The sequence below is a fragment of the Hibiscus syriacus genome, unplaced genomic scaffold (assembly GCF_006381635.1).
Source record: "Hibiscus syriacus cultivar Baekdansim isolate YM2019G1 unplaced genomic scaffold, ASM638163v2 tig00015101_pilon, whole genome shotgun sequence".
NCBI classification, from domain to species: domain Eukaryota; kingdom Viridiplantae; phylum Streptophyta; class Magnoliopsida; order Malvales; family Malvaceae; genus Hibiscus; species Hibiscus syriacus.
The window spans coordinates 46092-118180 of record NW_024062347.1 but is presented as its reverse complement, the minus strand read 5'-3'; the positions used below and the strand labels follow the sequence as shown (position 1 = coordinate 118180).

General features: G+C 34.4%; 6 protein-coding genes and 1 pseudogene across 9 annotated transcripts in view; 5 read left to right on the top strand and 2 right to left on the bottom strand.

Moving 5' to 3' along the window:
* Positions 1 to 6667, bottom strand: part of LOC120207641 (kinesin-like protein KIN-12D) — a 12616-nt gene extending 5949 nt beyond the window's left edge. The window contains 23 exon segments of the mRNA XM_039207077.1: positions 1 to 878; positions 1164 to 1883; positions 2047 to 2128; positions 2231 to 2310; positions 2402 to 2446; positions 2560 to 2625; positions 2718 to 2787; positions 2865 to 3100; positions 3181 to 3285; positions 3387 to 3569; positions 3655 to 3720; positions 3811 to 3874; positions 3982 to 4040; positions 4127 to 4214; positions 4328 to 4402; positions 4494 to 4654; positions 4770 to 4862; positions 4940 to 5053; positions 5143 to 5262; positions 5355 to 5438; positions 5529 to 5684; positions 5797 to 6436; positions 6533 to 6667. The exon segment at positions 1 to 878 is cut by the window's left edge and continues 70 nt beyond it. Coding sequence (XP_039063008.1) covers positions 1 to 878; positions 1164 to 1883; positions 2047 to 2128; positions 2231 to 2310; positions 2402 to 2446; positions 2560 to 2625; positions 2718 to 2787; positions 2865 to 3100; positions 3181 to 3285; positions 3387 to 3569; positions 3655 to 3720; positions 3811 to 3874; positions 3982 to 4040; positions 4127 to 4214; positions 4328 to 4402; positions 4494 to 4654; positions 4770 to 4862; positions 4940 to 5053; positions 5143 to 5262; positions 5355 to 5438; positions 5529 to 5684; positions 5797 to 6435 — 4184 coding nt within the window. The 5' untranslated portion in view covers position 6436; positions 6533 to 6667.
* Positions 6668 to 15079: 8412 nt separating this feature from the next.
* On the top strand, positions 15080 to 16112 carry LOC120207640 (probable carboxylesterase 12). Its single transcript, XM_039207076.1, has one exon. It carries the CDS (start codon positions 15122 to 15124, stop codon positions 16046 to 16048), a length of 927 nt encoding a protein of 308 aa, XP_039063007.1. The 5' UTR covers positions 15080 to 15121; the 3' UTR covers positions 16049 to 16112.
* A 3499-nt stretch (positions 16113 to 19611) lies between these two features.
* On the top strand, positions 19612 to 20749 carry LOC120207638 (probable carboxylesterase 12). Its single transcript, XM_039207075.1, has one exon. The coding sequence runs from the start codon at positions 19670 to 19672 to the stop codon at positions 20618 to 20620; it is 951 nt and encodes a 316-aa protein (XP_039063006.1). The 5' UTR covers positions 19612 to 19669; the 3' UTR covers positions 20621 to 20749.
* Positions 20750 to 24265: 3516 nt separating this feature from the next.
* LOC120207637 (cyclin-dependent kinase inhibitor 7-like) lies at positions 24266 to 26008 on the top strand. 2 transcript variants are annotated; one of them, XM_039207074.1, is made up of 5 exons: positions 24266 to 24637; positions 24856 to 24908; positions 25034 to 25210; positions 25346 to 25448; positions 25911 to 26008. In XM_039207074.1, the coding sequence occupies exons 1-4, from the start codon at positions 24305 to 24307 to the stop codon at positions 25413 to 25415; spliced, it is 633 nt and encodes a 210-aa protein (XP_039063005.1). In that variant the 5' UTR covers positions 24266 to 24304; the 3' UTR covers positions 25416 to 25448; positions 25911 to 26008. The 2 variants fall into 2 exon arrangements, with proteins under 2 accessions (XP_039063005.1, XP_039063004.1); XM_039207073.1 differs by lacking the exon at positions 25911 to 26008 and having other exon boundaries at positions 25346 to 25764.
* A 5021-nt stretch (positions 26009 to 31029) lies between these two features.
* LOC120207636 lies at positions 31030 to 40472 on the top strand (annotated as a pseudogene).
* Positions 35034 to 46669, top strand: LOC120207635 (autophagy-related protein 2-like). Of its 3 annotated transcripts, none has more exons than XM_039207070.1 (15): positions 35034 to 35566; positions 36210 to 37303; positions 37786 to 37934; positions 38308 to 38471; positions 38587 to 41778; positions 41875 to 41987; positions 42619 to 42817; positions 43211 to 43324; positions 44122 to 44229; positions 44322 to 44454; positions 44539 to 44744; positions 44835 to 45031; positions 45586 to 45674; positions 45806 to 45896; positions 46426 to 46669. In XM_039207070.1, exons 1-13 carry the CDS (start codon positions 35357 to 35359, stop codon positions 45656 to 45658), a joined length of 5952 nt encoding a protein of 1983 aa, XP_039063001.1. In that variant the 5' UTR covers positions 35034 to 35356; the 3' UTR covers positions 45659 to 45674; positions 45806 to 45896; positions 46426 to 46669. The 3 variants fall into 3 exon arrangements, with proteins under 3 accessions (XP_039063001.1, XP_039063003.1, XP_039063002.1); XM_039207072.1 differs by having other exon boundaries at positions 45586 to 45684; positions 45806 to 45900; XM_039207071.1 differs by having other exon boundaries at positions 45586 to 45695; positions 45806 to 45900.
* Positions 46670 to 65773: 19104 nt separating this feature from the next.
* The window catches only part of LOC120207634 (ethylene-responsive transcription factor ERF109-like), an 8693-nt gene continuing 2377 nt past the window's right edge, over positions 65774 to 72089 (bottom strand). The window contains exons 2-3 of the mRNA XM_039207069.1: positions 70465 to 70476; positions 65774 to 66557 (exon numbers count right to left, since the gene is read on the bottom strand). Coding sequence (XP_039063000.1) covers positions 65797 to 66540 — 744 coding nt within the window. The 5' untranslated portion in view covers positions 66541 to 66557; positions 70465 to 70476 and the 3' untranslated portion in view covers positions 65774 to 65796. The remainder of the gene's footprint in view (positions 66558 to 70464; positions 70477 to 72089) is intronic.

Sequence of the window (72089 nt, the reverse complement as noted above, 5' to 3'; positions counted from 1 at the left end):
GCAGCTCCAATCTTGACTTCCAACAGCTTTTCAAAGTCATTCATTGTTTCTTCCAGAGAAAGTGCATGTGCTGATTCTGCAAGCTGAATGTCCTTACCCTTCATCACATCGAGATGATTACGGTTTGCCTCTGATAGTCTATTCACAACTACAAAAGCAACAGTTGCACAAGCAGATGCATTTCTTAAGTCACCTTCAACAATCTTCATTCTATCCTCGAGCTTTGTAATGATTGATGATTTTTCATTCAGTTCATTCTCCAGTAGAACAAATTCTTTCACCTTTTCTTCTGCAAGCTGAATGTCCTTAACTTTCGAGGCATCGAGATGATTACGGTTTGCCTCTGATAGTCTATTCCCAACTACAAAAGCCACAGTTGCACAAGCAGATGCATTTCTTAAGTCACCTTCAGCAATCTTCATTCTATGCTCAAGCTTTGTAATGATTGCTGTTTTTTCATTCAATTCTTTCTTCAGTAGAACAATTTCTTTCTCCTTTTCATTGTATTCTTGCTGCTGTGCTTCATTGATAACCAGTGCAGCACCTCTCAAAGACTTCAGCATGGACTCCAGCTCACTTCTTTTATCTGTTGCATCCTCCAGGCATCTTCCAAGCTCTTCAATCAGCAATTCCTTTTCTAACAATACTCTTACCACCCTACCAACTTTATCAGAAATCCAAATCCTTCTCTGAGGAAAAGAACTGGAAAGGAGTTCCAATTGATTACCAGCATCAACAAGTTCCTCATGACCATCAGCAAGTATATTTTCAATCTCAGAACTTAGCAGCTCCCACTCCTCCATTAACGTTCTTAGTTCGACATCTTTTGTTTCAAGCCTTCCAAGTAACTGGTTATTATCCTCGGTCAACAAACATACCTTTTCTTGCAATTCCTTCAACTCTTCAATCAGCAATTCCTTTTCTGACAGTACTCTGACCATCCTACCAACTTTCTTAGAAATCCAAATCCTTCTCTGAGGAAAAGAACCGGAAAGGAGTTCCAGTTGATTCCCAGCATCAACAAGCTCCTCATGACCACCAGCAAGAATATTTTCAATCTCAGAACTTAGCAGTTCCCAGTCCTCCGTTAATGTTCTTAGTTCGGCATCTTTCTTTTCAAGCCTTCCTAGTAACTGGCTATTATCCTCAGTCAACATACATACCTTTTCTTGCAATTCCTTCAACTCAGTCTCTAAAAAGACAGAACCATTTTGAGCCTCCACCTCCTTCAACTGACAATCTTGGACTTGCTGCTGAAGAAGAGCAAGTTCTTCCTGCAAACAGACAATAACCTCAGCAGTTTCAGCTTCAGCCTGCCGACATATTTCATCCACTTCTTCTTCATTAGAAACCTTGAAAGCACGATCAGTTTGGTACCAGATAGTCATCTTTTTGGCATTCTCGAGAGACTCGTGCATCCTTTTCAATTTCAGCTCTAGGGTGGATTCTTCACCCTCTATCTTTTTAGGTGGTGTAGCATCTTTAAAAGCTCTACTGGAAAGTTTCTTTTTCATGGCAACAATTTCATCTTTTTGTTCACTCAAAAGCTTTACAAGATCATATTTGCTTTTCCTCAAGTCCTCCATCTCATTGATTGAAAAAATTTGTTGGGACTCAAGTGCTGCAATTACAGACTTTGCCTCCTCTAGTTCACCATTTGCATCTTCAATTTGTTTTTTCAGCATCAAAAGTTTTTCATTTGCCCTCTCAAGATCTCTAGTCAAACTGATTTCTCTTTCTTCGTTTGCAGCATGAGATGTTTTCTCTTCTTGAAGAATAATCTTTAGTATATCCAATTCCAACTGTAGATCCATAATTTGTTCCAGACTTGTCATTGTCTGAACTGAATTCATCTCCATTGTATAAGCATTCCAATCTGAACCCTGGAATTGATTTTACCTCTTGTTAGCAGGTGGGTTTCAAAAAAATAATAAAAGCAACAAATGGCTGGTCAAGTAAAAAAACTCTGCACCTAAATGTGTTTTCTTCTATTCTAGTTTGAGATACTATTAGATTAAACAACGGTAATAGCAAAACAAATATTACCTTCATGGTTCTGGAATTGCCATCTTGATGATAAGCTGAAGACTTGAGGCTATCTAACATAGTATGTAGATCGTTAATTTCTCTGCAGAAGATGCAAGAAAATTTTACATCAGAACACCTGAAAATGGCAGCTTTCAACATTAACACAACGAAAGACATAGTTTAGCTTAAAAGAAGATCAGACCTACTAAGTTTTGCATTCTCCTCTAAGCAGGAACCAAGGTTGTGCCTGCTTTCTTCTAACTTAGTGAGAGTGTTCTTCAACTGAAACAATGAACAAGAGAATGGCATTCAAGTCCCAAAGACCAAAGACTGACTTAAACGTATATTTCTGCCAAACAATAAATAAACTGACCTCAGACTGCAGGGAGTTATTTTCTTTGCTGATGCGGACAGCTTCCTGCATTAGAAGAAAAATAAAATCATTAAAGAAAAACGAACTAATCCTTCCCATCATAGTTTCTGAAAACAAACAAGTTTGAGCGACAAAATGTAATAGGTCGTAAAGTTAACCTGCAAACGATCATTTGAGCTTGCATAGCTATGCTGATTAGACTTCCCATCAAGAAATTGAAGAAGCTGCATGTCGAAGACCAGAACTATACATTACCCAGAAAAGAGAAATCAAATGGGAGAATATAAATGATTATGAGGCCAGAATTAAGAAATACCTGATCCCGCAGTTTGGATATTTCCTCCAAAAGTATCTCTTTTTCTCCTTCCTCGTAGAATTCTTGAAATCTATAAGTGCCACAGTGAAAATAAATAGAAAAACAATTTGTAGAAAATCGGTACTATCATCTGTTTTTGGAAGTTACCTTCTAAGTTGGTCTAAAAGTCTTATATTCTCCAAAGCAAAACGAGTTACTTCAGGATTTTTATCAACTTTAGCCTGCAGTAACTGAATCTCTTCAGAGAGTGCTTTATTCTCTTCGAGCAAAAAAGAATCTGCTGGTAATGAGCCACGAACAAGTGATTCCATTCTTTGAATCTTGTCTTCACGAAACCTAAGCATCATTTTACTGCTTCTGGTGTCTTCTTCTCTATGACGAACCTATAAAGTACTTGGCGTTGAAACGTTAAGAAAGCAGTTTAAGATATAACAGAATTGGAAGTCAGGCACACAAAAAATACCAAACGATTCAATTGCTCAATCTCAGCTTCAAGCTTTTTGATACAAGTTTCTCCCATTTTCTCCCTTCTCAAGGCACCAGCAAGTGTTGCCTCCAAAGAGTTTAACTGAAAATTTTAAGGGAGTTCCAAAAGGCATAATGTTAATTAGTAAAACAATCCTTTCTATTAAAGAAAAAATAACCATCGTTGCAGCATCCAAGAGCTACCTGCTTAGCGGACATTCTCACAGTGCCTTTGGATTCATACCCAAGTAAATCATCAACTTGTTCCTGACACATTTCAGATGTGTTATCATCAGGACTTTCTTCCAATTGCAATGCAGCAGTGATTGCTGAACCAAAAGACAAGGACCGGGATACATTCTGACGTTTAAGAGCCGAAAGCTCTTCCTGTTCAAATCAAATCAGTTACAATTTATTTAATTCACGAATTTGAAAAAGGAAAAATAAAGAAACTATGATAAATGTGCCACACCTTTAGAAGTCGTATCTGATTTTGTAGTTCGACGACATCTCCAGTGGAATCTTCATTCACCACAGCCTACGCCATCAACAGGTGAAAGTTTTAATTATGAAAAAACTGAAGTATTTTTATACGATATATAACAACATGCAATAAGAGTAAACTCACATTGTTTTGAATTAATTTTGCTCGCTGAGCAAACTTTAGTGTGTTAAGTGTTTCGATTGCACAGCTGAAAAAAAATGAATATATATATATACAAGGTATTGGAAGTTAGTCAGGATCATGCGTATTTATTTTCAAGTTAAAAAGCTTGAAGTGTCACAAATAGAAAACAACCAGATAGAAGGGCTGACATTAGCAATTATCATTGTTTTAGAATTTCCACCAAGTGAATCCTGAATCACATTTAAGATGAAATGTTCTGTCACAACCAATAACTGCAATGCAGAAAAGACAGAACAAAACAGAAATAGAAACTTACCTGAAGAAGAAAGGTGAGCTTTGAGTCTCTATATGGAACGTGCCGTGGCTTTCCATTAGCCACATCCACAAGAATCATAATTACATGACTGCATTTGATAATATGTAATCATAATTTTGACTAGCAAGGAATAAAAATTACGCAAAGGAAATATAAAATCATCAAAATCTGTTGAAGGAAAAGGGAAATAGTTTTAAGTACCCTAGTGTTGATAGAGATTTATTTATGCTTGCTGCTTCCTTTAAACGATCACCCTCAGCCCCAGAAGTTTTCTGCCTATAGAAGTATAAAATAACAGTAATTTCATCACACAAATATAAGCTAAAACACAAACATATATGGTTCAACAAACTGGTTTACACCGCACCTTTCTGAACCAGCAAGATCAACCAGGTTTAATCTTGCAAACCGCAAATTAGTTGCCGAGTCTTTTTCCCACCTGCTCTCAATAACGCAGGTAAATACACTATGCGAACGACTGCTCTCCCTGTTCATATTTGTTGCAGCAACTTTCCTATTTAAAGAACCCTATGCAAAAAATAAACAGTGATTTAAAACAAGAACATATGAAATTTAAATAAAATGTATTGAGAGGAGTGAGCAGCAGTTTCCTGCTAACCAAAGTACTGATAAAGATTGTCACCTGAGATAAAAGCTTCAAAATATCGCTCACGGTCTGAACTTCAAACTCAGTGAGATTTTCCACGTACACTCCTTTCTTAACATCTTCCCTCAGCTAAAAATTAAAATTTGATTAATGAAAATAGCTGGAGCAAAAAACGAATGGAAAACATAAGAAAGTAGTAAACTTACAAGTAAGTTGGTAGCAGAGGGATCAAGAAGATCGGTTATTTGCTCATTATAAATCTCAAGGAAAGAGCACTTGCAATTGTATTTTAACTTCTCATCCCTTCGGATTTCCTCTTCCTGTAATGAAAGAGAAAGAGTGAATCAATAAACAAAAATGGTTTCCAAGAATAAACCAGGAAACGCTAGCATGAACTTCAGACAATTACAGCTAGAATTCTTGCAAACAAAAATTCAAATATCCTCGGTGTCATGCCCCTGTGGGGACTTGGCTTGACTTCCAAATCTTCAATCTCTCCAAGCATTGTATAAGTCTTTCCACTTCCTGTCTGCATGTCCAAATGCAGTAATGTCAAGATAACCAATGTAGTAAAGAAGTGAATAAAAATGTTTGTTGCATCCTACGCTTTGAAGAAAGTACCTGACCATAGGCAAACATACAGCTGTTATAGCCGGATAAACAATTTTCTACCATCGGCAGACCGACCATCCTAAAAAGCACTTCCTGAAAAAAGAGTATATGTGAGAAAGAAAATTGATTACAAAAAAGAAAAATCTTTTCTGCACACAAATGTTAATTTGTCTTTGAGCAAACCTGGTCTACAGTTTCACATGCCACATGATCAAAAGTGAATCTAGTTTCTGGTTGCCCAATCCAAGCAATTCTCTGGGAACTCTCTTGCTTTAAGCATCTGTTGTAGCCATTTGTGTTCTTCTCTATGTCATTGAGAGGACGGACACGAATAAGAACCTAAGTTTCCAGAATCATCATCAAAATTAGCAAATTAGTTCAAAATTTTCATCAATTATCACAATGAAATACAAATTTGTGCAATTAAGACAGCAGTCTTAGAGGGATTTACCTGTACATTGTGATCCATCCAAAAAGCGGGATCTTCCTTAAGGTCAAAGTGAGGAACTTCAACAGTATTCACAACAGTAACCGGACCACAAGAAGAAGAGCTCGGCATTCCTCTGTACAATGCAGAATAATTCCCTCCACGCATCCCTCCATTTCCATCAAGTTTGTTCCTATAACCCGAAACCGGAGGCTTACTAACAACACTCTTTGTCGGCGTACTCTGTGTCGAATTACTCTCAGAATAACAACTCGAAGTTGCTCTCCCTATTCCCCTACTCACCCTTGGAGTCATATTTGTTGACCCGCCATTACGCAAATCCGATTCAGCCGCTTCATTCTTCGTCCAACCATACCTGATTTTAGACGAAAACCCGTGTTTATCTGGGGTTTTGAGAGGCAATGTCGAATCTGGCAGTTTAGATTTGGGCTTAGTTGGAGTCCTATCGATTCGGCTTCGAATGCTCCCTTCCGGCTCTGGTTTAGGCTTTGCCGTTGGATCTTGAATCGTGTTGAGAGGAGGCCTACTCAATCCATCACTGCTCGATTGATAAGCTAGTGAGTCTTTAGGGTTCACTGGAACATTCTCAACTTCCTCATTTTTGCTTGTGCTTCGCCTCAAGAATTTGAAATCTCTCAACATCCTAGTAAATCAATGTAAGTATAAAAAAAATGAAATGAGAAGCCAAAACAAAAAACAAGACTTCAAACAAAATGGAATTGAAGCTTTAAATGAGTACCTGAAAGTGGAATTGAAAAACAGAATACGAAATCGATTTCCTGCAATTCTGTTCTTGAGTTAAGAAAAAGTAAATAAATTATGATTTCATGACAGATCTTTTGGAAGATCTTGGTAATGAGCTTGCTGCTGCTTTGCTCTGCTTGCTTTCTGGGATTTTAGATAAAAGGGTAATCCGTTTGGATGGGGGAGATGGGATTTGAAATTAAAGCCGGTGATGGACGGTGGATATTGGGTTTTAGATTTTGAAAAATGAGACTTGGCGGCGGGTCTTGTATTTGAATTCCAAGGGGCCTTCGGCCTAAAAGGAAAAGTATGAGGGTCTCATGTGCAATTATGACAGAGATTTAAATTTGTCAAACGGCTAAAAATTCGAAACGATAGAATTTCTTTTTGGCTGTAGGTTAGGCTTAGAGCCCCAAGGCATAGGAGAATTTTATAATGATTGGATACCTTACAACTTACAATGAGTTAAAATAATAAGGAAAAATAACTCAAAATTAATTCTATAAGAGTTTTATTTTTTAAATAAAATAATAAAAAAATAAAAATTTATACTATCCAGAAAGAATTAAAATAACTCAAAATTAATTCTATAATAATTTTATCTTTTAAAATTTCAAAATTTAAGTCTCAAGTTTAGTTCTCAAATAAAAATTAAAACAGTAGATTAAATCTCGAGTTCTCTTATTTTCATTCATCATTTTCTTCAATTTTGATAATTGAATTTTGATATAACCTAATTTGATTAAATTTTGGGATAATTGAAATTTCGAAGAAAGAAAACAAAACCGACTTTTGGGTGTTTCAAAAGTTATGTTTATCTTGTTTAACCCATAATTTTCATCAATGTTTCCTATCACCCAATAGTGCTACATGTCTATTATATTATATAAATATATTTACTTTTAAAATTTTATAAGTTCATACTCTAACATAAAAGTTTATGTTCGTCCATATTTATATATATAATATTATATAAAAATACATAAATAATTTATCAACAATTAGTTTTTTTATTAATCTAGGATAAATACAAGATAATATTTATTTAAAGATAAGGATCAACCATTCGACATTAAACGATCATACCTCTAGCATTTCTAGTGCTTAAACTGTGACCTCAAAAATAACAACAATTTATTTATTACTAAAATATTATATTTATTACCTAGGTAAAGAGTTTGAATATAGATGTTATGAATAAAATAAATTTGACTGAAATGATTATTCCATAATAAATTTTTACATTATTTAAACTAATTGATTAATAAATTAAATAAAATATTGATGGTTAATAAAAATATATATATTTAAAAAAAACAGATGTCGATATTAAAATTTTGCTTACACCTAATTGAAGTATATAAATAGAGGGGTATTAAAGAGCTGAAAAAAAAAGTCCGTAAAGAAAAGGGAAAGTGTATCAAAGAGCTTTGCAAAAATGGTGCTTCAAAAATTGGAGATATGCGTGGAGTTGACGAAATCAGCAGTAGAATTTGTCATGAGCGTGACTGAAGCAGTTGGTATAGTTATTCATCAAAGCGACTCGTCGACTGTGATGATGGATCACCGATCCTTTACTTCTTCGATTCCCTTAACTGGGTTTCTTCCTTGAAACTGATCAGTTTTCTGGGTTTTCCTCCTTTTTCTTCTTCTTCTTTTTCATTGGAGAAGCAGTGATCGATTTAGATCTTTTGCGATTTTGTTATTTCTGGGTAATTGTATTGGGTTTCGGGGATTTGAATGTGTAAATTTAAGGATACAATGTTTTCGTAAGAAGTATATTTTATGGATTAAACTACTTGTTTGGTATTTTTAGTTGAAAAATAATGGTAATATTTATGTAGTGTTTTTTTAAAAATATACACTAATAATATTTTTAAAGATAAATTATATAAAATATCATTAAACATTGTTCGTTAACTCGTTTATATTATTAAACTTTTAATTTTGTTAATTATAATATTAAACTTTAGTTTTATAATAATTATGTCACTTCATCATAAAATAAGTAACGAGACGATAGGCAATTTTCTCGATATATCATCGGTGACCGGTAATATTATCGATTTAATACCGGTCAGACTATATTTCTCGATCTAACACCCTTAGCGGTAAAGCGCGCCCCCTGCACCGCGCTATACGATGATTTGGCGTCACGTGGGGTATAGCGCACCCCCTGCACCGTGTTATACGGTGAGCTGGCGCCACGTGGGTATAGCGCGGCCCCTGCAGCGTGCTATACGCCATGTAGGGGTATAGCGCGGATCATGTACCGCGCTATACCTTTACTCCTAATAATTTTATATAGCGAGGGGCAGGTACCGCGACATACCTTTACTCCATAATTTTATATAGCGCGTGGCAGGTATCGCGTTTTGTATAACTTTCCTCGCTATAAATACCATTATCCGCCGGTTAATTTCTCACATCTCTCCTCTCAACTTATAAATTAATACAACAATTCCGTCAACGAGTCAATAATTCTGGCAATCTTCTCATATTTTATTTAGAAGTTCGTGCGATTTTTCGTTATAAGGTAATTTTGTTATAATTTTTTTATTTATTGTTTATTATGATTATTTGAAAAAAATATTATACTAATTATTTTCAATTAATTTTTGTGATTGTAAAATTGGAAATCGGGAGCATACGTTGAAATAGTTATGCGGTGCAGGTAATAATATTAAATTATATTATTTAATTTATTTATTAAATTTATTTACGTTGATGTGTAAAAATTTTATTGTGTTATATGTTCGTTCATATATAATTTATTAAATCAGATTTGTTTCATTTTTTTCCAGATATAATAATGCCGCTCTTTTAAACTTAAATAATGGCGCGACTTTCAGCTATTGTTTATTATGATGGTAAAATTCGAGAAGATGAAACCAGCGTTGTTTTCGTATCAAATGAGCGTGTTAAAATATCATTCAAGAGAAACATAACTCTTGAGGAGCTTATAACGAAGATTTCGAGGAAGATTCATGTTGGAAGTAGCAGAAGAGTGTCGTCGTTGCAGTATAGATTTCCAACATCATTGCTGCCATTAACTTATACAACGTTCAAACTTTCGAACAATGATGATGTTGAAATGATGGTTGAAGCTCAAAGTAATTATTCAGACGTCGCTATTGAGATGTATGCACATTTTGTTCAAGTGCGTGTTGTTCGGGGTCAATCATTAAGCTCCCACTATGGACTGACTGAACAAGTTGATCAAGTTGACAGCCCGACGACAGTAATATGTAATGATTTTAATGCCATAATGGGGAGACATTCATCCGCAACTCCTTACGATATGTACCGAGGTAGGTCGACGAACAATCCGTATGGCAACATCGCGTCCAGTTCAAGGGGAAGGCATTAATCTGCAAATCCCTTTGACCTTAATATGGAGATGCCATTGACGCAACCATCTGTGCAGTTCCCATTTGACGCGATGGCTTCAAGCTCTAGGGGGAGGCATTCGACTGCGAGCTTTTTCGATCTCAATGTCGATATGCATTTCAGTTCAAGGGGAAGGCGTGCAAGTAGTAGGTTCTTCGACCTAAATGTGGAGAGCATGGAGAAACCATCATCTCCACCAGAAGAACCGCTTCGTGAGCCTGGTGCGGATGGTGCTGAGACTGGACTGTTCATTGACCCAGAATCACCGCAATTCAACTCCGATGATGATGAAGTTCCAGGAAATGTGGCACAAACTGACCCTCCTGCACACATGTATGAAGCTGATTATGATGCAATGTACGGGCCAGAATTTGCGGATATGCCTCATCTCGGTGATTATGGGTATTACTCATCAATAAATAATGGTGAGTTATCTTTAGGCATGGAGTTTTCAAGCAAAGAAGAAGCGATGATGGCTATCAAAAATTACAATATTCGTAATTTTGTTCAGCCCATAGTAGACCGCTCCACGGCCGAAAAATATGTATTCTACTATGCCCAGTGCGAAAACGGATACAATTGGATGGTTCGCGTATCGAAAAGGAAGAGGAAAAACAACAGATGGGAACTAACAGTATACAACGGTCCTCACACATGTTGTGCTGGAGGGGTCAACCAAGATCATCCCAACTTGGACTCTGAAGTGATATGCCAAGCCATCATGCCCATGGTCAAAGCAAGCTCTCATATAGTTGTTGCAGTGTTGATTTCATCTATACAATCGCAGTATGGGTACACTGTCTCCTATAAAAAAGCTTGGTTGGCAAAACAAAATGCCATTGTCAAACTTCATGGCTAATGGGATGCATCTTACAATGAACTTCCAGGTTGGTTTAGGCTGGTGCGGACGTTGAATCCTGGGACAATTGTGGACTTCGAAACCTCCTATGCATACTATAATGATCGAGTTCTTCGCGATCGATGACAATTCTACCGGGTTTTTTGGAGTTACCCACAGTGCGTTAATGCTGTCAAATACTGCAAGCCTGTGGTCCAGATCGACGAAACTTTCTTGTATGGAAAATACAAGCAAGTTTTATTATTGGCAGTTGTCCAAGATGGCAATCGCAACATTCTTCCAGTTGCTTTTGCTCTTGTCGAAGGAGAAGATACAGCTTCTTGGGCTTTTTTCCTCCGAAATTTACGGGCACATGTTATCAAGAGGGAAAATATCTGTGTCATTTCAGATCGCGTAGTTGGGATTAAAGCAGCAATGGAGTCTTTGGGTCCAATGTGACAACCACCCTTTGTCTAACATAGGTATTGTCTTCGACATATTGCCGCGAACTACCATGGAAGGTACAAGAAGAATGATGAGCGTCAATTAATTGTGCACATGGGTAAGTGAAACTTAGCAAGTTTATTATCTTCCTCAGCATACATCAAGAAGTCAGTAAAAATGGGCTCTCTACGTGGAAGGCGCCGATGTCGATCCTCCCACAACACGACCCACTCATGATGCCTCACCAGCCAATCTGTATCTGTCTTGCAGCGTCTATCTAAGCTATGCAACTCATTCATATTGCGAGGTGCTTCCGGAATTGGTTGAAAACAACCAAACTATCGGAGCACGCGATCAGTGGAGTGCCACTCGACGGTCGCATAACAGATCAGAAGGACCATCGCCATCCAAACATCTAATGGACCCCTCAACTCAGGTGGGATCACCGCCTTCGTATCATCAGTAGAATATGGCACCCATTCAAACTAAAACAAATAATATATAATTTTTATCAAAATAATAATCTAATTATATAACTATAATCTAAAATCGATTTTTAAACATTAAAATTCATACCTGTGTGCCAGTCTTCTGATTGATTAGCACCCTAATCTTTTCTAAATCATCAGGTAGCTCCTGATGATTTTTCCTATCAGTAGACCACCTATTCAAGGAAAAAAAATTGTTATACGTTGTATAAAATTATTAATATACAAAATCAGTTTTATAATAACCTCAGAAGTAGTGGAAATACGAATAGGTTATTCACAACGGGACATAAAAGGGCAATCGATACCATGCCCCAGACTGTAGCAGCAGGAGACATCCGCCGATAGCATTACGCCTGTAGTCAGTGGCTCCACACATCTCCCTGTACAGCAAAGCCAAAACTGCCGAGCCCCAACTGAATGATCTGACGAGACGAAAGTCGCTAAGATGTCGTAACCACATGCAGTGAACTAGGTTGCGCGATTTGTCCAGCATCAGCAACCTTCCTATTAGCTGCAGTATGCATGCCCGTGCATACATCTTAACCTCATCCTCAGAGGCGTCTGCGCTCAACTCCCGAAAATTGGCATCTAACCAATTTAACGATATCCTACCTCCGATAAAATTTTCCGGGACACGTCCTAGACTATCCCGACACAAAGCAGTCCAAGAATCGGAAACTATCCCCGATATCACATCTCCATCCACCGGAAGCCCCAGGTGCATAGAAACATCCTCAAGCGTGATCGTGCACTCTCCGCACGGAAGATGGATGTGTGGGTCTCCGGCCTCCACCGCTCTACTAAGGCAGAAATCAGGTCTGGCTCTATCTTACAGTGACCCTGATATCTTCCTATGTAACCGAATCCAGCCTCTACTAAATAAGGCAAGACACGGATAGGTATCACTAACTTAAGATTCCTAATAAAAGGATCTAATACACGGTCCTTCTCCTAAAAATAAATAATTACAAAAATTAATTCTTAATCTAATAATTATGCATTAAATGAATCAACTAATTATTAATAATAATTTAAATTAAATTAAAACGTTAAAATGTTACCGTATCAACAAAGTGTCGAGATATTTAATTATTAATATAATAATCATGTATTAAATAAATAACTAAATATTACTAATAATTTAAATTAAATTAAAACGTTAAAATATTACCGTATCAGCAAAGTGTAGAGATATATGATTTCCATCAGAGCGAAGTAGACTGCCTTCCATTATATATCTGCAAAAGAATTATATTAGTAAAATATTAAATAAAGTAAAAATATAATAGTAAAAATATTATAAAATATACCTTAAAAAGAGAGTATTTGAGAGAAATTTAGATAATTTGAGAGAATTTAGTGTGATAAAATTGATTGAGAATATGATATTTATAAGGAGGAGGGGTCGGTAGTTAGGGGTATAGTGCGCCCCCTGCATTGCGCTATACCCCACGTGTCAGATATACAGGTATAGCGCGCTGCAGGGGCCGCGTTATACCCACGTGGCGCCAACTCACCGTATAGCGCGGTGCAGGGGGTGCGCTATACCCTACGTGGCACCAAATCATCGTATAGCGCGGTGTAGTGGGCGCGCTTTACTGCTAATGGTGTTAGATCGAGAAATATAATCTGACCGGTGTTAGATCGGTAATATTACCGGTCACCGGTGATATATCGGAAAAATCGTCGAGACGATAATGTAATTAATGATTGTTGACGTGATTTGTCACACCAAAACTATTGTCAGTAACTAATCACCGATCGTCTTTCGTGACAATATCAGTATTAAAACGTTCAATTTTCACTTGTCTTTATTCTCTTAGTATCGATTTTTCAAGAAACTCACTCAAAATCGACGAAAATTTATTTAAATATTTGACGTATTAATACTCTAATCTCTTTTAATGACCGTCCAATAAGGCTGGTTTTGAGATATATTGTTATTCTTCTCAAAATAATACTTCTCATCATTCAAAGTTTTGAACACTCAAATCCTGTAACTTTTGAACATATTAGTTTTATCCTCAAACTATGATCTTCATTTTAAATTGGTTCCTAAACTTTTTAAACATATCAATTTCATCCCAAATTATATGTATATACCAATCAATTCCATTTTTAATCAATTTGATAGGCCAAGTTATATTATTGTATGTTTGAAAAAAAATAAAATTTAGGTTAAACTATGGTTGAAACTAATTACATATTTAAAAGAATTTAGGGATGAAATTGAAAGATTAAAAGGTTTGAGGATCAATTTAGAATGAAAGTTATAGTTTAGTAATAAAATTAGAATATTCAAAAAATTAAATACTAATTTAAAACGAGAATCCTAATTTAAGAATTAAATTAAAATGTCTAAAATTAAGAATTAATTCAAAATAAGGATCGTAATTTAGAAACATACGGATGCAATTAACTCCAAGTAACAATTCGCTGTCAAATTAGATATTGGATGCCAACCTAAATGTAACATAAAAGATCAATTTGCATGTAAAACGCCGGTAAAAAGAATTTCCAGATTTCTCGAATAGACGTGGCAATTAATTTGCCACGTTATGTACATACAGTGTCATTAATGCATATATCCAATGGGGGTACCACATCTTTATTACAGCATCGAAAGTCTCCTAACCCGACAACTAATCAATACTTCACTCATTTAATTTATAAATATATTTGAAGCTTTTTATTTTTTTAATTATTATGAATGATGATAGGGGTTATATCTTATTGAAATTTTTTAATTAATTGACAATTAAAATATACATATCTACAAACACAAATGTTTGAATTTAAAATTTCTAAAGAAGACAATAATCATTCTATCGCCGAGATCGTTTAATATATTTATAAATTAACTAAATTTAAAATATAACATATTATATTTAAATTAGAATTTTTAAAAATTTGAGATGATTCCAAAATGAGCTTCATGTTAATAGTATATTTATATATAATGTATCTATTTTAGGGTAAGAATACAATAGTTCGATTACATATAATTGGAAATAAAATGGATCATTATAAACTAATAGAAAGTAATCAATAATCTTTAGAATAAATAATAATAAGATTTCTCAATTGATATTTTTTTATATTGTGAGTTCGATATTCATTAACAATAAAAATTATATTTTCTTGTTTCTCTTTCGTGAATAATAGTTGTTTAAAATTTTAATAAAAAATAAATATTAGAATGACCTTTGTCTTAAAGTATGATCATTAAATTATATTAAAATAATATTTTTAATTTTTAAAATTTTTAACAAAATCATCAAAAAATTTAAGTGTAATTTACTTTTTATTATTATTATTATTTATTACAAGAGTCTATTCTACCACCGCTCCGAGTCTTACATCAATGAATGTGATATATGAACCTCTTTCCTGAGATTTAGAATCCATCTTCTTCTCCAAAATGGCTTCAAACTGTTCCCCAGAAATAGCCAAGGTGTTCGTCCCTTCATTTCCCATGTTCCAAGTTTATAAAGACGGTCGAGTCGAGAGACTCCGGGAAACTGAAACGGTGCCACCATGCGACGACCCTCAACTCGCCGTTCGATCCAAGGACACACCGGTGTCTACCCTCACCTCGGCTCGTATTTTTCTCCCCCAAACCGCAGACCCCACCGCCAAAATCCCGCTTCTCATCTACATCCACGGCGGCGCGTTTTGCCTAGAGTCTCCTTTCTCTCCTACTTATCATAAATACCTCACTTCCGTGGTCAATAAAGCCAAAGTAATAGCAGTTTCGGTAGAGTACAGAAAAGCCCCGGAGTACAAGCTCCCCATTGCATACGACGACGTATGGACCGCGATCAAGTGGGTGGCTTTGCACGCTAAAAGGGACGGTCCCGAGCCATGGCTCAACGAAAGAGCCGACTTCGATCGAGTCTTCTTGGCCGGAGACAGTGCTGGTGCCAACATTGCACATAACATGATAATGAAAGCTTCTGGTGCATCAGTGGATGACCTGATTAGACTCAGATTCGTTGGTTTGCTTTTGTTAAACCCTTATTTCACGAACCATGAGCGCGATGAGCTGATTGAGTTCATTTTTCCGACAAGCAGCGGTTGGAATGACCCGATGTTGAACCCGGGTTGCGACGTTGACAAGCTAGCTGCCGGTCTGATTTGCGAAAGGGTTCTGGTTTGTGTTGCGGATAAAGACTTCTTGAGAGAAAGGGGAGTGAGTTACTATGAAGCAGTGAAGAAGAGCGGGTGGAATGGAGTTATAGAGATGGCGGAAACTCAAGGAGAGGGACATGTTTTTTTCTTGTTAAAACCGGATTGCGAAAAAGCCGTGGACTTGATGAACCGAGTTTCTTCATTTATGAACCCTTGAAAACTTGAAACCCAACCCATCATGCCTCCATGGATCAGTTGTGGTTAATTTGGGTTCATCTGTTTTAGAATAAAATGTTCATCTATGCTTTATGGGTATTACTAAATTTCTAATTACTATAATATATAATTTTATTATAAAGTATAATATGAAATTAAATAATTAATTATATTACATATTTAAAATTCATGAAAATAAAGATATAGATATCACAAATTGTATTTATAATTTGATAAGGGATAAAACTATAAATACTTATAAATTGATTCAATATTCAATTTGTATAAAGAGGTAATAGTCCTAATAAATATGTTAATTTGTATTACAAGTGACATTAATTTGTATTACAAGTGACATTAATACCTTATCATGTCGATTCATTAAAAATAAATTTATTTTTATAGATCTATTGTTATTTTTGGTTGCCTTATAGGTTTTAAGGTATCGTCTTGATTAATTTGAACTTACTAGCGTTGCACATCTGATTTTGGTGAGTGTGTCTCCCAACAAGGATTTACTCATATACAATGACTCAAACTCGAACTTGTGAAGTTCTTACAATCCAATCACGGTCTCGGAGTTCATGAATAGTAGTAATTAAAGCATTTCCAACAAGGCCTTAGACGTGTTATCTAAGATACAAGCAATTTCACTATTGTCAGTGTCAAGCTGCACGCACTAGTCTGAAACCCATCTCCAAAAGTAGGCTTAACTCAACGTTCAGCTAACCGTTTATCAATCGTGCGACAGGAAATTCGTTTATGTTTGTTTATTTATTAAATGAACCAACATGAACAAGATTTTGCGTTCGTTTAATTAAATGAACGAACACAAACAAAGGGTTTGTTCGTTCATTTACGTTCGTGAACGTTCGATTATATGTTCGTTTATGTTCGTTCATTTATGTTAATTTATGTTCGTTCATTTATGTTCGAACATAGGGCAAGTTGAATATGTTACGAAGATTATTGAAGTTGTTTGGATTTCAAGATGATTGTTTTGTTGAACAAATTAACTTTAAGACTTTATTATGTTCATATAACTTATTTATGATTTATGTATGTTTTGTCGTATTTGAACAAATTAACTCTAAAGTTACAGATTATTAATAAATTTTAAGTTGTTATTCTTGTTGTTTACTTTTTTTACATTCATTTGTTGTGTTCGAATAAGTTGTTTTTTGTGTGTGTGTTGTTCGTTTATGTTCATTTATTGTGCTCATTTATGTTCATGTATTATGTTCATTTATGTTCGTTCGCTTGTGTTCGTTTATGTTCGTTTATCATTTAAAGAAACGAATATGAACGAACATGAACAAGCTATATTCCTTAATGAACGAACATGAACAAAAAAAATTTGTTCGTTTATATTCGTGTTCGTTTATTTATTAAATGAACGAACATGAACATACATTCGTTCGTGTAAGTTCGATTCGTTTAAAGGACTATCCAAAAGCATGGATTAGTGGATCGTGTGACGCCCAAAGTTCAGCTGTGACGACAGAACCCCTCCCTAGGCTCCAAGTAAATCCGAAAATACATTCCCCTCTATGGTTTCGAAGAAGGCCCCAACAGCTGCCTCATTATCAATAGGATGAAGTATTCCGTTCGAATTAGTTTTAATCCAACCAATCAGTGGGCGAATCCACTTTATTGGAGCATGAACGACTCGTGAACTTGAACTAGCCGCTTCCTCATTCGTTCTAATAATATCATCAGCTATGCGATCGCAACGTACGATAGAACTCTCCTTTCCCACATAATTGGGACAAAAAATAACTATACATCTATGTTTCCGTAATTGCCAGTAATAGACCACAAAGCGTATTGACCAACTCTCTTCAGTAATAGCAAATGTACCTGGCGATTGAAGATCGAGTTCAATTATTTAATGATTATTTTATAACAGGCCGATAAAATTTGATAATCTGTAACGTTTCAATCAAATTTAATGATTTATCGTGATATCATAAGTTTAATATTTATTTTATAATTTTTAAAATGATTAATTCAACATAATTAAATAACTTTAATGTAATTTATTTTATTTTTTTCATTTAATTCATTGTATGAATAAAAAAACAGTGTTGAAAATAATGAAAGCGACTTCCATTGATTCCACAAGAGGGTCTTGTATTTCAACACCGATGCAACTACTTTTGATAGACTAAAGCGACCGTTACTTGAAATCAAATTTGATATCAAAATTATAATACCTTGATATTATATTTTAAATACTAAATTTAGATATCATAATTTTAATATGTTACAATACATTAGTTTTATATATTTTTTATGAAACTTTAATAATATATAAATATATATAATTTGATTTTTTTCTAATTATCATAAGGTAGAATGAATTTATCTCTAATATATAATTAAAATTTAAATATTATAAAAATTTAACTCATAATCACGTGGTCCAAATTATTGGGTATAACGATAAACTCAATCATGGGTCTGTGTGGAAAGTTTAGATTTCTTCACCTTTCTCTTTATCTTATATTCTTATTTGCTAAAATGAGCAAGTAAGTCCACGCTAATTAAGAATATATAATATAATATAATATAATAAATATATTTATTGATTATTTAGACCTAATACATAAATTTACCCTTAAAATTATATAGCTTCTCTTTTTTTTGTTTATTTTGAAATTTAAATTATGATCATGTTATAAATTTTAGTCTAGAAATATAACCAAAATTACAAAATTTCAATCAACCAAAAGATGTCATGTCGGGTCTAGATCTAAGAACATGAAGTATAGATTCGACAGATTTTGATTGAATATATTTTTATTAAATTAAATATTTTTTTAAATTTGAATTCATGGTGAATTGAATTGAATTGAATTGAATTTTAGAAGATAAGATTGTGTTGGATCGTATTCAGGTTTATGATGAAAAATATTTGATCTGATTTAATCAGAGATAGTAATGTAATTATCCATCGTATTTAGATATAATTGTAATAATATATCCCCTCTCTCTATATATTAATTATATATTTAATTTAACGCATAATATATATATATATATCAGGTCGAGTGTGGGTTTTATCCAAAAAATTGGATCAGGTGGAAGGAATACTTTTCTTAAGTCGAGTTGGATTGGTCGAAAATTCAATTTGTTCTAACCTGACCTATGTCCATCCATAAAGATAGACATAACATGATATTTTTTGTTGGTTGAATTTTTTTAACATCACTAAATTTTTGGGTTAAATCTATAATATAGTCATATTTTGGGTACTAAAATGGAATAAGGAAATTTTAGTTAGGAAATTAAGAAAAAATGTATATTTTATGAATCGTATTATTCATTAAGCCAAAGTAATGATTTATAATACTATTATTTTTTCTGTTAAATAAGTAATTAAAAATTAATAATTTATAAGTACGAAACAAATAAAATTCAACCGTTGAATAATTTATAAATGATATTAACAAAGGAGAAGAAAGAAACAAAAAAATCCATTTCCAGCTTTGCTTTTGAACAGCCAATCAAAATTTGAGTATTATAAAAAGATAGTTGTCATGCAGTAGAGTCATCCTCAACCTCAAGTACTGAACAAGCCAATCTGAGTGCTTGCTAATCTTTATCTTTTTTCACTGCCATGGAAGCCGCCGCATCAGAAATACTCATCGATTTCCCTCCTATGCTCCGCTCCTACAAGGATGGTCGCATCGAGAGGTTTTTAGGCACTCAAATCGCCCCACCGGGCCTCGACCCCAAAACCAACGTCGAATCCAAAGACGTCGTTTACTCCCAAGAAGCCTCCCAGTCCGCAAGGATTTACATCCCCCCAAACGCCACCGGAAAACACCCTCTCCTCGTGTATTTCCACGGCGGAGGCTTTTGCGTAGAGACCGCCTACTCCCCCACGTATCACAATTACTTAAACCCCTTGGTCGCCGAGGCTAACATCGTGGCCGTCTCAGTCGATTACCGGCTAGCCCCGGAGCACCCCCTCCCCGCTGCCTACGACGATTCGTGGGAAGCCGTTAAATGGGTCGCTTCCCATCGCGACGGAAACGGCCCTCAAGAATGGCTGAACCGCCATGCTGATTTGAACAACATTTATTTCTCGGGTGATAGCGCCGGAGCCAATATTGCCCACCACATGGCTGTTAAAATGACCAAAGAAAAGATCGATGGTGTTCATCTCGACGGTATCGTTTTAGCTCATCCTTATTTCTGGGGAAAAGAACCAGTCGGCGACGAGACTAAGGATCCGGCCATAAGGGACAAAATAGATGTGCTTTGGAGATTGTCCTGTCCGAATACCAGTGGGACCGATGACCAATGGATCAACCCCATTGATGACCCGAGCTTCGGGAACTTGGGGTGCAACCGGGTGCTCGTTTGCGTTGCTGAGAAGGATATTCTGAAACAGAGAGGCTTGTATTACTGCGAGAAGTTGAAGCAAAGTGGATGGGGCGGTGAAGTGGAGCTGATGGAGGCTAAAGGAGAGGATCATGTCTTCCATCTGCACAACCCCAATTGCGAAAATGCTGCGGCTAAGCTGAAGAAAGTTGCAGATTTCATCAACCAGGGTAAGGCTTAAAACTAGTATTTCTCTTAATTGTTACAAGTACCACTCTATCAATTGAAAAAGCATGCGCTAGCTATGACTATGGGGGTGAGTATTGGTGTTACTTTTTATTTCAATGAAATGTGCTGCTACTTGATAATCTATAATAAATGAAAGATGTAAAATTAGGGTTTTTTGTGTTGGTTTCGGGTTGTGTTAGATTATTTAGAATTGTCAATTAATTTTTCTTAGATTGGATTATTTGAGTCATTTTAAACTGATATATCCATTAACTCACTTAAGTGATAGAAGAAAATATTGATTTTCTTAAAATTATTTAATTATTATATTTATACAATTATATATACAATCCTTTTGTAAATTGTATAGTACGGGAAATGATCACGTATAACAGTTTAATTTATGGCTAAAAAAAGGCGCAGCCAGTTTTGTTATTATTTAAATAATAAAATCGGTAAAAAATTACATGAAACATTATTATTTCTATTGGTTTTGTTATTATTGGGCGTTTTATCGGTTTTATTATTTTTTCTATCGGTTTTGTTATTATTGAGCACTTTATCGAAAATGTTAAAAAACATTAATGTTTTAGGTAGAGATAATAATGTTTTAGGTAATTTTTTATCGGTTTTATTATTTAAATAATAACAAAATCGGTAACGTCTTTTTTTAGTTGTATATTAAGGGTGCCACACTGTAGAACTTCTCTGTATCGTATATTATTAGGTCAAATCAAACATTAGTTTAAGCTAAAGTTAAACTAACTACTCAACACTTTATGAGAGACAATGTGTTATTATTTTTTTTAATAATATGATATGATTATAAGGTAATATTTGTTTATTTTTTTTAAATTAATTGATAATGTACATGTCTTTCAAATGCAACTATTCAAGTCTTAGACCTTTATTAAAAATGATATTTTTTTATTACTGAAGTCACTTGATAAATTCAATAGACATTGCATTATCAGATATTTTATAAAGGATAAAATTATAATATTGTCGCAAAGCAAAATGACAACGCATTTATAAAAAGTACATTCAATCTCAATCCTTCGAATGATATGGGTAAAAGTATAGTATAGTCTTCGGTGATTATAAGATAGTATATATTCAAAACTTTCTTAATCAATTGACAACGTATGCATACATTGCTGACTTAATTACTCGATCATAACCTCTAAGAAGAACAATATTTCCTTTTATCACTGAAATCATTTGATGAGTTCACTTATTTAACGTAATAATTTGAGTTTTTAAAATTATAATAAATCTGATAAACAACGACATGTTATATTTTGAATTGATTCCATATAATTTCATTAGGTCTACAATGCAAAGTTAACAAAAAAGTTCAACTATCACGGAAATGATCATTTTGTTCATTTTGGTAACCTACATGACCTTTTTCCTATATTAGAAGTAGAGACGCCAACATATAACTTTCGCCGTAGAACAAAGAATTGTACAATATTTACTAATATATTGTTGTAAAATAAATACATTAACACTTACTATTAAATAAATAAATAAAATAATTTTATTATGTCGTGATAAAAACCAACGTCTTAAAAGTTATTTAGTCCCCCTAAAATTAACACAACTCTTTTAAATTTATACACTCAAATTAAGAATATATAATTCGATCAACATATTGTTCTCTTTGAAAAAGAAAACATCTTTCCTTATCATACTTTTATCATCAAATATATATATTTTAAGAAGAAGAGAAAAATGAAAAATTCAGATTATATATAATTTTTTTTAATAATTTAGGGTGATTACAAGAGTAATATCTATTCAAAATATTTCTTAACATACACACCCTATAGATGCAACTATTCGAAATACAAGTAAATACGGTAATTGAGGAGTTCCTTGTTAGCTGGTTGATGCAGGTAGGTCATAAATGTGCATGTGGAGGCCTTGAAAGGTCGGAATTGAAAACCTTACCTGATTTTCGCCGGTGCACTCAAAGTTGAATGCTGTAACTTGATATCAGATGTATTGGGACCGTTAATGTAAAAGCCGATTGCCCAACCCAAAAGAGTTCATTTCATACATACAAACATATATTCATATATTGTGATTCTTTCATCATAACTAAAACCTACCCATTTGTCAACTGTGAACCATGTCTCTGATCCTGTCGTAGCGACTTGCAGGTGCATATGGGGGGCGTTTCAATGCATGCATCAATGTTCTTATCTACCTTTGTCACTGCGATGCAAAGTACATGACTCTTGGTGTATCAAATAACTTCAATTTTAAAGGAGGAAATGATTCATAAAAGGTGGTAAAAAATGTACAATATTTAAATTATTAATATCATATCGATTAGGTCAGTTCGATTTTTATATAGAGAGAAACAGATGCAAGATTCTATATTAGAGGGTAAACTTATAAAATTTTAAAAGGTGAATACAAATTATCGGGAAAAAAACATCTAGCTTATATTAGAATTTAAAGTTTTACGGAAGATGGCCTCCCCTGTCAGCTCTTCTCAGTCCATCTCTGATACAAAACATATTTAAATTATCTAGGTCAAATCATGGCCTCATTTTAAATTGATCCCTAAACTTTAAAATATTTTATATCACTTCGAAAATTATTAATAGTATCATTCCATTTTTATCCATCTTTTAACGTGTTGTTAATTCTATTGGACAAGAAATTTAATATGTTTTTGAAGTGTCTTGAGAATTTAATACATGAAATTTTAAAAAATTATCAAGACCTTTAAAAAATATTAATTTTTTTTATAAGATCACATGTTTAATTCAAAGATCTTCAAAAGTCAGTAGAGTTAATGGTAGATTATTGTAAGGATCAAAATGAAATAGTATTTGATAATTTTAGGATTATTATAGAATATTTTAAAATTAAAAAACTAATTTAAAATTATGGCCATAATTTATAAATTAATATAAAATATTTTAAAGTTTATAGATCAATTTAAAATAGAAATTATAATTTGAGGACCTCCTACAGAATTAACTCTTATTTCTTGTTTTGTTGTCATCTTTAGTCTAAAAAATTACAAACTCTCACACATAACAAAATCTTCTAGGAACTATATCTTTTCTCAATCTCTTAATTATAGAGGTTAAATCATTAACCTCTAAATATAACTATATCAAATATTTTTAAAAATATAACTCTAAATTATTAATTAAGACTTAATTGTATTAATATCATTATTATAATATTTTAAAATATCTGACTTTTAAATATAATTATTAATCTTGAGTTAACTTTTAATCCAATTAATAACCTTATAACATTTAAAATATTATAAATTTAAATAGGTTTAAATGTATAATGGTCGAGTTAGCAACTAGTAGTTTTATAAAGAAATTCAGCACCAACCAGCCGTAGAGAGGTGACGTAATGGCAGACCAAAGACGGTAACGGGCGTCATTTATGTCGCTAGTCTGTCCCGTCACAGTGTTAAAGAATAACGGAGTTAGAACCACGTATACATTTACAAACAAAGTACAAAAAAATAAAAATAAAATCTCCACCGTCCAAGATATCAACGGCTGCAGATAAACCATCCGTCACTTGATTGCCTTTTTTAACATTCTCCCCTCCGTTAAAACACAACGAAAAACAAAGTTAAAAGGGGAAAAAATAGAGCAAAATTTCAGAAGGAAAAAGTTACACAGAGAAGCGAACAAAAATAGTTGATTGTATGGGGAGCTATAAACGAAGTGCAGAAAGAGCGGAGATGGAAGTTTCGAACACAAGGTTCTTGTTAACGAAGAGAAGAAAGAGTACGCGAGAATTGCAGGAATTGGAATTAACTTCACCGGACATTGAGCTCGAAGAACCTCGTTTCCTCTCAAATTCTCTGAACGAGGCTATTACCGTTGCTGCTGGTTCCTCGAGTTCCGGTGTAGTGCTCGCCGCTGGAGGCGGCGACAGGTGTTTCCGTCTCTGCTCCGGCGTGTCTTCTTTCCCTCGTTGTTATGGTAATGAGTCATGTGGTATCGTGAAGGATAGCTTGAGATTCGTAGATCTAGAGGTGAAGTTCGAATTTCCGTTTTGTTTTTCTTCTGCATTTTTCTTTTGTTCTCCCGTTTGGTCACTGAGGGAAAAAAAAGAACACGCTTACAAAGGAAACTAAGAAAAAGAACCGTTTCCTATGAGCTTTTAACGATCGTTTTTTTAATAATTATTAGTTATTACTATTAGATACACTAATTAGTTTCCTGACTATAGTTCATGAATGTGCTTTTGCAGGCCAAGAGTTTGGAAACTGAAATCTCAACGCGCATCAACATTAACAAATTCAGGTTAATTTTCACAATTTCCTTCAATAATGACTCGTCATTTTTCCTTCAAAAAGTCAAGAACAGCCGAATCGTCAACTCACCGTTTTATACTCTTCATTATCATAATTTCATCTATCTTATTTCAGTAGGGAAACAACGCCATTATCAAGCGAGCTCAGTGGAGAGTCAGAGGAAATGGAATCGCGGGAGAAAAATCCGCTATCATCACCAGCTAAGCAGAAGCCGAAAACGCCGTCGCAAGCGGAGATCGACGAGTTCTTCTCCGTCAACGAAAAGTACGAGCAAAAACGATTCACTGAGAAGTAAGTGTGCGTAGGATAAGGAATGTCGCACTTTAGCATTATTAGAATCAGGAAACCCCAGTCTCTAAGTAACAAACTTCATTTTTTATATAATTTTTGCACCACATTTATTATTATTATTATTATTATTTGCAGGTACAACTATGATATTGTCAAGGATATGCCTGTCGACGGTCGATACCAGTGGGTTCGCTTAAAGCCCTGAAACATCATCACAGAAGAAGAGAGAGAGAAAAAGGTTAGAGTTACACGCGGTAGAACGGCTTATGCCATTTGACAGACAAATGAAAGTGAAGGGACTGTTGGTTTGTTTTGATGTGAGTATTCACTTAATTTGTACAGTTAAGAAGAAAGCAACCTTTTTCTGTTTGGGTAAAAAGAAGAAAAAAAAGGCTAGAAAATCCTTTTGGGAAAAGAAAGTTACTCAACTTTTATCCCCAATTTGAGTATCTGTCTAAATTTCCACTAAGCATTAATGGGGATTTGGTTCTATTGGAAATGTGTTCTTCTTTCTTTCAGCTTCCTCTTGCCGTCATTCGAATTGATTCTTTCTCCCATTAACATCCTCCACAGGGCGAGTAACTGAGTTTGATATAGATTAAAAACAGTATTAATTTAACTTATTTCTTAGATTTAATCTAATTTTTCTGTGATTATCGGAAAACTTGAGCAAAGTAAAGTTGTTCAATTCCTGTGCCAGCCTGCCGGGGACCACTGGAGAAGGATAAGCATCACCTGAAAGAATGAAGAAAGGTGTCATTTTTGTGAGAATTTTAACTTTATGCCTGAATTTTTTAAGTGTCAATTCTACACGAAATGCCTAAAACACATGTCAATCAGTACAAGTTTCAGCACTGCAAATCGTAAAGAAAACACATGGACAAAGCTTCCATGAATTTGGTACGTTCATCCAAAATTCCGAATACTCTATATGCTTTTTGAATATTTAAGAATTGTCTCTGTTATACGAAAATTATTGAGAAATGATTTTTTTTATTTTAATTTATTAATTTTTTTTGAAAATGTATAAATTTGAGAGTTGATTTCTTTTATTAATGTATTATATAGATCGTTGGACTGCTTATTTTTTTATTAACTTTTCTATATAAATTGTTGTTACTAATAATATGATGATCAAATTCCGATAATTTTTTATAAAATTAAATTTTAATTATTATAAAATAAATAACTAAATTTTATAAGAAAAAAAGAGAGTTTCCAGGATCGATATGAGATTTAATGTCAATTGTAACAAAAATTATTATTTAGATTGATTTTAAATCTCTTAAATAATGTAAACTTTTTAAACTTTTATATTGTGAATGGATTACATTAAGTAGATAATTCTATAGTAAAATTTTACAATATCAATTTGAATTGATTAATTAATAAATAATAAAATATTAATAATTATAAAATATATTGGATCAATTTTCCTTTTACGAGAATGTGAAATATTTTGAGTTTGGGGCATAGAAATAGGCAACAAAACAATAGAATGGGGAGGGACTAAAAAGGGTTTGATTCTTTTAAATGGGTTGGTTTCATCATTGCCATTTTGCAGGTATGTCTAAAGGAAGATAATCTAATATAAGGCTAAGAAAATGTGTTATCGGAAATATTAATATTTTTTTAACATTTTTGATAGGGTATTACTTAAAATATTATTTTTTCTACCGAAAATGTTAATATAAAAAATATTCATTTTAGGTAGTGAAATTAACATTTCCGGTAGTCCTCTACCGAAATTAACATTTTCGATAGCCCTCTACCGAAATTAATATTTTCGGTAGTCCTCTACCGAAAATATTAAAAAATATTAACATTTTAAGTAGCGTTCTACTGTAAATGTTAAAATAATATTAACATTTTCGATAATATTCTATCGAAAATATTAAAAAATATTAATATTTTTGATAATAATTTTTATTAATCTTATATTAAACTACATTACATCATAACTATCCCCATTTTGCAGACTCTGTTAAGAACCTTTTGGCGTACGATAACCTTTTATTTTGAGATTGGAGCATAAAAATAGGCAACAAAATAATAGAATGGGGAGGGACTAAAAAGGGTTTGATTCTTTTAAATTGGTTGGTTTCATCATTGCCGGTTTGTAGAGATGTATAAGGAAAGGTAATTTAATATAATGCTAAGAAAAGACTGTTATCGAAAATGTTAATATTTTTTTAATATTTTCGGTGTAACGTTATCTAAAATGTTATTTTTTTTTCTACTGAAAATATTAATATCTGGCGATTCTTAAATGTTATTTTTTCTACCGAAAATGTTAATATTGATAATATTCATTTTAGGTAATAAAATTAACATTTATGATAACGTTCTACCAAAAATATTTAAAAATATTAATATTTTCAATAATATTTTTTGTTAATCTTATATTAAATATCGTACAATAAAACTACCCTCATTTTACATATTCTGTTAAGAAAATATTCCCCTTTTGGAATACGAAAATCTTTTATTTTATTTCCGTCTTTATTAATACACGACTGTGACAGAAGAAGGGTGCAAGTTTCTTGGCAGGAAAATGTACTGAATAATAGCGATGGTCGTTAAAGAAGTGAACAATTCACACCTTTGTGTGGTGTGCACGAAAAAAAATATTCAAACGTGTGTTTTCAGGGAGATGATTTGTTGACTGTTCCAAAGGCTTGATATTAAATTTTTATTACTCTCAAATGTACTTTCAGGAGTTTAAATCCAAAAACAATTATTTGATATATAAATCTATAAAATTTAATTTATATAATTATGCTCATTTTAATGTTGTTTCTTTCATATAATTTTCTTTTGATAATTTTGGAATGAATACAAGATAATATTTGTCTAAAAACTCTGAATTCTTTGATCACGGATCTCATTTTTGGATATTTATGTATCGTTGTTCAAACCAGAAACCTCAAAAGATAACAACAAATCTCTTAATCAATGAAGTCTCGTTTGGTTCGTACTCTTTCATATAATTTTTTAATAATTTGAGGATGATTATAAGGTATTATCTATTTAGAATTGTTCGAATTCGAGATTTATAGAAAAATATTCTTTTTTACCATCGAGATCGCTCGATGGGTTCACTTATATATAAAATACAAAATTTAAGATTCAATATTAAATATATAAAATTATATAAATTATATTTTACGTAATATGTATAGCAAATAATCATTTACATTTAAAAATTAATAATTCATGTCATATTTTTTCGTTATAATTGAACAAATTAGGTTGAATCACGACTAAGGGCGTTTATCGAACAAATTGAATTGTGTTCGACTCGTGCTTGTTAAAAATTAATAAATTATTCGTGAACTTATCGAATCGAATTGGATTTTACTAAATTCAACTCAAATTTGAGTTGAATCAACCCGAGTAGAATATTTACAGAATTTTGATCTAGTTAGATTCAAATAATTAAAATAGATCTAACTATCGAAATACGAGAAAATTTAGATAAAGAAAAATAACTCTATAAACATTTAGATAGAGACAAACCTCTAGTTGATAGAAGCATGTCCAGTAGTGTTGATTTACTATTGATAAAAATTATCATTAATTTTCAAACAATAATAAAGAAATAAAAATGTAACGTTATATGTTCTTTTGAAAAAAATCAGGTGACTAAAACAAAATTTGAAGAATAATTGAGTGATCAAAATAGAATCGTAAGAATAATTCGTTAACTAAATACGCAATTTACTCTAAAGCTTTTTCTTAATAGAAGCATGTCCCAGTAGTGTTGATTTACTATTGATAAAAGCATTATTGTTAATTTTTTAACGGTGGACAACAAAAATAAAATCAACACATAACGTTAGATTTTTTTTAAAAAATTAATAGTTCGGTTACCAAAACAAAACAACATGAATAGTTAAATGACCGAAACAAAATCATAAAAATAATTAGTTAATTAAATACATAATTTACTCCACTTTTAATTAATTGCGCTTTTCCTTTCTAAATTACAAATAAATATATAAACAAATTTATTTTTATCAATAATTTCATTAAATGGAATATTTAATTTTGATATTTATAGTAATATAAACAACCTTCATATTTCCTCTCACATCTATCTCACTCATGTATAGAGAAGGCAGGCCAGAGCAGGGCACGCCATTAGCATCCCTCGCAGAAACTTGTACAAAAAAGCAGAGAACGTAGAGAGTTGCAGATAGACAGATTACTACAGTGACATTGTTTTTGGGTATTCATTAGTAGTACAGTATCATTTGTCATTTTGGTAAAAAAATACTCAGAGATTGTTTGCTTTTTGGTCTTATTGATGAACATCGACATGGAAATCAAAGTTAAAGAACAAGAGGAGCCCTTGAAAATGGAAGGAGAATGTTCATTTGATTAAGAAGAAGAAGAAGAAAATGACCATGTCCCCATTTATCAGCTTTTCCACCTCCTTCAACAACTCCATATGGTATGTATGTACGTGGACAACAACTTTACTGTGGGTCTTTGCTCTTTGTTCTTATTGTTTTTCATGTTTCTGGGTTGTATAGGATCATGCTAAACAAAAACCATAATATAATATCATGTTCTTCAGCTTATAGTTTTGGTTTTTCCAGGGTTTGTTTTAGGATTTGGGTATGAAACTATCAATTGATTTGAATGCATTTGGAAAATAATTAATACCCAAAACCAGAAAACCAGATTTGAGTCCTTTTTTGGGTCTTGCCTGGTGAATAACCTGGGTTCATATATGAATCTGGTTGGTGCATGATATTAGGGGTGTAAATGAACCGAGTTTGAACAAACAATGTTGTGTTCGTGTTTTGTCAATTTGGAAGAGGTATACACTGTGAGAATGAATGGCTTAGATGAAACAGATGCACCCCCTGGCCTCAGATTACAGAGCAGCTAAGCAAACCAGTGAGAGAATGGCAGTTTAGTAGATGTTGGCTCCGGTGAAGTGGAAGTCATTAGAACATCCCTGAAGGAAAGGCCGAATTCATTCGAACGAATAGAGAGGTACAATCAAATTCACTGTTCTTGTTGAATGGTTTGTCGTAGGAAGAAATAGTGTGATCTCTGCTGTTCCCAGAAACCATATCTGCATGCAAATCTCCATAGGAACATATACAGTACACTGGCAGCCGATGTAAACACCGATATTGTTAACGTTGCAGATGCCATCTAGAGGAGAAACGAGTACTTTAGGATGTTTATAAAAACTCGAATCATGAATCGAACCAAACAACACAACATACATGATTCGGAAGGGCTTGATGTGAGCATACAACAAACAACACGGAACATAATAACCAAGAGCACCACAGCATGTACCTACCATCTATCTGAGATGCTCGCTTATGCTTGATTTTATTCAACATGTGGAGTGGAAGGGTCGACGGATGCTGTCACGGTTGGCGTGTCATACGGATCGATTTCGAAAAATATGAAGATCTTATGTCCAACAATACTCTTATATCTAAAGATGTTTTCTAGAAATTTTAATTATATAAGAACTCTCCAAAAAATTTATAAAAAACAAGAATAATTTTACGTAAAAAAATGGAAACATGTGCAACAAATAATGAAAATTTTGTGTCAATGTAAATTCGAGACAGAACTCCATATTTTGACTCGTGATCAACCCATAAATACCAATACAAAATAAATGTTTAGTGAATCAATGACAGGTTTCCTGAAGAATCGAAATTATGTGTAAGAAAAGCAAAGATCAAGAATGTAATAAAGATCTCCACATCGAAGCCACTTATAATTCACTTTTCTTACTGTCGGGAACAAAACGAATAACTTGGAGAGAAAACAACAAAAGAAACAGTCGTTCCCGAAAGACCAACAAAACCTGAAAGCTTCAAAACAGTACCAGGTTCGTAAATTTCACCAGTTTCAAGGCTTTCCCGTTGTTTATTCCCTTGTATATGTGATTCACGCCACTGATTACTGTGCATCCGTTTGTTGTAAGCAAAGATTGATGAAAGCCAATGGGAAGCAAGGCAGAGGAGCCCCAGATTTCTGAAATGTCGATGGATCCTCCTGATAAAACTAACCCACAAGTGAGAACACCCTGTTTCCGCCATGATTTCTTCACTTGTTGCTCTGAGATAACTGTCGAATGTTGTTTCCCTGTTTGGTTTATGTAAGAATTATTTCTGGGTTTACTTTTGTTTTTCACTTTTTGTTCTAGCTCTGGGATTTACAGGGTTTGGGGTTCCCGAATTGTTTTGAATAGCTAGGGAGATTGACAATAATGTGCCCCCAAGAAATCGTACGTGCAGATGATTTCTGGGTTATCTGTTCCACATCAGGACTCTCTGAGGAACAAATCTAACTCTGGTTAGCTTTAGATTTAACCAGTTTCTTGTTGTTGAAACCACACAGGATCGAATATCTTTCTTAGGATGTGTCGAAGCCCTTTAGACTTTAGTTGCTAAGGTAGCTGATGTCTACTGACATATGGGAACTCCGGTAGCCATTTCCTGGTTTTCCGCAATAGGTTTTCCTTTTTCCCTTTCCGGTTGCCAGATAACCGTGTCGGTGTCACACTAGTGAGCTCACCTGGGACCTCAGGATTAAGGAGCATCGAGATAGTTTTCACACTTGGTATGGATTCTTGATAGTTGTTGTCAAGTAAAAACGAGTTTAACATTGAGCCTATTTATATGTCTATTAAGTATTAACGGTCAGCTACAAGCTTAAATGACCTTCTTCCCAGTTTTTTTAAAGCATCTTGATTGGGTTCTGCACTGTAATTTCAAATGCTAGTCTCGATTAGGATTAGTGATATCGTTTCAAGTCTCGGTTAGGATTTGGCTAGTGTTAACTCATGAAATGCTGCTAATAAGAGAGAGCTAAAAATGATAATCTTTGATCATGTCAAGCCTAATGTTATGGAACGAGTGGAGGAGATTAATGCAAATCTAGCGAGCAGATTCCCGAGCTGTATCAAGACCATGGTTCGCTCGAACGTTACCCATGGATTTTGGCTGGTAAGCGTGAAATATGTTTGCAAGCCAAATAGCCAATTCAGAATTATATCAATCGTGCAAGAAAGCCTTTCCAAAGTTCTAACTCTTTAGTCTTATGGTGACAACATCTTCCTATGCCTTTCTGCAAATTGCGTATGCCCAAGCAAGATACAACAGTAGCTTTGGAAGACGAAAATGGGGAAGAATGTATAGCATTTTATATTGCACAAAGAACAGCATTGAGTGCCGGATGGAAATCATTCTCGGCTAATCATAAATTAGTCGAAGGGGATGTCCTGATTTTCCATTTGGTCAGTTCTTTGAAGTTTAAGGTACTATTTGATTTAGAGCCTTACTTCATAAGTTTTAACACATGAAGAAATCTCTTTATTGCCATCACAAACATATTGTTTTCATTACTTTCTTGTAGGTTTACATGGTCAGAGTATTCGAATTAAACAAAGTAGATAGATCTTTTGGTTCACTAGATGTGAATATTCATGCGAAACCGGTTCGCTCAAGTATGTTCTCTTTAAACTTCTCATTTCTTCTTTCCCCACTTTTTTTTCCTTTTAATAAGTTGAAAGTTCCCTAATATTGTTGTTCCAATTGCGTTCGCCTTTTTTCTTCCGGGAATGTTGAACTTGAAACAACAATAAAAGTTCGCATGAAGCAGACAAAGAGACCCTCTAAGAGGGTCAAGCGTTTGGATCTTCTTCCAGATGACAATGTTGAAAATAACAGTATGATAGTATTAGACACCAATAGTGACCCTTTAGTCAATCAATATGATATCCTAGCTATGGTCACGATGATGGTATCAGATGTTTGGCATCTGCCATTGATTTCAAAGAGATCAAAAGCATTGACAACTTCATCGTTTTAGTGGACGGTTCGAGAATAGACTCCGAGCTTTCAGAGTACCATAGAACTAAGTACTACGAGCTTTGTTGCAGCCAGAACTAATTTCTCCATGATCATCTTCTCAAGAGTATTAGCAGTAAATTGGCAGCTGAAATAATTATGGAGACTATTATCATTGCAGAAGCTATTAGAGCGTGCAAAATTTCCACCGAATGGACTATATGCTCTGGGACAAGACCCTGAAAGGCTTCGAGCTATTAGGCATGAACGTCGGATTCCTTTGAACTAGATTGAACCGGCTGAATACCCTTGCCTTGGAATCACAGGAGGCTACAATTACGGAGAAGTATGAAGCAAGTCCGGAGCATACACGCATGAAAGAAGAGAAAAACTCCCTTGGACTGAAGCTTGCAAAACTCAAAGATGCCATGCGTAAGCTCGATACCGATATAGAAACCCTGAAGGCGAATTCCGAGAAGCAAGAGCTTATGTTTCAGGAAGAGGTTACTGCCCCATGGTGACCATAGGATATCTCATTGTTTCAAAGTTTCCCCAAGAGATATAGTTTAATGTTTTCCCTGATATGTTTGTGTCATCCAAAGTGTACCCGTTCATGTAAGCATATATAGGACTTCAATGGCGTTGAATAGTTGTATTTTCTTATGCATGGCTGTATTTAAACTATTATATATCTATATATATATATTCCACAGCAAGGAGATTAACTCGAAATAAAGCTATAAAACTTAGCAATGGCAGCATCACAATGGTAAAATTGGTGTTTGGTCCTTCATAAATTATAAAATTATCTATTAATACAATGATAAAAGCTCAAAGCATCCTGAAAGAATCCTTTCTTTAGAAGCAAAGCTGACAAGGAGTAAAAGATTCCTGCATTTAACTTTAAAGGACGTTTCTTTTTTTTACCGTCGCTGTATGTCTATTTGGCTTTGCTAAAATAACGCCTAAAGGAGGAGATGAGTACTTTCGTTGCAAAATGCCAAATAAAAAGCGACGAAAGATTACATTGTCGCTAAACTGTATAAGTTGCTATTTTTGTATATAATACATTTGGGTAAAGTTCATAAATGGTCACTAAACTATTTTAAAATGATATTTTTATGAACCAAAATTTTAAAATTTACAAAAATAAATATCAAACTTTTGATTTTATTATAAAATGAACACCGCACCATTATAAAATCTAAATTTTACGCGCAACTTCAACTGTGGTTTCGAATTTAAGCACAAATAAGGTTAAATTTTATAAAAGGCTATATACATGTATTTTTTTTAGATTTAATTCTTTTACTATGTAATTTGATATTTATATATATAATTTAATCATGTCGATAATTATTTTCTTAAGTAGGGTGTTTTGAACAATAACCTGAAAGACACAAGGAGCACAATGCGTCTTCAACACGATGTGGAGATCATAACACGTCTTCAGTTCTCGCGAGAAAGATGCATGGACGAGACAGAGGTAGAACCATACAAGGTATAGAAGGAAGACACATTGTGGTCCATGCGTCTTTCTCAGGAAAACTAAAGACACATTGTGTTTCCGATGTCTTTCAAGTGGCATTATAATAATCGTCCTACTTCAGCAAATAATTCACGAGGGCATTTGTGAGGAATTTTGTCCATTTTCAATATTTTACTATTTAAAATGTATATTTTTAATTGTAAGATCAAAATTCTTATTCATTTTTTAATTATAAAAATATCAAAGTATATATGATATCATCATATATTTTAATAAAATATGTAAAATTAATTGAAAAAATAAACCAAAGAGTTACCCCAAAGTGAAAAAATTACATTTCAAAAATTGATCAAATTATAATATAGGGTATTAAATTCATAAAAGTATAGGGACCTTTTATAGATATTAACCCCTAGAAAATTACCCAAATTATAATAAAACAGCTGGATTTTACAAATTACAAGGACTAAAAGCGACAGGTACGTCTCCGATTCTCAAACAGCTTACAAACCATAAGGAAAAGTAGTTCAATTTCATCCGAATTCAATCAAATCTCTTTGAATTGAAGATCCTTTCTGCGTTTTTTTTCGTAAGGTGGCAATAATCTCCAATTCCCTCTCGTTCTCTTCGCTTTCGCGCCTTAGATGGAAGTCATAATCTTCCATCACCGCCGTAGAATTTACAGTTTCCAAACCCTAATTTTACCCTAGAACTCAAACCGAAGCAAAAAAAAAAAAGGAAAAGAAAATTTAGATTCTCTCGTATTCTCCAATTCGCTTGCGAATTCGGATTGAGAAAGGCAGCGAATAGAGGAAGGACAAGATGTTTGGCGCGTGGAATAATATTGCGAAATCAGCTGAGGCAGTGGTTTCCCGGTGGGCGGTGAAGAGGGTGTTTAAGTTTCTATTGAAGAAGAAACTTGGGCAGTTTATCTTGGGAGATATTGATTTGGACCAACTCGATGTTCAGCTCGCAGAGGGGACCATCCATCTCTCTGACCTCGCCCTCAACGTCGATTATCTTAACCAGAAGGCACGCCTTGTATTCTTTCTTTCTTTGTTTTTTAAATTCGGTTCAGTTCAAGTTTGAACTTCTAATGAATCCGAAGAGTAAAAATGCTTGATTATGATTTAAGCTTTAGATTATGTGTTATTTTTATTGGTAAAATTGCTACGGGTGAATATTTCAGCTCTTAAAATTTATAAACAGTGCTCTTAAATTTTACATTAGGTGCTACGGTTGATTATCTATTCTGGTGGATAAATAATTGAAAATGAAGATCAGTGGAGCAAAGCACTCACACGGTATCTCTTTTAGATAGAAGTAGCAATATTGTAAGAGTAGTAGGGTGCAAGTTATATGTCATAGACAAGGAGGCTCTAGGTTTTGAGTTTTGTAACAGGAGTTTCTTGGTAAGGTTATTAATTAAATATAGTATAACCAAGGGCGATATCCTCATATATCTTTTAATTTTTTTTAGTACTCCGTTGCCAGTTGTATGTCATAGACACATGGGGCTCTAGGTTTTTTAGTGCAACTTTATAATTAGGGTTCCTGGTAAGGATATTAATGAAATATAGTTTAACTAAGGGCAATATTCTTATATGTATCTTTTTTTTTTAGTATACAATTTCTTTCTTATGGTTATATTGTTGTTTATGCTTTCAATTTCCAGATTGGTCCAGCAGCATCTTTGGTTATAAAAGAGGGGTCTATTGGATCATTATTAGTTAAAATGCCTTGGAAGGGTAAAGGATGTCAAGTTGAGGTTGATGAACTTGAGCTGTTGCTTGCTCCTTGCATGGAGAATGATCATTTATCTAGAGCAGATGAACATTGTAGTTCCAATAATGATGGTAACTATTATAATTGCAGCGACTTGGGGAAATTTTCTAACGAAATGGAAGGAAGTCCGAGGAATCCTGAAAATGTACATGAAGGTGTAAAGACAATTGCAAAGATGGTAAAATGGTTTCTTACAAGCTTTAACGTGAAGATTAAAAGGTTAATAGTTGCATTTGATCCATCTCTAGAGAATGTTGAAAAACTGGGCTTCCATAGGACTTTTGTGCTTCGGATATCAGAAACAGAATGCGGAACTTGTGTTTCTGAAGATGCTGGTTTAGGTGGTGAAGGTAGAGCTCACAGTTTTCTTGGAATTAGCCAACTTACAAACTTTGTTAAATTCCATGGAGCTGCACTTGAGCTTCTTCAGATGGAGGATGTTGACGATCAATCTTGTGCTTCACACGCTTCAGGAATGCCTTTTTCGGGATTGTATTCATATTGTTCTCCACCAAATGCTGCTATTCCAATCATGTCAGGGAAAGGTGGTGGATTTTCAGGGAATTTGAAGCTTAGCATTCCTTGGAAGAACGGATCCTTGGACATTCGCAAGGTGGATGCAGATGTTTCTATTGATCCAGTAGATTTAAGATTTCAACCTAGCATAATTAAATGGTTGTTACTTTCATGGGAAACTTTCAAGAACTTTGACAAGGTTGGGAAGAATAGTATGCACTGTGAGACAACAGACTCTGTATACTTGAATTCTAATTCTCAATTCCAATCATCAGCATCTGCCATGACTGTCAGTGATAAAGTTACAAAAAATCAGGGAAGATTTTCTGCAGGCTGTACTTCCTTGAACGTGCGAGAATCTGTTGATGAAACTGGGTTACCCGGTTCACATTTTATTCCTAATTGGGTACCAATTTCTGTTGGAAAAAACAAGCAGGATGTTGGAGAAGAAGTTGACTTTGGTGCAAGGTTGGTCTCAGATTCTGCATACTTGAATTTTATGCATAGTTTTTCTGAAAGGGGCATGTTAGGAACTTATATCATAAGCTTCTAAGATTTTATTTAGCAACCTACATATCATATCTACAAGAAAGAAAATTTAGAGAATACCAAAGGAAAGAACACCACTAGCTTGCTTGCTGTATTTACAGTCGTTGTTCTACATGTTCCCTGTTTATCTATTACTTAAAAATAAAAATAAAAAAATCAGTCTTAAGAATTTGAATTAGAATCTAAACCTGATTTCTTGACAAATCATTTCTTAAAATTTATAAATGAGCATGAAGTGGAACATTATTTTAAACTTGTTTCAATGGTTCTGCTTCTGTTATTACTGCATATGAAGTAGGAGTGCAGGAGAACTAATACTGAAACTAACCTTCTAAGATCATGCATTATATTCTTTTCCAATGTAATTCTTCTAACCTGTTGAATTTCCGGTCTCTTAATAGCGTGGACCAATTTTTTGAGTGTTTTGATGGAATGAGAAATTCACAATCAGCTTTGGGAAGTAGTGGAATGTGGAACTGGACATGCTCAGTTTTCAGTGCAATAACTGCTGCATCCAGCCTTGCATCTGGATCTTTACAAATTCCTTCTGGTATGTTCTCTGTTTTCATCTTTGGTTATGCTTGATTGAAATTCAATTCTTTTAGAACAGGTTGAAGGGATTTAATTCATAGTTCTTTGCAGGAAAAGAAAGTGCCAAATAAGTTAGGGTTTTGTACTTCCTGTTTTGATCAATCAACAATGCTTGTTGGTGTTTGAAAGTAAGACCTTTGGTTAACATGTAGAAGATATTAATGCACTTCGAGCATGATTTGAGATTTAATCTTGGTGCCCACAAATGGTCATAAATAGTGCTTAAGAGCATAATTTGATCCATGTTGTTTTGTTGTTCCTCTTAAACAATCGTTTCGGTCTTTGACACTTGTAATTTTGTTTGACATGTACTTTCCCTTGTTTCTAAACAGAACAGCAGCACGCTCAAACTAATCTTAAAGCATCCTTCGCTGGAATTTTTATTGTGTTGTCCTTTCATGACGAAAACCTGGATCATCTGTGTGATCTAGTACATGCCAGTTCCAGCATTCATTATTTGGGCATAGAATGCAGGGATATCTCTGTTCTTGTGCAGGTAATATTTTGCTTAGAGAATTCCTTTCCTCCTCCCTCCTTTTTTCGAAACATAATTTTAGGTCTGTTCTTCATGACATATCTACTCTAATTTGAAATATGCATATGTTCAACAGGTATGTCCTCAAGAAATGAGGTTTGAAGGAACAATGGTGCATATTGAAGCTGCTGATTATTTCTGCCGTAAGGACGGAGGAGATTGTGGCAATAACGTTGACAGTAAAACCTTTTCAATAAAAAATATGCAAGATGAAGTTCAACATGCTCTTCCTCTGTTTTCCCCATCTACTGGAGATCGATCACCAGATGTATTTGGTGAGTTAGTTTCTACAGATTTTTCACTCAGGGACGAGGGTGATATGGTCAAAATTATGTTGTTTACAACCTCTGGGGTCACTCACTGCCAATGTACTGTGAGGTCTAGTTCATCTGGTGGTAGTTTTTCAGGGCAGACATCTTTTTCTCTGAAACTGCCACCTCTTACTTTTTGGTTTAGCTTCTCCTTGTTAAAGATGTTATCAGATCTCTTGAAGGAAGTTGGAAAATCTACTGAAATGGGTAATAATAAGCGAAAAGTTTCATATGATGCTTCCTATGAGAAGTTTGAATCATCTCATTCTCATGTGAAAATAATTTCTGGCTCTTGCATTACAAACTCTTCTTCAGCAGAAATGTTGCGGGGTAACATATCAATCTCCAATGCAAGAATAATTCTGTGTTTCCCTTTTAAGAGTGATGAAGATGATGGTGGATACCCTTCATGGGATCAATTCATTGTTCTTGATCTTTCTTCACCTTTACCATCAAAGGGTGAAATGCAAGACAGTAGTCCACATCTTGATGGGAGTTTGCAAAAACAATTCCCCTCGTCTGGCACTCGTTCTTTGCACCTGAACTTTGTTTATCTTTCCTTGTACTCAGTAATAACTGCACAGAAAGATGGTAGTGGAATTGATTATGGTAGTATTCAGAGGCATAAATTTTCTTCTCAAAAGATTCTTTCAGTCAGCAACAGGACTGGGTGTCTTTCTTTCATTAGTGTCTTTTGGCAGGAAGGTCATGTGACTGGCCCTTGGATAGCAGAGAAAGCCAAGTTCTTAGCTACTCCAGAAGAAAGCAGGAGCGGAAATAAATCCATGGGAAAAGGTTATGAGTTTGCCACTGTTACTACTGTGAAAGATCTTGATGATATAAGTGCTCAAACCCGCCAGGAGATAATTTTTAGCACCACATGCTTTGCACACATTCATCTGTCATCTGTTATGGTTGATCTAGACAGTTTACAGTATATTGGCTTGCATAATCTTTTAAAGCAGATTATTACTGGATTATCGTGTTTCTCGTGTGATGTAACTGGTACCAAAGAAGAGGATTCAATTTCTCAAACATCAGTTCTTCTGGAATGTGATTCTGTAGAAATTTCTGTAAAACCAGATGATGAAGAAAATGTGAAAGCTCCTATGCGGAGTGAACTTCCAGGTTCATGGGGTTGTCTGAAACTGAACATACAGAAATTTGATTTGCTATCTGTCTCAAATGTTGGTGATATTAGGGGTTCTAGTTTTCTATGGTTAACCCACAGTGAAGGTACGTTATCGGGTTCAGTCTCTGGGGATCAAGATCAGGAGTTTCTTTTAATCTCATGTAGTGATTCTGCAATGAAACGTGGTGATGGAGGAGGTTCAAATGCTTTATCTTCTAGGTTAGCTGGTTCAGATATTGTAAACTTCTGGGAGCCAGAGAGCTTCCAAGATTTTACATCTATAACTGTGAGGTGCTGCACAATTGTTGCCGTAGGTGGTCGTTTAGATTGGATGGGTGTGATCTGCTCCTTTTTCAGTTTGCCGTCAGTGGATCCCGAACAATTTGTTGAGCATAATTTACCAAATGGAGATTTAGACAAACCCGCTCATAGATCTTCCTTTGTTCTTAAATTGGTTGATATTGGATTGAGTTATGAACCCCAGTTAAACAACTTGGCTGTTCATAGTGAAGTTCTAGATTCAGATTCTGTTTCTTCAGATGCCAAAGACGACACATCTGAACCTTATGTAGCTTGTCTGATTGCTGCATCTTCCTTCTGTCTTTCAAATTCAACAGTGGCAGATTCTCTAGGCAATGAATTTAGAATAAGATTACAAGATCTCGGTTTTCTTCTTCGTGCAGTTTCTGAGTGTGACAAACTTGGGGGTACTTATAGTGCCGAACAACTTAATCGGGGAGGTTATGTCAAAGTTGCTCGGGAGGCACTAATTGAAGCTGTTGTAAAAACTAGCTGTGCCAACGGCCTTCTCTGGACGGTAGAGTGTTCAAATTCTCAAATTTATGTGGAAACCTGCCACGACACCACATCTGGCTTGATTCGCTTGGCTGCTCAACTCCAGCAGTTATTTGCCCCTGATGTGGAGGAGTCTATCGTGCACTTACAAACACGGTGGAATAATTTTCAGATGGAACAACAGAGGAATGATGAGAAAAATAGAGCTCCATCAACTTCTGAAATTCATACTGTGACTGCAGAGTTAGAGGCTAAATGTGGGGTGGCTGGCTTGATGGATGAGATATCTGAAGATGCATTTTCCTTGGATGGAAATGAGACCTTCCAGATTGGTTCTTCTGAGGTACAGTTTCACCTACCCGTCAAGGAAAATGTTGCTGAAGAACCTTGTAGCTTAAGCTTTGAAAATGCGGAGATGTTTTCTCACGAGCTACCTGTTAATGGAATAGGTCTCCAAAGTAGTCAAGCTTCCTTTCTAGAACAAGGTTACTTCCCAGAACTAATAGAAAGTTACTGTTTACCTGAGTTACGCCCCCTTACAGAATTACCTACAGGACTAAAATCTTCCCATGAGGTCCTGAAATGTAGATCCCTACATGTTGGGGAGGGAGATCTTGGAAGAGGGAATAGTGGATGGTATGAAGATGCTTCTTTAAAAATTGTTGAAAATCACATTTCAGAACCAAGTGGAAGAGCTGGCCTGAAATCATTTGTGGAAGACAGGCTTTTGTATCATGACTCTGGTGAACCTGATGATACAGTAAACATCATAGGACGTGTACTCCTTAAGAACATTAATATAAGATGGAGAATGTATGCTGGGTCTGACTGGCGCAAAGCAATAATGAGTAATATGCAGTCCAGTAATATTCTTGGAAGGGATAGAACTGTATGTCTAGAGCTTGCAGTATCTAGGATGGAGTTTCATTATGACATATTCACACCTGGTGGAGTATCTGTGTCTAAGCTCTCTCTTTCAGTCCATGATTTTCATCTTTATGACAAGAGCACCGACGCACCTTGGAAGCTGGTAATGTTCAAATTACTGTTTTACTTCTTGTATTACTTATTCCTTACCTCTCCTGTATGAACAAAATTTTGAATTTCTCCAATCCTTAACTTGTAGGTGCTAAGATACTATGATTCAAAAGATCATCCTAGGGAATCCTATTCAAAGGCATTCAAACTGGACCTAGAAGCTGTCAGACCAGATCCTTTTACACCTCTTGAGGAATACCGGTATTCTTTCTGCTTTGTATATATTTTTCTAACTAAATGAAAATTAGCACTGAATCTTCTTTGCTCTCTGAGGGTTCCACAACCAGTGAGGGAGATTGTGTGGTCCTTTCCATGAAAAGTGCTATCCATATGCATAACCTACACCATTTAATTCATTTCAGTTGGTCGTTTCTAGATAGGGGAGCACTGGTATTCTAGTAGAATTGGCCATTATGCTTTTCACAGTTCCAGGTTTTAGAATGGTTTCACTCATGGGTCTAGGTCTTATCTGCTCAGATTGTTAGATTTTGACCTGATTGGAACCTAAATAACTGCCTCATGCTGTTTTACATATTGTACTAGGTAGTAAACATTTTATCTTCTATAAAGTTGTGTTTTTGAGATTTTAGCTTCATTTTTGTTGAAGCCTTGCTCTGCTTACTATTTATATTCAGAAATAAAAAGTTTGCATCATCAAATTGTTGTGGCTGCCACACAGGTTTCTCTGTAATTATTTTCATGTTTGATGCAATCTATAAATGAAGTAAAAATTATTCTTTCTTGTCACTATTCTGCTTGTCTTATATCTGTTTCTGAATTCTGTTGCTTGCTTTTGATGAACTAACTTTGTTGTTGCTTTTTTTACTTGCAGGCTGCGCGTTGCTCTCCTGCCTATGCGGTTACATCTTCATCAAAGCCAACTTGACTTTCTCGTCAGGTTTTTTGGTGAAAAAAGCTCATCGCTTAACCAGTCTACAAGTTGCCCTCCAGATTCTGATTTGTTGGTAATGAGGAGCCATTATCTTGCTGGACATGCCATTGCAGATGAGGCATTGCTCCCTTATTTTCAGGCAAGTGTGAATTAATTTGTATTTTTATTGCATATTTTTATTTATGTTTAACTTGGATCTGCATGCCCCATCCTTTTTTTCTCTTTCTGGAGTGTTGACTTCTTGGTGTGGCAATTGCTCATTTGGTCCAAACTTATGAACAGTTATTATCATATGATTCTAGTTATGGTAGGATAGTTGGCAAGACTTATTTCTTTCCTGTCTTTTCTCCTTTTGGCATGATTTGTGTTCTGGTACTCTTCTGGTATGGACATTTTTGAACACGTTAGGCTTCAGGGTCAATATATGATATTATTGTTGGATAATATTTGAGCAGTATGGCTTGAGTTTATTTGTTGGATTATTAATTTGTCTACTTAAGTTACTGTACTGATTGAGGGAATTTTGTTTCAGAAGTTTGATATTTGGCCTATTCTTGTTCGAGTGGACTATAGTCCCCAACATGTTGATCTAGCAGCACTGAAAGGTGGTAAATATGCGGAACTTGTAAACATTGTTCCATGGAAGGTGAACTGTTTCCTCTTGCCATTTTTCCGCTAATTCATTATGCAAGTCCCAATGCTGAATTTGATACTGCCATTTTTTTTTCTTTTTTGGCTTTTTTATTGTTTGTATAATTTGCATCTTGTAATTAAACGATGAATAAAGTATGAGAATTAAGTATGCATGATTTCAATGGCATTTTGTTATGATTTCTGTTATGCTCCTATTAAGTCTCCTATTCTAGTTTGTTACTGTTCCAAACACATACTAGACGTTCCACTTATGTAGTGTCATTGCTTTTTATTATCCTATAAATAATATTTATTAATCTCAAGAGAACTGCTTTTAAATTTCTATTTCCATTTGTTTATTTCTTCTTAGTTAAAACACTGTCATGGGTTTTTCATTCTACCTGGCTTTTTGTTAGATTAGTCTTTTTATTTGTCATGTGTACATCTCATACTACTCCCGGCTGCTGCCCAGATAAATCACATGTTCCTAAATAAGTTTCCAACCGATTAACAATGTTTTTGTTCTCAAATCTGTTGCTAACTGATTAAGTCTCCTACTCGAGTTCTTAAACAAGTTGCCTAGATTATGCATTTTCTGTGTTGATTTGATGTTACTGCTGTTGCTTATTGCATTGACATGTTTTTCAATGGTGATATCCCTATAATGACTCTCTCATGATTTGAACTTACACCTGCAGTCTAAAATGTTGTGCATTCTCTCTTTCGCTCATACATGCACATAGACTTTCTATTGCATAAGTTTATGTGATTGGCATGTCTTTATCTTATTGAAATAAGATTTTGATACAGGGAGTTGAGCTAGAACTTAAACATGTTCATGCTATTGGTGTCTATGGTTGGGGCAGCGTTTGTGAAACAATTATTGGGCAGTGGTTGGAAGATATTTCTCAAAATCAGGTTTACCAGCATTCTGAATTTTATTGAGAGAATTTTGCTCGGCATCTTGTAAATGTTTATTCATAATATGCCCCTTCTTTTTCATGACATAGATTCATAAAGTATTGTGTGGCCTTCCTACCATCCCATCTTTGGTTTCTGTTGGTGCTGCTGCTGCAAAGCTAGTTTCCTTGCCACTCGAGAGCTATAGGAAAGATCAGAGGGTACTAAAGGGAATGCAAAGAGGTAGGTTGCATATGCAAAATTTGTTTGATCTTGTGTGGTTACATTTGGTATGACCTTGTATGCAACCTAAGATGTACTTTTCAGGTACAATGGCATTCCTTCGAAGTATATCACTTGAAGCTGTTAGACTTGGTGTGCATTTGGCAGCCGGGACTCGTGACTTTCTGCTTCAGACTGAGTATATGCTGACAAATAGTCCTCCTGTATCACGGCCCTCACAAGGCAAGACAAAGACAAAGACAAATGTGAGGCATAATCAGCCTAAAGATTCCCAACAAGGAATTCAACAGGTGAGCATTACTAGATACTTGTCTTCAGTGTTGAAATAAATCTTCAGTGTAAATTATATTTCCAAAGTTTTGATTGTCAAAATTTGGCAGGCTTATCAGAGCTTCAGTAATGGGCTTGGGAGATCTGCATCGGCTTTAGTTCAGACACCTTTGAAAAAATATCAACGTGGGGCCAGTGCAAGTTCAGCATTGGCAACAGCTGTTAAGGCAGTTCCTACTGCTGCTATAGCTCCAGCATCTGGCTGTGCAAGTGCAATACACTCTACTCTCCTTGGAATCAGAAATAGGTAATTTATCAAGGATTATGTCAAACATAGCTCTTTCCATGTCTCTTCATGCAATCCCCCTTTCTTCAGCTTCTCGATTAATCAACCAATTTAGTTGGCTAAGCTTTTCAAAATAGTGTTTCAAAATACTCTTAAGATATATATTCTAATCTGAACTTCCTTAATTGTAAGATTTCTTTGAAGTTCCATCAGTATGAATGTTATACCCGAAAGACAAATTTATTTGTCCTCAATTTTCATAAATCATTGCAGTTTTCTCAAATATTGGAGCAGCCCAACCATTTTTTTGCTTCTGTAATCATGCAGAAGAGAATAAAGGAACTTATATGTTTCGCCAATTCTTATCTTTAATTCTCAGATACATGTTAAAATATTCAGACTGAAATTCAGCTTGATATAAATCCATTATGTTTTTTTCATCTCCCCTTCGTATAAAACCCATTCTGCCCCCCTTTATCATTTATTCTTTTCTTTCTTTTTAGTTGTTCTAACAAAATGATTTCCAAGCTACATTTTTATTCAGGAATGAATGACTATGGTATCTTTGCTTGCAGCCTTGATCCTGAGCTTAAGAAAGAGGCAATGCAGAAATATTTCGGTCCCACCCTGCCGCAGGATCCTAATTAATCTTGTTACCAACAGTGTCAGTTCTGGTATTTTACATGTATTTGCTCCACAGTTGAAATTTTTATCTATGGTTATCAATTGTGCATCAAAAGAAATTTGCAGATACTTTTTTTTTCTCATATTTTTACCTATGGTATTGATACTCAGGATCATTGTGATAGATCGGAGGGTGTTATTTCTTCAACGAGAACAGGATATTGTCACATACCTCGATTTTTACCTGGCGAGGGTTTGGCTTTTATGTAAGTTTAGCGAGCCTCTTTATCCAACCCTACAATATATTGTAATGCATTCTCTTTGGTGTTTAAAGGCTGTCCCATTTACAGTTGAGCATGCATATTACTGTAATTATTCTTTATTGTGAACATGTGCTGTCCCATTTACAGTTGAGCATGCATATTACTGTAATTATTCTTTATTGTGAACATGCTATTGTAATCGGTTACGCAGTCACTAGTTAAGTTGCTGTCCCATTTACAGTTGAGCATGCATATTGCTGTAATTATTCTTTATTGTGAGCATGCTATTTTAATCGGTTACGCAGTCACTAGTTAAGTTGCTGTCCCATTTACAGTTGAGCATGCATATTACTGTAATTATTCTTTATTGTGAACATGCTATTGCAATCGGTTATGCACAGCCACTAGTTAAGTTGCTGTCCCCACCCTATATCAAACTCATACATCGTTAGTAGTATTTACTAGCCAATTTCATGAATTGTGCAATGCCTGATTTTTGTCCCTTTTACGGTAATCTGCTTGTTCCAGGTGTACAGTTAAGCAAATCCATCACACATTCTTTCCCGCCGGAACCGGATCCGGTGGTAAGTTTTGTACAAAATGTAATTATGTATATTGGCAATCGTGAGCAAGTTTTTTAGCTTCCTCTTTAATCATGGTCTTTCCCACTAAAACAGTGAGGTGTGTGCTGTGTTATTCTTTGCAAGCCTCAGGCGCTGTGCTTATTGCTTCTGCTTGTACGTAATCCATTGCTTCTATAATACATTTTAGATTTGAAGTTTAAACAGCTTCACCATTTATAAATTAGGTTACAGGTGATTGTATGAGTTGATTAAATCCCGCATTTGGTTTAAATAGTTCTCTTTTCGAGATTTGATAACACGTTAATGTACGGTTATGGAATCATCTGATTTATTGACATGTTCTATGTGATCGCGGAATATCATTGTTTTCCCTCTTCTCTACTGTTGCTTCAATGTCAAATGAGTTATGGAAGGAACCACAGGGACAAACTACGTGAACTGCATGGTATTTTACATTGAACTTTTGAACCCCCTTTTTATATATTTTTTAATATTCAAGTTCAAATTATGCCCTCGGTTTCCCTATGCATTGTAGTTCTTTCAATTCAGTTTAAAATTTAGTCCTATTTCTTTTAATTCTTAGAGTTTGGTCCTCTTGTCTGATTTAAAAATTGAAGTCCGACCGGTAACTTTCTTTATTGATTTTTGCATATATATATATTTGATCAGTTGAACTTTAATTTTCATTACACCTCTGAATATTAGAATGTCGCTTATTCAAAATTCATTGAAAGTGTATTAACAATGTTATCAATTGGACTTTGAACGATTGAATCTCAGGAATTAAAACACAAGATCTAAGTACATGGACTGAGGCATAATTAGCCTATTTAAGGGGACAAAAGTAGTGTAAATGAACGTTATTATGCTGGTGTTCGTTTGTTTATTTTTAAAGGTGTTTATGTTTGGTTCACGTTTGTTTAAATTTTTAATATCGTGTTCGTTTATTTATTTTTGAAGGTATTCATGCTCGTTCGTTTAGCGTTCATGAATATGTTTGTTTAATGTTCTTGAACATGTTCATTTATGTGTTTGTGAACTTGTTTATTTAACGTTCACAAACATATTTATTTATATTTTTGTGAATTTGTTTATTTGCAAGCTAAAACAATGGTGAAATTGTACTGCTGGTGCTTAAATTCCTTAAGCTTTATAGTTTAAATTTCAAATTTCACAATTTGTGTATTTAGTTCTACATTCACCAATATTTAAAATGTACAAAATAAATGAGTTTACAAATGATCTTGTTAATGAATATAAACGAATGAGTTTACAAATGAGTTTGTTCATGAATATAAACAAATCGAACACACATTTTTTCGTATTCATTCGTTTATTAAAAGAGCATAAAAAATTTGTTCATATTCATTTTTTTTAGCTTAACAAATGAACATAAATGTATATTATACAAACGGTTTACGAAAAGTTCACCAAATTCTCTGTTTATTTACACCCCTGAACAAAAGGAAGATGATCTGAAAAATGAAAAAAAATATAGAAATTTAAACGAAGAGAATACATGGATCGAAAGTGATCCCTAGATCCAGGCATTTATACATGACAAAAGAAAGACAAAATGCTAAGGTAGAACAGAGTGGAGGTAAACCATAACAACTACCTTAAAATTTGAATTGCATTCTCTTCAAAAACTATCTTTATGTTGTGCACTATACTTAGCCAAATGCCCCAATCACATCATCTCTCTATCGTCAATGGTACCACCGCCCTGTACCGAAAACGAAACATAACATCAGAATATACATCTTTAGGACTAAAATGATTAAAGCAAGAAAAAAATGGTCCAAGTGAGAATTTCATTTCTTTACTTTATAAAAATGAAGGAATTATTTCAATTTATCAAAATTTGACTTTCGTACTTCAAAAAAACTGAGAATTTTGTATAGTTGTTAGTAATGAAGTGACTGAAGTAATAATTTTTGCTAACTAGTTGCATATGAATTGTTGAACTACTGATTTTCATGACGTTACTTCAATGACAAGGTTATTCAATTGGAATTATTTAATTTTCGTAAAATATGAGGATCAAACTTTAATAAATTAGAAGGATTAACTTTTAAAATTTTAAAAAGTAGAGGAATGAAACTCATAATTAACCAAAAAAGAAAAATACGAAATGTGGTGTAATCTCGCCTATTTGCTGATAAGATGTTCATCATGAAGAAACATAGGCACAGCACCCTTCTCTTCAACTAGTTTCTCAAGAACATGTTCATTTCTATCCCTTTTCCTAGACACCACGTTCGTCCTTTTCAACCCCAGCCGCTCTTTCCACCATCCCGAACCCTTTCGCAAGCTCGGGAACGAGCCGTCGTCATCGTCGTCCGCCAGCAACGTATCTCTCAAAGTCAGCTTTCTGCCATGATCAGTGCCTTTCAAAGGCAACAACATACCCTTGAAGAAGATCTCGTCTGCATGTATCATATCATAGTTCTTCACCGAGAATTCGAAGTCCGAAGAAACCGGAGCTTCTCGATAGTTGGTATTGTATTTGATCCCTACATGAGGGTCTGCAAAATCATTGGAGAAAGAAATCCTTGGATCCATTGTTGAACTTGTAAACAGATCAGGCTGTTTCTGTTCACTGTTGAACATCTTCAGGCAATTGCCCTATAGTAATATATCTTCTTCAGAAACCAATATATATATATATATATATATATGTTGTTTCTTTTTGTTAGAATCCACATGCAGAGGTATGCATTTGCATTCGCCTATTTGGGACATCTCATGTTACTTAGATTTGTCATCTAATAAGATTTGTAATATAACGTTGGTAAACTACATTAGAGGTCATCAAATTATGTTCAAATAATCATCCTTATTATTAAAATTTTATTAAAGTCTTATATTTATTCATCGCATTATATTTTATAATATTTTAATAAATTTAATAATTATTTTGTAACTATTAAAAATTGAATAAAAAAAAACTATTTGAACATGATTCAACATCTACTTTATTTTGCACTTCAATTGAAACTCTCTTCGTTTAACTCTGTATTCTAATTTAATAATGGCTAACTATGCAAAAGAATAAGGTGGCAAAGAACCCATGCATAGACCCCTAGAATATATATATATATATATATATATATATATATATATATATATATATTGTATTCATTTATAAAATATTGTTTCAAATTATATCATAACGTTGAAATCAATTTAGTTCGTTAAATCATTAATATTGTTAATTGATTGTTACAAATCTCATATTAAGAATGATGTGATAAGACGAGATATTATGTTACGTTAATATTGTATTACTTGAAAAGTTTGGTATTGTTTAAGTAGATATCGAGTTTGAGGTCTTGTATATTCAGAAAATTCTCGTTAGGAGACTCACTCATCAAAATCAGGTGTATGACACAGATCAGTCCAGATTATTAAGACAAAACTCTAGAGAATCGGGAGAGTAACCAAAAATTTTTTTGTTGTTGATCGACAGTTTAAAAATGATCTGAATTTAAAAAAAAAAAGAACTTTAAGGAGCATTTTGTTTATTATTCCCAAATCCCATGTTAGGGTTCCTATAATTTAACATTATACGTGTATAAGTTGAAGTCTTTTCAACGCTTTTCTAAAGCTCCATGTGAACTTGAGCTGGTAGAAAGAAATAAAGTTTCTCAACTCTTTACCTATAAAACAAATTCGTAACATATGAGGGATTTAATTTAGGCATAATATCAAAAAAGGTCCCTAATATTTGACTAAATAGTCACTTTGATTTCTATTTTTTATAGTATTTTGGCCTCAATGTTTCATTTTGGGATAAAAAATCACTCTATGAATAGAAATTGTTAGCTAACAAACTGTTAACGCTTCAAAATAGGGGTCTTTTATCCTAAAATAAAACGTTGGGAGTCAAAATACTCAAGGAAAAAAATAAGGATCAAAATGATTATTTGACCAAACATTAGAGGTCTTTTTGTCCTAAAATAAAATATTGGGGCCCAAATGCTCAAAAAAGAATTGGGATCAAAATGATCATTTTGATCAATATTAGAGGCTGATTTTGACATTATGCTTTTAATCTATTCATCCATCACCAACCCAACTTACACATGATTCTTCATTCTCATCTAAATGGAACTCTTTTTGGTCTATTTGTGCTTCTAGTCTCTTTTTAATCATACAAAAAAAGAGGCCGAAAAATTATTGAAATTAAAAGCAAATGGATTAAATTTCAAATGTGTAAAGAATACAGGGACTCATAGCAAAATTAAACCTTTTTCAATTGAACCCCCAAATGGGGATTTGACAAGTTCATGTTTGGGGAGAGCTGGAGACCATGGGATCATTGGACTGTACAAGTAAAGAGAATGTGGCAAAAGTGGCCAACTTTTTCATGGTTTTAATGGATAAAATGTTGATCTAATGGGTACTTTGTGTCTCATTTAGGTCCCCCATCTTGACGCCAAACATGTCTTCGTTCAGTCATTATCCAAAAACAATAAAACTATTACTTTCTTAATTACAAGGACTGAAGAGCTGTTATTGCTACAAGATCGTGTTGAAGGACGAGTACATCGTAGAGAGTCGTTTCATGCACGACAAATTCGCCATCAGCGACTCGCCGGAAGCTCCACTTGTTGTGGCAACTCCCATGAAAGTCAGCTCCATCAGCCTCTCCGGTAGCGGACGATGACATTAATGAAAAAGCCGGGACTGTTTCATAATACCAGAGTGACTGTCTTGCTGATTCATTGCTAAATGATTCGTGCCATTGGTGCAATTCAGGCCATTTGGTGTTGTTATTTAAACATGCGTGATTCAATTGATTGAGTGGAGTTTGTTTAACACATTAATTAACTCGAGCTTAATTTATTTATTTAACAATAATATATTAGTCTAAAAGCCATGATAATATTCTTTTACTAATTAATCAAACTTATTTAACTTAATACATTAATTGATTTGGTCAAAACACCATTTGATATTTGGCCTACAAATTAACAAAATTATATTATTCTAAAAGTTTTGGTAATTTTTTTATATTCTCTCACTAAATTTGGTTTTTATTAATTTTTCTATATTTTTTTAATAGTTTAAGGTGATTACAAAGTATTATTTGTTCAGAACTTTCTTAATCTATTGACAATAGTCACACATCCTGTAGACACAACTTCTCGAACCTAGAACCTTTAGGGAAAATAACTTTCCCTTTTACAACTGAAGTCTCCTGATAAGTTTGATATTTCTATTAGCTAATTTTTTTAATTTTTGAATATAATTATTTTAAATATTTTAAATAATTAAATTTCATAAAATAATTGTTTTATCAAAGACTTTTAAAATATAATTTTTCATATTTGCATCAATAATAATGTTGACCAATAAAATAACACTAAAATACTAATTTTAATGGGAGAATAGAAGTATTATAATCATTTTTAATTATTAGTTAAACTTATAAATCAGTGAAAAGTTTTCTAACAGATCCCTTTGTTATAGGGATTAAATTAAATTAGTCTCACTGTTATTATATAAACCAGGATCTAGTCCTTTTATTATAGGAATTGGCTCAAATTAGTCTTACCATTAAATAGATCAATTTAGTCCCTATACTAATATACTAAACTTTTACAAATTTAATAATTTTTATTTACAAAATAATATTATTTCTTTTTCATTCACATTTCAATTCTAAATAAACGATTCCATTTGTAAAACCATAAAACCAATAAAGATATTATCCCTATCAACATTATTTGGCAATTTTTAAATTAAAAATATTACATTCCTAATAAATTGGTTTTGATCAATTCTTTTTATTAATATAAATATTAAATTGATATGCATGAACCATACAATCTTGATGGTTAAGGAATTTGTTGATATCACTTGAGATTATGGGTTCGAACATTACCTATGCAAAGATATTGTTGAATAATCGGGTAAAGAAAACGGAAAGAACACAATAATTTTAACGAGGTTCAGCAATGTGCTTACGTCTTATGTGCCTTAGACGGCACTAGGATTTTTTTTCAATGTCTCATAGGTTTTGGTTACATCTCTTTTTATAATAAATAAACTTTGATACATATTTACAAAAATAACATTGTACCGTACCGCGGGCCTGCACCCCCGAACCCCCACTACGAGACTTTTTTTTGTAAGGACAGATGCGTTCGCTTTGTACACTCCGCTCTATCCTCTGTCCTCTTTACCGGTATACTTATGAGTCATACCTAATAGGTATGAGTATTTATTGTAAAAAAATTGTGAGCCATTAAACAGATAATGACACTTTGTATTCATCTCAATTTTTTATAAAAAAAATGATCTAATTAATAATAGAGGGTCCAACGTATATTTCCTCCTTACTAATCCTGTAGACACTCATTTTCGTCCATATTTATGTTTATTATTTATTTATTATTTATTTTAGTCATTTTTATTTTATTTTATATATGTATAGATTATATAATTTTAAAAACATTTTGAAAATCTATATGATATATAGTTTTTAGAACATTTTTGAAAACATATATATAATATATAGTTTTAAAAACATTTTGAAAATATGTATAATACATAGTTTTTAAAACATTGTGAAAATATATATAATATATAGTTTTTAAAACATTTTTGAAAACATATATTATATAATTTTTAAAACATTTTGAATATATATATATATTATAATTTTTAAAACATTTTGAAAACATATATATATTATATAGTTTTTAAAATATTTTAAAAAACTTATATATATTATATAATTTTTAAAACGTTTTTGAAAAATATATATAATATATAAGTTTTTAAAACAAATTTTGAAAATATAAATTGTATAGTTTTGAAATTTATTTTTTAAACATATATATTATATAATTTTAGAAAATGTTTTTATTATATTTATTTATTATTATTTTTACCTTCTTTTTATTTATTTTATTTATTTTATACTTAATTTTTTTTCTCTTTTCTCGTTTTGTCCCAGGTCTAACCCAATAGTCCGAAAAGTCCAGAGCGGGCTTGACCCAGACAACATCAAACTAGGGTTTCTGGTAACCGTCAGCACCGTGCAAAGTCAGGAGATCAAGGGTCACGCGAAACGGTCAGACGTCGGCCGAGGATCCCGAGACTGAACCATCCCGGGTTTTCAGCAACAACGACCCAAGCAAAACGGAATAACCCGGGTACTGGTTCACCAAGCAGGGTATAAATACCCCGGTGACCAACACGAGGGGGAGGAACGATCGAGAGAACCCGAGAGATACACAGTACCAACCCAGCAAACCAAAAACAACAGAAAACACCATCGAGATATCAAACAGTGAGTCCACAACCATCATCGAGCAACATAACAGACTCGAAAAAACCAAACAAAACAGAGAACACAAGCCAAAAACACAAAACCGAGAGCCATATGACACCCAAAAGCAACCTTCTAGCAATACAACCAAACGCCAAAAAACCCAACATCATCAGAGAATATAAAGTACAGTACATAACAGAGCAAAGCAAACCATACAAAGAGCCGTTGAAAACCATCATCGGAACGCCGGGAACCAAAGAGAAAAGGCATCAGAAAAGGTAAGAAAACCGAAAGGTTTTCTTCAGATCTACGAATTTAGGGCTTTTTAGGCGAAGTGGTTTTGGGTTTCGAATAGAGGGAATCGGGGGGAGTGTTGTGGACTAACAAGTTTCATCTCCGACCACCGACGCCGCCGTGCGCCGTGGCTCCGCCTTGGTTCGCTTCCCCGACGAGAGAGAGTTGAGAGAGTCTAAACTCTCTCCCTTTCTCTATTCTTGAAGCAAAAAAAGAAGTGAGGAGAGGGCAAAAAATGAAGCCTTTTCGAGCTTAAGTAACCGAACCAAAAATGGTGTCGTTTTGGTGCCAAACGAAGCTACGCCGTTTTGCACTCCCTTTTTCCTGTGTTTTCGATACTTTAAGGGGATACTACCCTTTTAGTCCCCCAGGTTTTGTAAACTGGTCGTTTAATTATTTAATGGAATCCTGACTTTCTGTTTTGGGAACTCATTTATTTTTCGTTTATATCTTAGTCCCTTTTACTTATTATTGTTTTTTTTATTAATGTTAATTTTCATATCGTCTTTCCAATTTTTTGTGTGTTTCTAACATCTAACCTTTTTAGTTTTTATTTTATTTCATTTTTTATTGTTTATTTTTTCCCTAAATTTTATTTTTCCCTATTTTATTTTATTTTATTATTATGATATATTTTTATTTATTATTCTTTTTGACTTGTTTTTATTTTTCCTACTCCTTTACTTTTTTATCAATCCTTTATTTTCTCTTTTAACTTATTTTATTTATTTTATTTATTTTATTAACTTTTTTCTTTTCTCTTTGGTTTATTATGTTGGTATTTTATTTAGTTATTTATTATTATATTGTTTCTGTTTGGTCTTGGGCTTATTTTTTTGTCTAACATTTATACTCTTTTTAGAGGAATCTCAACTGATCAAAGGTAATCAATTCGAATCGGATTTTTAAATTTCAATTTCAATTTTTAATTTTCGCAATTAAGACAACCGACAAATTAATTGGTACCGAAAGGGCGGTTCAAGGGTGTTAATCCTTCCTTGACCGTAACCGACTCTCGAACTCGATACGTTTCTGGTAAAACGCATATCATGTAAGATGGTGTCTGACCCACCTAAATTCGTTTTAAAATGGCCGATGGCGACTCCAAACCATATTATTCAAGTCGATGCCCAATTTTGGTTCCAACCGAAAGACGGTTCCGACAGCTTGGCGACTCCACTGGGGATAAGTAAGTGAGTCAGGCCGAAATTAATTTTCGGTTGTCTTTTATGCGAAAATGATAAATTTAAATTTATTTATTCGATTCCAATTATTTATCTTTGATTATTTTTCAAATAAATAGTTGTACTGACGTTTTTTTAATGATTTCAGATTTTTTTCAAAATTGTCATCTCAGGCTCTATATCCGAGCTCCAAACCCTTTTAAGTGGGGGTGAAAGCGACGCCTTCGTGTGAATTTATTCACCGTGCGGGCCTAGCAAGTAACCTTCGGGATTCATATACCTTATGTCTTCGTGTGAATTTATTCACCGTGCGGACATAAGGGAATGTATCATCTCGAGTTTAACTTAGTTCACACAAGCCTGTGATGGGTTTAGGACTAAGGGTCTGGCAAGCCCAAGGGGGCACCGATAATGAGAACTCGAGTACCTTTTTAGAACCTAAACCAGAAGAGTACAGGGAATTAGAGCCCACCCTAAAACCTCATTCCAAACCCTAGGCTGTTTTAATTTTATTTCATGCTTTACTTTCTGTTCAAAGCATGCGAACTAGACAAATATGCGGTTAGGATTTATTTGAAATTAACATGTGGGATAGAGATCATGTTCGGGTAGGAATTAAAGCATGTGGGGTAGATATCATATGGGGTAGGATCTTTTATTTTTATTATTGTTTTGATTTACCTCACTAACCCTTTTATTTTTTATTCTCTTTTATTTTGTTTTCATCGTTTGCATCGTTTAAAACGAAGTGTTGATCCACCAAAAACGTGTTTGTTAAACATGAATAATCTGCATTAATGGACAAAGGGGTTATAATACAAAGAGATAAAAAGCTCAGAAGCCCAGCCGTGGTCAAAGAATACTCAGAGGCAAAGGTTGCAGGGGAAAGACGTTACTGACCCGAAGAGTCCTTTTGAAAACTAAGATAACAAGATGGCGAAACCCTAGCTAAGCTGGAGACCATTATTGATAAATTCTAGAAACAAGTCGATAAACTTCGGATGGAGGGCTCCGATGTTATTTTCGTTTGGAACAAGCTCGACATAGAGTGAAAGCCAGAGATACAGTCCTTCGAGACCTTTTTTTGGGGCAAGCAGCTCGTCACCTGCACAAGTTTAGCCAAAGGAACTTGAATGGTTCGATAGGATATTCAACCGGGAAAAAGGCAGAAGACGAATCAACTTGTCAGAAGCTGTGGGGGATCTATACCATCAAAAAGTTTTTTGTCTCTTCAGACGTAACACTTTTGTCACCAATAAGGGTTATTCAGAATAACAGGCACATTTTTTGGATCAATGCCTCGGACATTTCATGCATCATGCATCATGCATTTAGATATTTTGCATTTTGTTATTTTCTTTGCATTCACATTAACTAACATATACATGTCTCATCAAAGGGAACACATATTGGATACACCACCTCAAGCAATGGACACACCCCATCCGTATAACACTCGCCTGAAAAAGAAGAAGATGGAAGTAAGAATCGAGAAAATCGAGGAGAACATGGCCAAATTGCAGAAAGAGCTAGAAGACAAGATAAACCAGAGCAGTTAAAATACTCTGGAAACAATCACAAAGAACCAAGAGTCCTTGGTTGATCAGATCGTTGCCAAGTTAGTTGGCCTACAACAGACTAGTACGCCTGGGGCAGGTTCACCGGAAGGGATAACTATACCACCTACCCCGCAAGTGGTTATCTCACCTGAAATCTTACCAGGATTTCGAGGGGACTCATCTGCTGCAAAAGCGAAGCCCTCATCCTCTGTATTTAACCCTAAGAATAATCCGGGTTATTATCATGTACCAGATTTGGACGAAGAGGACAAAGCGAGAAAGATGGAGAAAAAAATCAAACAATTGGAGGACCAAATGAAGGTAGTCAAAGGAGAACATGACTACCATGAAATCGATGCCACAGAACTCAATCTAGTCCCGGACTTGGTTATTCCTCCGAAATTTTAGTCCCCGAAATTTGAGAAGTTTGATGGGAACAATTGTCCATCCGCTCACATCACCATGTTCTACCGAAAGATGATAGGATATAGAGGAAACGACCAACTCCTGATCCACTGCTTCCAGGAGAGTCTGTCGGGCTCAGCCATTCGGTGGTACAACCAGTTAAGCCGATCAAATATCAAGACCTGGAAGTACCTGGCCAAGTCATTTCTCAAATAATACAAGCATATCAATGACATAAGGTCAGATCGAGTTATGCTACAAAGTATGGAAAAGAAGGATAACGAGAGTTTCAGATAATACACACAAAAATAAATGGATTTGGCTGTGCAAGTTCATCAATCGTTGGATGAAAATGAAACCTGAAAGCTCTTCGTACAAACCCTAAAGACTCCATACTTCGGACACCTGGTTGCGATCACATCAGGAAGCTTTTCAGACTTGGTTATGGTCGGAGAAATGGTCGAGTCGGCCATAAAGCAAGGCAAAATTAAGGATGGGGAGGCCAATAGGAAACCTCCTATACGAGAGTAGGATGGAGAGATTCATAACACCAACCATGCCAGTAAAGGTGTTACGATCTCCAAACCGAAATCAACTACAACTGTACCGTCATATACTTATAAACAAGATTCCAGAGAACCAAGGAGGGAAAGGGAATATTTTGACCCTATTCCAATGACCTACAAAGAGCTTTAGCATCAACTTCTTGACACCCATGTAATGTCAACATACCCGGTAGAACCCATGAAGCCCCTATACCCCAAGTGGTATGATGAGAATGCGCATTGTGAATATCACGACGGTATCCCAGGGCACACAATTGAGAACTGTTACGCATTTAAAAGAGTCGTACAGAAGATGCGTAACCAGAACTGGATCGACTTCAACAACTTGGGGGTATCCAAGTGAGTAAGATCATTTCATCATTTGAGGCATTCTGTTTGAACTTGTTTTTTTTCACTTTTTCAAGTTTTTGTAAGAACATTTATGTTACTTTAATGATGACGAGCAATGAATCATATTTGCAAACTTGCAATTCTTTGAATATCATTTGAATTAAGAAACTCTATGAATGGTTCAAAGTTACGGATCTTTGACAAAGTAAATGTTTTAAAATAAGAACCTTGATCTTACCCAGAATATACCCTCAAACGTTGTACCCTGCTCTTGTAATTAACCGATATAACATTTTTCTTTCATAAGGTGCGGACAACATGGGGCATCATTTTGCATATGACATTACTATGTTTTTTATTTAAGACGTTCAGTGATGATCATGATCTTTACAGATGGAATAGTCAAGTAAGTGAATCTAGTTTATGTCAGTTGCTTGAAAATTGAACTCTAAATATAAAACTTTTGACTTCCAACAAACACCTAGACTATAGCTGGTTCTTCTTGACAATCTTAAGAAATTAAATTCGCAAAAACTGAGATATTCCGCTAAGGCAATTGGTTATAGAGGAAACTCGAAAGCCCTGGCTTTATGAATAGATTGCGTTCAAACCATGACATTGCTCGGACACTTGGCAACTCGGTGTTTGCTCCACTGCTATTGTCAGGCTGAAGACTTTGTGATGAGATGAACCATTCAGTTAACCTGATAAAAGTGATTATAATATTAAGCTTTCACTCTAAAGCAATTGGTTAAACGCCCCAACTTTATGGATTTGGCTAGCCAGATAATGGCAAATTAAATCAAATTTATCTCAATAAGAAATTTTCGGTAATAATTGACTAAGGGGGTTAAGGAACACCTGTTATAGTCAATTTCACACGAGCACTCAAGGATTTCTTTTTTAGACCGATATTTCTGCACTACCTTTCTTAGAGGAGCCTACAAAACTTGAACAAACAGAAGATTTCAGAGGATCAAAATAAAAGGTCTAGTAATTGATCATGCTAGTTGCATCATTTTGTCCGCATCCAATTAAAATGCCAAGCCAAAGAAAAAACATGTTGCAATATTTCAAAAAAAATGACATTTTGGGTTACCAAAACGTTAGAAAGGATGTCAACCTAAAGCCAACTCATCCATTTGAACATTTGTCAAAGAGCTGTAACTCTGAAAGCATTAAAAGAGCTCTTGATTCCTTTGATATTCTTTGAACTCACGTTTACAATTTGATTCAATTGCGAACAATATTTTACAGCATTTTTATCATTTTCCCTCCTAAAACAAGAAAAATGATAGAAATATTTTCAAACAGAATAGTCCTAGATATGAAGGGATCTGTAAAGCCCAAGCTTGAAAAAAGGATGGGCCACGATCGATTCCATGGACCAGATTGGAAGACAAAGCACGAGACTCCATCCAAGAAATAACACATAATTCATTCATGTTGCATGCATCTTAGACATACTTAGGTGCATCACATTCATCATTTTAGCATACATGATTTTTTACAGCTTTTAGAGTCAGGTTTCGACTTCAAGACGAAGGTTACTCTATTCAAAAACACTTTTAAAGATCAATAGTGGTTGCTTAACTCAGTAGCGAGAAGCTACACCTCAACCAACTCGACAGATTGCAAGATTAACAATCAATTTCAGATGAGTTCGAGAACTTATTTAGAACGAATTCATTTCGGCTAAACTCAATAACGAGTAGCAGGTTTCCAGTTAACACTTTCAAGCCAGATTTCAATTCCACGATGAAATATATCCGGCGGAAAAAATTTATCAGTGGACCTTCCTGTGAAGAGGAGTCATCCCAAAAATCATATTACTTGGTTCAGACCCGCTCAGAGGAACCACCTGAAGAACTATGATCGGCTTAGACCCATGAAGGGAAGCCATTTTTTATACAAACTATTTGTAGTATAGCTTAAGTCGAGAAGGGCTATCTGCCAAAGACCCTCGAGTTCGATTACACTCAGCTTCGAGGGCACATCATTTACATCATAACTCAAGGCTAGAAGGGTTATATGTAATCAAAAGACATTCGATTTCGACTACGCTAAGCTCCAAGGCATATTATTTGCAGCATAACTTAAGTCGAGAAGGGTTATCTGCCAACCAAAGACCTTCGAGTTCGACTACGCTCAGCTCCAAGGCACATCATTTGCAGTATAGCTTAAGTCGAGAAGGGCTATCTGCCAAATACCCTCGAGTTCGATTACAATCAGCTTCGAGGACACATCATCTACAGCATAACTCAAGGTTAGAAGTGTTATCTGTCATCAAAAGACCTTCGAGTTTGACTACGCTCAGCTCCAAGGCATATCATTTGCAGCATAACTTAAGTCGAGAAGGGTTATCTGTCAACCAAAGACCTTCGAGTTTGACTACGCTAAGTCCAAGGCACATCATTTGCAGCATAGCTTAAGTCGAGAAGGGCTATCTGCCAAAGACCCTCGAGTTCGATTATACTCAGCTTCGAGGACACATCATCTACAGCATAACTCAAGGCTATAAGGGTTATATGTCACCAAAAGACCTTCGAGTTCTACTACGCTCAGCTCCAAGGCATATCATTTGCAGCATAACTTAAGTCGAGAAGGGTTATCTGCCAACCAAAGACCTTCGAGTTTGACTACGCTTAGCTCCAGAGCACATCATTTATAGCATAGCTTAAGTCGAGAAGGGTTATCTGCCAAATACCCTCGAGTTTGATTACACTCAGCTTCGAGGACACATCATCTACAGCATAACTCAAGGCTAGAAGGGTTATCTGTCACCAAAAGACCTTCGAGTTCGACTACGCTTAGCTCCAAGGCATATCATGTGCAGAATAACTTAAGTCGAGAAGGGTTATCTGCCAACCAAAGACCTTCGAGTTCGACTACGCTCAGCTCCAAGGCACATCATTTGCAGCATATCTTAAGTCGAGAAGGGCAATCTGCCAAAGACCCTCGAGTTCGATTACACTCAGCTTCGAGGACACATCATCTACAGCATAACTCAAGGCTAGAAGGGTTATCTGTCACCAAAAAACCTTCGAGTTCGACTACGCTCAGCTCCAAGCCATATCATTTGCAGCATAACTTAAGTCGAAAAGTGTTATCTGCCAATCGAATACCTTCGAGTTCGACTACGTTCAGCTCCAATGCACATCATTTACAGTATAGCTTAAGTCGATAAGGGTTATCTGCCAAAGACCAAAAAACCTTCGAGTTCGACTACGCTCAGCTCCAAGCCATATCATTTGCAGCATAACTTAAGTCGAAAAGTGTTATCTGCCAATCGAATACCTTCGAGTTCGACTACGTTCAGCTCCAATGCACATCATTTACAGTATAGCTTAAGTCGATAAGGGTTATCTGCCAAAGACCCTCAAGTTCGATTACACTCAGCTTCGAGGACACATCATCTATAGCATAACTTAAGGCTAGAAGGGTTATCTGTCACCAAAAGACCTTCGAGTTTGACTACGCTCAGCTCCAAGGCATATTATTTGCAGTATAACTTAAGTCGAGAAGGGTTATCTGCCAACCGAAGACCTTCGAGTTCGACTACGCTCAGCTTCGAAGGCACATCATTTGTAGCATAACTCAAGGCTAGAAGGGTTATCTGCCAACAAGGACATTTGAGTTCGACACTCAGCTCAACAACACATCATTTGTGGTATAGCTCAAGGCTAGAAGGGCTATCTGCCAAAGACCTTCGAGTTCGACTACGCTCAGCTCCAAGGCACATCATTTACAGCATAGCCCAAAGCAAGAAGAGCTATCTGTCAATAAAATTATCGAGTTTGATTTCATTCAGCTCGATGACACATGATTCACACTACTTACCGGTTGCAGTCGAGGTTTTCAAGTCGAGAAGAAGACCTGGGTTAACCATGCCTTAGTGACAAGAAAACGTTTCCCGACAGCATAGCTTAAGTCGAGAAAAGCTATCTGTCAACGAAGACCCTTCGAGTTCCTTGACTCCACCATGTGGTTGATAAGTCGCCGAGCTGAATGAGATCTTTAAACCGAGAAGAAAACCAGGGTGGACTGCAATTTGAAGCCATATCCTGATTCCGAACTACGGCTTCAATTCCGTATCATTTCAGGTGGACTCGACTTCGCGACGGAGGACTCATCTGTAACTCAACTCGACAGGGAGTTATTCTTCAACTCCACTGAACGAAATTTGTGTCATTTTATCTTTTTCTTATTTTTCGTTCCACGAAAAATGACAAAGAGAGGCAGTTGTAGACAGTCATTTTCGTCCATATTTATGTTTATTTTTTTAATTTTTTTGGTCATTTTTATTTAATTTTATATATGTATATATTATATAATTTTAAAAATATTTTGAAAATCTATATGATATATAGTTTTTAGAATATTTTTGAAAACATATATATATTATATAATTTTTAAAACATTTTGAAAATATGTATAATACATAGTTTTTAAAACATTTTGAAAAATATTAATAATATAGTTTTGAAAACATTTTTGAAAACATATATTATATAATTTTTAAAACATTTTGAAAAAATATATATATTATATAATTTTTGAAACATTTTGAAAACATATATATATTATATAGTTTTTAAAAAATTTTAAAAAAATTATATATATTATATAATTTTTAAAAGTTTTGAAAAAATATATATATATATAAGTTTTAAAACAATTTGAAAATATAAATTATATAGTTTGAAAATTAATTTTTAAACATATATATTATAATTTTTATTAAATGTTTTATTATTATTATTATTTTTACCTTCTTTTTATTTATTTTATTTATTTATTTTTATTACTTAATTTTTTTTTTCTATTTTCTCGTTTTGTCCCAGGTCCAGTCCAATAGTCTGAAAAGTCCAGAGCGGGCCTGACCCAGCCAACATCAGACTAGGGTTTCTGGTAACCGTCAGCACCGTGTAAAGTCAGGAGATCAAAGGTCACGCGAAACAGTCGGACGTCGGCCGAGGATCCCGGGACTGAACCATCCCAGGATTTCAGCAGCAACGCCCTAAGCAAAACGGAACAACCCGGGGTACTGGTTCACCGAGCAGAGTATAAATACCCCGGTGACCAACACGAGGGGTAGGAACGATCGAGAGAACCCGAGAGATACACAGTACCAACCCAGCAAACCAAAAACAACAAAAAACACCATCGAGATATCAAACAGTGAGTCCACAACCATCATCGAGCAACATAACAGACTAAAAAAAAACCAAACAAAACAGAGAACTCAAGCCAAAAACCCAACATCATCAGAGAATATAAAGTACAGTACACAACAGAGCAAAGCAAACCATACAAAGAGTCGTTGAAAACCATCATCGGAACGCCGGGAACCAAAGAGAAAAGGCATCGGAAAAGGTAAGAAAATCGAAAGGTTTTCTTCAGATCTAAGAATCCAAGGCGTTTCTTCAGAAAAAGCACCCTATTTTATTTTATTTTATTTTTATTATGATATATTTTTATTTATTATTCATTTTGACTTGTTTTTATTTTTCCTACTCCTTTAATTTTTTATCAATCCTTTATTTTCTCTTTTAACTTATTTTATTAATTTTATTAACTTTTTTCTTTTCTCTTTGGTTTATTATGTTGGTATTTTATTTAGTTATTTATTATTATATTGTTTCTGTTTGGTATTGGGTTTATTTTTTTGACTAACATTTTCTACTCTTTTTAGAGGAATCTCAACTGATCAAAGGTAAGCAATTCGAATCGGTTTTTTAAATTTCAATTTAAATTTTAATTTTTCGCAATTAAGACAACCGACAAATTAATTGGTACCGAAAGGGCGGTTCAAGAGTGCTAATCCTTCCTTGACCGTAACCGACTCCCGAGCTCGATACGTTTCTGGTAAAACGCAGATCAGGTAAGATGGTGTCTGGCCCACTTAAATTCATTTTAAAATGGTCGGTGGCGACTCCAAACCATATTATTCAAGTTGAAGCCAATTTCAGGTCTAACCGAAAGACGGTTCCGACAAATCCATTAAATGAACTCTACTTTCTTTGAAGAAAATGACTTCTCTATGGTATATTATTATGTCAAGGCATGATGAATTTTATTTCTTTGGATATGATGATTAGTCGAATTGAACACGTGCCAAATAAGAGATCTTGACATAGTCTATTTGATTTTGGGAGGTATAAATAATACGACTCCAGTGATTAAAGGAATTGTTATTCTTTTTAAAAATTTAGGATTCGAGCATGTTATTCATAAAGAATTTTAAACATTTATTATCAAATAATTAAGAATCTTTTAAATAAATATTATTTTGTAATCATTTTATACCGATAAATAAAAAGAATTTGAAGGGAGTTTAGAGAGAAGTTTAAATTTGCACATGTTTGAATTAGAGGGTCCCACTCACCAACATTCCCCCTTGGTACACGTCAGTATGAAAACTGTTCGATTCATTTGAGTTTTAAGTTGAAGTTCCTTAACATCACCAACTGTCCACCTCGGGAAAAGAGAAGTTCAGGCGTTCAACAACAATTTGTTGGGTCCCACGCAGCTACTCGTTTTACTATTTGCGCGCTTTTTCAGCGTTGAATGCGGTCAACATGCCAAAATTAAGATCATCCATGCACGTGATTAAATAGATTTAAACTTGGTACTAATATTATCGATTATAAGTTGATTTAATAAGAATATATAAATTTCTATTTACAATTTTTAGATAAGACAACGGATATAAAAAAATTTACTCTTAATAAATATTGAACTCACAATCTAAGAGATATATAATGTGTCAACTGAGAGTTTTAACCACTTATACTATAAATTACTAACAATAATTTGCTTATTAGTTCTCTTAATTAAGATAACAAGTTCAAATTCTAGCATTATGAATACAACCAACCAGATTAAAAATATTACTTATATGATAAATATCTGTAATATTTTATACAAATTTATCGATAAAAAATCGATATAAATATTTTTCATAAATCAACAATGAAAAAAAATATTTTACAAGGGTATTGATATCACCTATATTATTTAAAGTTAGAGGATTTAGATATAAAAATTTTATAATTTAGAAATTAGGATTTAATATCATTCAAACATATGATATCAAAAAATATATATGTAGAGTAGATTTTATACAACGTGTACAGTAAATAATGTTTGTATTAATTTTTAAATATATGATATTTGAATCTATTTTGATTTTCTTGATTCATGTGAATTTTTAATTAAATTACATATAAGGACAAATTAGCCAAATGGATTTAAATTTGGATAATAATATTAAGATAATTTTGGTACAACACAAACAAACAATAGTACTCCAACTCTTAGAAAAGAGTCTGATTGGAGCGACCAAACTTCAATATTAATTCATGCACAGAAGAAGTACGTACTATGTAGACAAGGAGAATTACATATTGATTTTACACTAACATTTTATCAACCTATAGTTATAAGGATATTTCATCGATCATTGTCTTCGTCGAAACTCGAATTATTGGTTTGGTCCCCCAAAAAAATTGCGAAGAAGAGATGGATGCTGGAATTTCTAACTAAAATCCACTCTGAAAAAGACAGTAGGATCTGTCCAAAAAAAAGAAAGCAGATTTAAGTTGCTAGAAGCATTGATGAAAAGGAGGCAAAAAGATGAAGTTGCAGGCTTCTCTTACATTGCAGCAGATTCAAACCTGGCCTGGTTCAAGAACTATTAGGGTTTCTGGTAGTGGTAGCTGAATCTGATGAATTGTTGTTGTCATCGATATCGAAATCCGTCATCTTCATCCATTGTTGAATCTCATCTTCGCCTATCCTATCCCAAAACTCAGTCCCCAATTCCATTTCCACGCTCGCATTTGTCTCATCAGATGAAACTACACTTGTTGCGGCGGCTGGTGGTGTTGCATTGTCATTGCTGGTGCTATCGGGGAATGGGAAGTTAAGTTTAGCTCTCGGTCCGCGGAAATCGATGGCGGCTTTATCGTAAGCACGTGCAGCTTCCTCCGCCGTGTTGAAGGTTCCGAGCCAGACCCGGACGGCGCGACGCGGGTCTCGGATTTCCGCCGCCCATTTTCCCCACGGCCTTTGCCGAACTCCCCTGTAGTTTTTCTTCACTCGTTTAGTTCTAGTCGTAGAGGACGTGGTTGCTCCGCCCTTTTTGTCTTCCTGCAGACTTGGCGGGAAAAGGTTGCAGCCCAGGCAGTCGTCAAATTTGCACACGTGGCACTTATCCATAACTTTACTCGCTTCTACCACCATATTCCCACCGGCAATGTCAGTTGAAGAAGAAGCTCCGACAGAATGGGTACGAAAATCGAAAGTAAAGTCAACGGAGGCGGTGGAGGAAGGGACTGAACCGGTGATGACGTTCTTGAGGGCGGAAACCATGACGGATAGTTCTTGTTCGTGAGAAAGACGACGGGGAGGCGACGGTGGCGGCGTCATCGTAGGCGGAGCTAGGACTGATGCTCGTCTTCGTCTTTGCTTAAGCATAAAACTTGTGTTAATTTTGGAAATCTTTTGACTTTGCAGTTTTCGGACATGAAAACGAAGATGTAAGGAGGTATTTAACGGAGATTTTTTTTGTAAGGATTAGCTGGGACACTGGGAACACACGGGAAGATTTAAATCAGAGATTCTACTGGTCAAAAGAAAAATAAGAGATTCTAGTAGGCGCACGTGGCGGATAAATAATCTTAAAGCTGCAAATAAAATTATGCTACGTGGCTGATGATGCTATAGTGACACTGACACTGAAAATATAGTTTCCGTTATTTTATTTTGGACGGTTATACTATAACATCAAAAATAACCTTATAAATATATTGATTAATGTTATAAATAATTTTTCTCAAACATTATTAATATATTGTTATATTATAATTTATGTTATAAATTTATTATTAACCTTATAATGTTAATTAAAACTATAATTTTAATAACAATTTAACTTAAAAATTACTATTTATTCTCAACTATCCAGTTTACTGTTTATATGTTAAAATAGATTTATGAAAGTTTTAGGTTTAAATATTAGGTTTAACAATTTTTTTGTGATAAATAAAGATAATGACACGTGACAACTAGGTGATATTATGAGTAATATGTTATTAGGGGTTTAAATTGAAATGATTTTTTGTGATCAAAATGATAGCCCCATAAAGTTGAGTAACGGTTGAGTAATTTACTCTTTATTTTCTTACGGATTGCATAGCTGTGTTTTACTATACTTTTTTTGGTGCCAAAATTGTTTTCCATGTCACAAGTCAAGTCAAGCATTAAACTTTTGTTCTAAAATCATGGTTAAAAAGTGCATATCCATCCAACTTTAAAATTTAAAAATTTAAAAAATTCAATTCTAGAATGAAATTACAAATTTGTACCCTTAATTATTTAACTTTAGGGTAAAGTACACAAATGGTCCCTCAACTATAGGGTGTTACTTTATTGAGTCTCTTGATTATTAAAAATTATAAAATAGTTCTCCAGTTAATATATTTTGTTGAATCCTCCAACTATTAAAGTTACAAAATGATCACTCAACTATTCATATGTTCCAAAATCATCATTTTTCGTTAGAAAATTGACGCTTATCTCAGTTGTACGTTAACCTGCTGGCTATGATATGCATAATGTTTTCAAGCACATGCTTGCCAGCATAATGTTTAAAGTACTTGCTCGAAGGTATAATGTAAATGGAGATTTGATCCACAAAATACAACTAAAATGGTTCTAAGATCATATTTTATCATATAATAGTCAACAGGTTAATGTCTATACCAGACAATGACAACTTTTTTTAATATAAAATGACGATTTCAGAATATATGAATATTCATATGACCATTTTGTAACTCTTAATAGTCATGGGACTCAACAAAGCAACGTCCTATAATTGAGGATGTAACTCCCTCAGACCGATTTGGGTGACCTGATCTGATCTGAGGTGTCATATTAGGGCCACCATCTGTACACCAAAATACAATCCACATACTAAGGGAGTGCCTTGGGGCCTTAGAGCCTACCCAAGGAATACCTTAGGTCCGTAAAGAATTACCAGCTTAATCAGAGTTGAACCTCCATACACCATAATCCTATCCAAACAATATCCCAATAATCGGTTCATACAATAAACAATAGATTCCATGATCCATAAATTAGAAATGATTAAATTTTCCAGTCAAAATAGGTAACCAGAGAACACATATCATATAGCCATAGTTCATAAATAGTAAATCAATACATCAATACATCCGAAATTTCAAAAAATCACATTTTAAAACAGGTAAAATAATTATATGGAATATAAGGAAAGCACTAGAGGATATAGTTATTTTTCGGTGGTACTTAGCAATTATCAAGCGGGGGAAACACGGAACTTCTGCAAACTTATTGAATTTCAGAAACGCGATCCCTATAAAAAAAGTTTGATAGCTAACGGATTCATCAGTCATTCGGGAAGTGATTTACCAAGATCATATAGTATTCGAATATTTTTCGGAGGCACTAAGTAATCAGGAAGGTATTCAGAATCTTTTACATCAAAGTTACTTGAGATTTTAGATATGACAAGAGTGATTCCATTATTCAGGCAATCAGAGGCATTTTAGACATTTTGGTTTCTTGAAGAATTCTTAGTAATTTAACCCAATGAGGGTAAAACAACAATTTATAATATTTATGATTTATATCAAATTATCAGGATTTTGAGTCAAATTATACCAACCAATCTCAACACTGTGATACTTGCCAATCATTCAGACTGAGGTACTTTACCATTATTCACTTCTTAATATTGATTTCTCTAGTTGAACTGATCACCTTCAGAATCATCGTTGAATGGATCTTAAGAAGACAAACATGTATTCCAATGGTATTTATTTCATTTCTGTATTGCAACGGTATCAAGAAATTTCAACGTGCTCTATTTGTGGCTCATTACCCTTATGGACAATACACCATATAAGTTCATCAGCGTTTCCAAACTTATCCAAGTCATCCACTTAATTCTAGGTCATTAAGGGTACTTAGGTCATTTAATATTCAAGTTTATCCCGATCATTTTGGAGTTTCCAGAGTAATTCTATTGTGTAAAGTACTTTCGATAATTTAACCTTCGGGTGTTCGCTCAGGAATTATAAATTCTAGGTCATTTTCCATTTCGAGGATATTTCAGTCATTTCATTTAATTTTGACATATACATTACTTTTGGCAAATTAGTCTTTAGGAGTTTATTCAAGAATTAGAATTATAAGTCTTTTACCACCTTAGAGGTTATGATAGATTAACAAAGTTATTTTAACTTTCAGGGACAATTCTTATCTTTTACATCACACGAGTATTTTCGTAGTTTCTTATCCAAGTATTTCTGACATTTAACCTTTAACGATATTAATCGGGATTTACGAGTCCTAAGATTAATTGATTTACTGATTAAATTATTGAACTTAGATTTATATCTTATCGATCTTCTAGTTCCTTACACAAGTCAATTGAGTCTTATTGGGTTTACTATGTTTATATCGTATTCAATTCGAGTTCATCAATAATTAACTATATGTAATTGACCAATAACTCCAACCATGCATTAACAAATCACCAACATGTACCATAAAGAATGCATAGGGTAGTAAAGTATTACCTCAATTTTTGAGCAATACCGGTTAACCAATTAAATTTCATTTGATCGCCCTCGAACTTTAATTTCTCATCCTATAATGTCTCGGATACATGGTTAAACGAATTACATTAGAAACAGAACTTAAATGTGAAAATCCATATTGAATTAGGAGATAAAATGTCGAAAAATAGCTTATCGAGTTTGAATTTTGAAATTCGGACTTCGGATTCGAACTCAGGACGTCGAAAAGCATAAAATATGACTTTTCAGAAATTTTGACTTTTTGGTCAAATTCAAGGGTTAACGGTCAATGGGTAAGTCAACATTCAGGTCAAAGTTAACAGTTCGGGTCAAGGTCAATATGTCAGACTGATTCGGGTTGACTCAGGTTAGTTTGAGTTGACTCGTATCGGTTTGAGTTAACTCAGACCGGTACAAGTTGACTTGAATCAATTCTAGGAGATTCAAAGCCAGAGAAGGAGCCCCACATACACGCGGCGGCGTGTGGTGGCACATGATGAAGGTAGCAGGGTCTGGGACGACAGTCGACTACTCTGGGAATATCTAAACCTCATTATCAAGCCATATCAATACCCAAAATCAGCTAAAACCATCAGAAACAAAATAAATGGTCGAAACGCTTATCCACGTTGGCGATAGAGGAAAACAACGGCGAGGACCTAACCCAAGGGTTGGGTTTTGAGCGTACGAAGGAGAGGAGTTTAACCAAGGCGGCGGTGAGTCAAACTGAAGAGTGAGGCTATAACACCCTTAACTCATATCTAACCCGAATAAAAGTCTGAGGTGTCACATTGACTTTTCAAACTTTGACTTTTATAGAAAATCCCGGGAATTTTTAAAACTTTCATTAAAACGAAATACTTTAATTTACATAAGATCATAAAATACAAAATCGATCAGAGTATTCGTAATTAACACTTATTACATGCCAACATTCTATACATAACCAAGTACATACTTTGTCAATTACTTCTGATCTGATCTCTTAGTAGTATTGCTGTCCGTGCTACTTCTATTTCCACTTTTCCTGATTCTTGGTACCTACGTGTAAATCACTTACACGCTAAGTCATAGACTTAGTGAGGCAATAAATGAATATGCAACAATAAACTTATGAATGTTCATACTTACAATTGGATTATGACATTTCAATATGCATGTATCTATCGCACGATAACATATAATGCACATACGAAACTTACCTTCTTGTATCACTTTCACTGTAAATCAGTATTTCAATTGCATAGCCCATGTATATTATTGAGAATAGAGGTATGTGAGTACATTGAGGTTGTGCACTAATACTGTCACCACAGCTCGTATCAATTCCCTCATGGGGCACCGAACCTTAGTTCAGTATTCGTCCCGTAGGACTATTATCTATGTCCCGTAGGATCCCTACATCCCGAAGGACTATTATACCCTAAACTCTTGGCATGCCAATTACACCTATAGTTCTCATATCGTATACTATAGGCATTATTGTTATATTTCATATGTTCATGTACTCATATCATTTCTCTTGTGATCATGTATCTCATATCACTTCATATCATTTTCTCATATCACATGTCATATCACATATCATATCACATGAACATATATATGTCTTATGCATGTATCACAATAATTATCATATATGCATGTTCACCACTACTATATTATAAAAATCAACTTAGGGATTAGACTTATCACAAGTCTTATTCCATTATAATATACATATAGTATGCACTCACCTTAGCTTTTCTTTGATTCGATTCTAATCCTTTGATCGTTCCGGAATAAGCTTACTTTTAGTATCTACATAATCGCACATGGATCTATATCAGTATTATAACTAATATATTCTAATGGTTCATTCTTTAGACTAAGAGAAAAGTAAATTTCATCTTTTAATGAAGGTATGCATCGATGCACTACTGATACATCGGTGCATAAAAGGTATTCGATGTATTATTATTACTGGTATGCATCGATGCACTCATTATGCATCGATGCACCAATTGCATTCGATGTTTCATTATTAATGGGATGCATCGATGCATGAATTACATTCGATGTTTTTATTTTAAAAGAGTGCATCGATGCACTAACAATGCATCGATACACCTTCAAACAATTTCTGGGTTTTAACCTTGATGCACTATGAATGTGCATCGATGCACTCTGCCCAGAATCATCTTTTTAAACCCGAAAATTCATTCATTTTGGATTAAATCCTTCATGTTTAATCCTCTTTTTCATTCTTAACTCTAGTACACATCCTTAAACCAATTTATACTCATTTATTTCATCTTAAACCTTCAAATCCTATCCTTCATATGTAATTCAAGAATTACATTAATAAATCAA

What these genes read in the sequence shown, in the direction of transcription:
- LOC120207640 (XM_039207076.1), top strand. Translation starts at nt 15,122, where the DNA reads ATGGCTTCAAACTGTTCCCCAGAAATAGCCAAGGTGTTCGTCCCTTCA.
- LOC120207635 (XM_039207070.1), top strand. Translation starts at nt 35,357, where the DNA reads ATGTTTGGCGCGTGGAATAATATTGCGAAATCAGCTGAGGCAGTGGTT. An exon ending in ATCTTTACAAATTCCTTCTG is followed by an intron (nt 37,935 to 38,307) that starts GTATGTTCTCTG and finishes GTTTCTAAACAG; the next exon opens with AACAGCAGCACGCTCAAACT. An exon ending in CCCAACAAGGAATTCAACAG is followed by an intron (nt 44,745 to 44,834) that starts GTGAGCATTACT and finishes AAAATTTGGCAG; the next exon opens with GCTTATCAGAGCTTCAGTAA.
- LOC120207637 (XM_039207074.1), top strand. Translation starts at nt 24,305, where the DNA reads ATGGGGAGCTATAAACGAAGTGCAGAAAGAGCGGAGATGGAAGTTTCG. An exon ending in TGAGATTCGTAGATCTAGAG is followed by an intron (nt 24,638 to 24,855) that starts GTGAAGTTCGAA and finishes GTGCTTTTGCAG; the next exon opens with GCCAAGAGTTTGGAAACTGA. An exon ending in CAAAAACGATTCACTGAGAA is followed by an intron (nt 25,211 to 25,345) that starts GTAAGTGTGCGT and finishes TATTATTTGCAG; the next exon opens with GTACAACTATGATATTGTCA.
- LOC120207638 (XM_039207075.1), top strand. Translation starts at nt 19,670, where the DNA reads ATGGAAGCCGCCGCATCAGAAATACTCATCGATTTCCCTCCTATGCTC.